Source organism: Helianthus annuus, chromosome 17, assembly GCF_002127325.2.
Source record: "Helianthus annuus cultivar XRQ/B chromosome 17, HanXRQr2.0-SUNRISE, whole genome shotgun sequence".
Lineage (NCBI taxonomy): Eukaryota > Viridiplantae > Streptophyta > Magnoliopsida > Asterales > Asteraceae > Helianthus > Helianthus annuus.
In genome coordinates, this window is record NC_035449.2 from 147,067,246 (window position 1) to 147,139,334 (window position 72,089).

A 72,089-nucleotide genomic window follows, 5' to 3' on the forward strand; every position below is an offset into this window, starting at 1 on the left:
TATTTCTAAGCTATGTAAAGGTTATTTAGGGTATGTTTAACTTATGATCAAGTTCCTGAATGTTCGTTACTATACAAATCGGTATAGTTTCGCAGTTTGACACAAATAGTCCATGCGATCAAACAAACTTGATTTCAACACACCAAACCATCCAAAACTTATTTCTAAGTTATGTAGAGGTTATTTAAGGTATGTTAAACCTATTTCACTATTCCGGAGTGTTTGTTGCATTAAACTGGTTATATTTACGCATCAGATCGCGTATAACCTTCCAGAAAGTGATTTAAAACTTGAAATCGGATTTGAGTCAAATTGAAAAATCACCAAACACAAATACACACATAATAACATCAAAACACATATAATAACACCAAAGCACATTGTTTTATTAATAATCATCATTATTTTACATTGAACCACGACTATAGAACACAGTTATCACAGTTATGGCTCTGATACCAATCTGTCACACCCCAACCGATGGCGGAAACACTGGGATGAGACGAACAAATCGCTCAAAAATCATAACAATATTGTGACGATATAATTTAAATCAAATTTCATAATAATACTAAAATTCATACATTGTTCAACGTAATCAAACATAAGACAATTTCCAAACATAGTTTATTTTCTAGGTGAGTTTCTAGTTCATCCTAGCTTGTTTCTTAATCACTTCGTCTATCAACCTGCAACATGTATTAAAATAACATCAACAAAAAGTTGGCAAGTATACAAGTTTCATACATAGCATAAAGTAGAATAAAAGTTTAAGTACTCATATCCAACATGAACAACATGATCCAAGTTACTACTTTGCCATTCAATATCGTTCCACATCGTTCAACATCGTTCAGTATCGTTCAATATCGTTCAAATATTGTTCAAATATCGTTCAAATATCGTTCAACTTCACAATACCCCAAGACTCAAGGGCATTGAGATTAACACGTTCAACTTGCATAACATACGAGATTAACAAGCATCAAATTGTTTCATGTTTAAATGTGGACAGAGTGTGATAAAAACAAGATTCATGCGTTGCGTGTTTTTGTATACAATACATGTTGCACCCAAAAGTGTTAAAAGTAAAAATGGGATCGAGTATACTCACAGTTATGCATAGGAAATACACGTAAACCGCGAGCGGAGTTGATGGATTCTTGAGATTACCAACTTTGCGTATGAAGATTCCTTAAAAAAAATCAAGCGCGAGGAAGGATTGGAAAGCCGAACGCACGAGAATGATTACCCTAAATAGGAAATATGCGAACGTTCTAATTATTTATAAGTTAAATAATTAATAATTTAAATATTGTATTTTATCTAAATATTACCCATTAATATATAATAAAAAACTTGTAAGGAATTGGTTACTTGTAATAAAAGCAAAATTCTAAAAGAGATAATGAACACAAAACAGTTTCATCAAAGTTCAATTTTGAATGTAAAAATAAGAGTCAGAGGTCGGGTCGAACCCGTGACCTCTGGTCCTGTTACAAAGTCTCACAACCGTTATCCAAAGTGTCAGTTGTGAATTAACTTGATTCTGATTTCATTCATACACGAGTTAACAGGGTCATCTTCTTTGTTTACGAGCCAGTCGAACAGAACAACAAACAAAATAAAACTCACAATTTCTGATATAGTTCCTTTTAGTTTTTCATCTAATGTTGTACCAGTTTATATAACTAAAAGAACGAAACGAAAGGAATATACCGAAACAGAGGATGATGTGATACCGTTGCGGACTTCGGGCGGCTCCGGTGAACTCCGGTGATGACTAGCTTCCTCCGGCAATTGTGCAAATGATTCGAGAAGTGTTGTAGTGGTGTGAGGATTTCTCCGGCGACTCGGTTTGCTCCGACGATGTTTCAAAACTTCCGGCGACTTGATATTGTAACAGAGAGATGAGAGGGTGTCGAGTTGTGTGTGAGCGATGTAACGATCACAGGAGCCAAGTGTTTCAATTTATAGGCGAAGAGGTGGGTTTATTCTCGGTCACCATAAAGAATTCGATCCGAGAATTCGCGTGTTGACGCGTTTACAGTTTGTCAAAGGGGCTAAACATGGAAACTTTTCTAGATTAGTGTTATCTCTATATGTCAGGGACAATCAAGCAAAAAACAGAAAACAAAAAGGAAGAAAGGAACTAAACAACCATAATCTCGCTGACAATGTTTTTGGCGACAAATTTTTAAAGGATATTCAAATGTATTGTATGTATAAATGTTAAACATTCCTAAATTAACTCGATGTCAAGACCTGGATGGAGCGGTTATTGTGTTGTATGGTGAACGGGTGAACCCGGGTTCGAGTCCCGCGGCTCACCTTTTTATTCTTTACTTTGTTTCAGAAGTTCCAAACATTACACTTAGATCCCTCCACTTATACTAACGATACTAACTTGATTTAACTAACTAGGTTACTTACATAACCTCAATCTAACTTGAAGTCTAACGGGACTAACTTGTTTGTTTATAAATCATATTCATGATTATTTATATCAAGATTAAAAGATCATTTTAACGAAACTTTCAAGTTTCAAGGATAAGGATCCGAATCTCGTGTATCAAGCGTCAAAGTGAAATAAAGGATCAAGAATCTCATTGTTTCATCAGTTTAACTAGTATCGGGTGCCGTTTAATCAAGAGTCTAAGAATAATATATCGTTCAAAATGCGTATTTGATTTCAGTCACACATAAGTCTAACATGAATACACGAACATGATAAAAAAATAACTGTGTTTCCATTATGATCAATAGTCTCGAATTACAATTTGAACGAAAATAGATTACAACGAGTCTCTAAAAATGAAAAGTACAACTTGACTTGCTAAAATAAGAAAGTACAAAAATGCGAAGCGTTACACTTTACACCACGTCTCCGGTTCTCCAGTCATCTGCTCCGGTCACTACCGCCACCGTTCACCATCACTGCAACTACATCACCATAATCATCACTTCCAACTTCATCATTTATCAACCTGCAACTCTGGCCAGAACCTGCAACAACCTCCACCTTCTTCATCTGATATGTCCAATCATCATCTCTGTTGTTCTCCGTCCGTTCCTTCACCGTCTTTTCACCGTCACCGGTCATCTTCATTGCCGACCACCGCCATTTTCGATCGCCTTTTCACCTACGTCGTTCATTATCTCCGTTCCATCGTTCATCATTGACTTCCTTCGCACTTTTTTTTACGACGGCTGGTAGTAATTTTAGGGTTTAAGAAACTTATTCACGAAGAAGACTGATACGACTTTTGAATTTGTCGTTTAAGGTTTTATTACAATATGACTTCCATCACGAAGAAGACTAATACGGCTGGTAGCGGTGGTGATGGAGTTCCGGTGAGATGCCGGTGCCGGAGAGTAGGTAGCGGTGGTGATGGAAGAGATGCGACGGTGAGTGTGAGGTGTGCGGAGAGAGATGGTTCTAGAGAGAGAAAGTAGAGTGGAGTTAGTTGAAGGAAGGTGGAGAGTTTGAGAAGAAGATGTGTTTGAGGAAAGGGTAAATTGGTCATTTCACACCCACTTAACAGAGAAAACAAACTGAAGTTAGACCCAGGGACTATTCGAGAACAAAAAATGAAAAGTTGGGGACTATTGAGGTAATTTTAGAAAGTTAGGGACTAAAGGTGAAAAAGGCGAAACCACAGGGACTATCCGAGCATTTTTCTCTAACAAAAACTAATTAATGGACCAATCAAAACTCATAACCATAATAATAGTTACATCCATTCACCAAATCAAAATTAAATTCATATATTAATATATTGAAAATTTCTCAGTAACCTTGCGGATCATTTACCGGCAATTTCATAAAACATCATCCCAAAATCAATAAAATTTTGTAAATTAAAAGCAAATAATGATTTAGAATTTGTAATGTCTCTTTGAAACCCCAACAACGTAATTCGTTGTGTAAAATTTAGAACAATAGTAAAAGACTATTTATGTAAATGTAATGTGTCACACCCCAACCGATGGCGGAATCATCGGGGCGCGGCACTAGGCGAATCAGATTGCTCAAGAGAATCCATAATAACTATATTGCGATAATATTTATTACATTTGTCATCCCATACTAACAAACAATACAATCACGTAAGTTATCACAGATTTCCTGTCCTCTCGAACAATTCAAATCCGGCAACCTAGATTTTAGACTTCCTAGCTTGATTTGATGTAGACTTCGACTAATCCTGCAACATACGTTAAAATATTGTCAATACGAAAGTATTAGCGAGTATACAGGTTTGATATGTAATAGAATAATAGATTAAAAGTGCTGCGAATTTCCATATGCATAAACGTAATACACGACATATATACTCACAAAACTGATACTACCAGCTAAGTCCTCGATGCTCGACTCTTCGATGACATAACTAGACCCCGTCGGGCGCAATAGTACTATACTAGTCGTGGTGGGACGTCACGAGTATAAGTCCTAGCATACATGCAACTAGCATCACGTATATCTATGCAAACAGTTATTCGCAAGTGATAAATTGACAATTTGAATTATTCGTTTGATAAGTTCGATTAATAAGGAACGTATGTTACACCCAAAATTCGATAAAAGGGGTCAAGTATACTCACAGTGCGTATTCGGTTGGTTTGACGAGATGATGCCTGAGAATGTCCTGAATTCAGACTAATTACTTGAGTATTGGGTTACGCGTTAAACGGTATCGAATTACATGAATTTGGACGAAAATTGGATTGCAACTGGCCCTTTCGGATGGACCGCTCGATCGGCCGGGCTGCTCGGTCGAGTGGGCCGTTCGATCGAGTGGGCCGTTCGATCGAGTGGGCCGTTCGATCGGCTGGTCCAGCCGACCGGCTGGGCCGCTCGATCGGCCAGCCTGTCCAGCTGTTTTTCGACGATTTGCGCGTGTTCTTTGGTAGTTTTGGTCGAGACGTTGTTGTGACGTGTTGAACAACTGAAATTCCATCAATTCCGACCTGTTCTATCGGCCGGGAATCACCCCGTTCCATCAGAACTGGCCGTTCTTGGCGGGTTTTCCGTGTTTAACCCGAAATTGGTCGTCTCTTCAGTAGGAATCAGATCTCTGACCAACACGACACTAAGAATGAGTAGAAGGTCGGTCTAAGCTCCGTTTCTACCATTTTTGTGTATAGATCTGATGTGAAAACCTTGATTATCCTCATGGAGTTTCTTAGATCTGAGTTGTTCTTGGTGGAATGAGGCCAACATTTGAAGTTCATAAGAACTTCATGATGACATCACTCTAGAACATCTCAAATCTGTAACTTCTTGATTGGAAAACATAGATTTAGACGAGATTTACGTAAAATCATATGGAAACCATTCGGATCTGAGTTGTTCTTCATGGGATGACATCACTCTTGAAGAACTCCATGGTGACATCACCCTAGAACACTCCAAATCCATTGATTTCACGGTTAAAAGTTGAGATTTGAAAGGTAGAATGATGAAGAAATGCGTATAGGTCAAAGAAGTACAAGATCTGGGTTGAAAACTTACAAGAATCGGGAGAAATCGAGAGAAAAGTGGTCAAGAACGTCCTGGTTGAGCAGCAACAGTAACAACAAGTGTTTGGAGGGTGAATGGGGTATTTATAGGCAAGAGGGAAGGAAGAAGGAGGAGAGGTGGCCTGGATCGGATGGCCCATTCGATCGGCCGGTCCAGCCGATCGGCTGGCCCGTTCGATCAGCCGGCCCAGCCGAATGGCTGGCCTGTCCGATCGGCCGGTCCAGCCGATCGGCTGGCCCGTCCGATCGGCCGGCCCAGCCGATCGGCTGGCCCGTCCGATCGGCCGGCCCAGCCGATCGGCTGGCCCGTTCGATCGGCCGGCCCAGCCGTTCGGCTGGCCCGTTCGATCGACTGGCCCAGCCGTTTGGCTGGCCCGTCCGTACGGAAGCCTTTCGATCCTCGTTTTTGGTGCGTTGCGATAGTTTAGGCCACGTTTTCATATATTTATTGTATTATTTATTTATTTATTTATTATAATTAATCACAGAAAGGGTCGCATATACGCATCTATATATCCAATATTCGGTGCGATGATCGAGTTACGCATGCCTTCGAGTGCGTTCTTCGATGTGATGTGCCACAATGATTATCGGGGCACTACTTGCTCGTGTTGCCGTCATCGTCATGATGGCTGGAGACATGGTACTCACCCGATAGTCTTTGTTAGCGTTGCTTGTTTACGTTTTGACACCTCGCCGTTATCGAGGATGGTAGATTAAGCCCTCACTCAACATCATCGTGAGTGTTATAATTTATGAAAATGGGTTTGTAATAGCGATAGAATATGCGCAATTATTCGATTATACTTCAATTTAGCGACATATCTGATATAGTTACATTATGATCCGAATCTCTGGTGCTAGGCGTAACGAGTGTATCGAGTAGTAACAACGCACGAAAGTGCGGGTTGTTATAGTCTCCCCTGCTTTAGGAAATTTCGTCCCGAAATTAATCCATTAGTAGGGTTGTAAAAGTTGATGCGAATGAGAGTAGCGATTAAAAGCGTCTAGATAAGCGAGCGATCGATTAAGATTCGACGAGTGAGTGCGGTGAGAGGATACGATTCGAATACCCAAAAGCGATAACACACACACATGAGCGATTCCATAACGTTTTAAACCATTGAAAAGTCGATGAAGTAGGAGAACATGTTTATGAAAATCTCTTCGCACCGTAGCGTTAATGGTGTTGATGTCCACCTCTAGCGTTATAAGAAGGCTTTTTGTTAATTTAATAAAAGATTTCGAGTCACATAGTTTAAAAGAATTTAATGGTAAAAGTAGTTTTGGGAGAAGAAACTCTCCTATACGTAGGTTCGAGCTGAAACTCGGTTGCTGAACCATCGTTTTCGGAAAGATTTCTTTTTGACATTGCAAAAGTTTTAAGGAAAACTGGGCTTATGAAACGTCCATTGGGCACGGAGCTAAACTGATTCGATGTTTTCTCCATGTTATAGGGAAATTTCACTTGTTCAACGATTTTAACAAAATTTTTATAAAAACGGGTTTTTCTTAAGCAGTACGGAAAAATAATTTACATCGAGCCCCACGTGGCACTTTCCCAAGAAAGTTTGTTAATATGATTAAAACACTTATATATAGGAAGTACCAGCGGCGTATCCACCATGTTTTACCCATATTACCTCTGTTTCGTGAGGCGGTGTCACGCGTGCCGATAAGACACGGATAGAATTTCGATCCCTCGGTCCAAGCGATAGGGTGCTAGACCGCGTCGTGAATGGGGGCGAGTTGGATGCAAGCAAGACATAGATAGCGAATGCGAGTAGTTCGATCCTACGAAACATTGATATGGCACACTGGGTTAGACGACGATTGATAAGCGATGGCGAATGACGCGATTTTGATTCGACTAGATGCGATTTCGATCTGTTCCACATAAAACCCACATGGCATGTTTCCACGAGAGTTGCTAATATATAAAACACCACGTTTCCCATATTAGTTTTCTCTCGTGAAGCGATGTCATGTACCCTAATTCTACACAACTGCGATGACTTCCCAGCGATAACCGAATATCGATAGGCAATAGATTCTGATAGTTGATAAGTGACGCTTGTTGCGTTGCGAACGATATAAGATTCGATTGAGTTGAATACACCACAAACAGTAACTAATGGTAGCCCACATGGCCTTTTTCCACGAAAGTCTGCTAATATGGTTGAAACACCACCATGTTTCGACCCTATTAGTTTTGTCTCGTGAAACAAGGTCGTGCGTGCTAATCATAACACAGATAACACGAGTATCGATGAGTGATAGTGACACGCGATGAGAGTATCGAGCTGATGAAATAGGCGCTAAATGCGTTAAAGCGAAAAGCGGCGAGTGATTTTCGATACTCGTCTAGCGATCCACAATAAGCGATCCACACCAAATGATAGAGGTTCACACAATAGTCAATAACCAGCGTTAGAGATTGCGAGATAACACAAGATGCGATTGCAATTTCGAGCCATATATCGAGTGATTTGATTGCGAGATAGATCTAGCAAAACTGCGATTGAGTTACGTTCTAGCTTACGACCAGTCTTGCATTGCTCCAATTGCTCTTCGGGGTGAACTTACCTAAGTCCATCGATGTGTCAATTGTGTTGCGTACGCAGACTTACGAGAAGCCTCGCAGTGATGCGATTTAGTTTTGTTACGCCTTGCGATCGATTTGTAGTGTGTTGAAAATAACCATTATAATATAATAGGTCTAATAACGTCCAACTCCACATGGCACTTTCTTCACGAAGCCTTGGTAGTATGGTAAAGCACCTTGCGTTACCCTTACTACTTATGCCCCGTGCTTTGGTGTCACACTTTGTTGACATGGCCAAGACCCTTGACCATGCTTTTAAACGTTATGGCACCATTAGAACTTCACTACGATCTCCGTGCACTGACCAAAATAATCTAGTGTGCACCCGCGATTAGTTGTTCCTTGCACGTCTATCGTACCTCATTCCAAGAGTGTTGTAAGGGTAAAATACATTATATATAGTACATAGTGCTAGCGTTTAGATGGTGCTCGAGTATAAGAGAAATAGAATCCACATGTGACGATAGATGAAATAAGTTCCACACATGAAAGAAAACGATAGCGATAAGTCGTATTATTACAACAACATTAGAATCAAATTAACGTTGTTGTGGAGGACACCTGCAGAGACTGCGGTTGTTGACGACTTCCTTCAGAGTTGCGGTCCTGCGCGGCAGTGCGGTGTATGATGACCATACCGGTTGCAATTTGTGCAATAGCGACAATTTGCTTCTGGCGGGTGATGATACGTGCACGTGAAACACAGGGGATGAGGCCCATTGTAAGCACGTTTCGGTTGAACTGGGGCTGATCGGAGAGGTTCGGGTTGCGGCAGTCCATTCGTTGACGAGTCTGGGCTCGCGGTCTTTCGTTTGCGGCTAGGTTGAGCTTCCTGAGATGATGCAGTGTCGTTGTCGGATTCGCTTGATGATTTGACGGAGACATTGTCAGAGCAATCCTTAGAAGGACATTCAGAGGAGTTGTCAGTTGAACCATCGACCGATTCGCCAGAGGAATCGTCAAATGAGTTGATGATGATTGCTTGATGAGCTTGTTTGACAGGTTTCTTGGAGAAGAACCCATCCAAGACTCGTTTGCTGTTGATCTCTGCGGCTAAACGGTAGGCTTCTTCGAGGGTAGTAGGTCTCGCAGCTTCGACAAAATCACCCACACTCTCAGGTAAGCCACGGATGTACTTCGCGATGGCTTTCCTTGGAGTGTTAACTTGACTTGGGCAGATTACACTAAACTGTTTGGACTTTGTTGTATAGCCCGCATTGTCACCTTCGGTTTGCTTGATCTCCCAAAATTCGTTTTCTAGTTTCTGGATTTCGTGAGGAGGACAATATTCTTTCTTCATGAGTTCCTTCAGCTCGTCCCATGAGAGGGCATAAGCTGCGGAGATCCCACGTTTGTTGCGTTCGGCGGTCCACCAGTCGAGTGCTCGTGATTGGAATACCCCGGTAGCACAAGTAGTACGGAAACTATCGGGACACCCACTTTGTCGAAGGGTGACTTCGATAGAATCGAGCCACTGGAGCAGTTGGGTTGCACCTTCTTCACCTGTGAATCCCATCGGGTCACAGGCTTTGAAGTGTTTGTAGAGGAAAGTAGATTGCGGCCCTTCCGTCTTAGAGTCCTTCGCGGCTCGAGTATTGCTGAGAGAGTGCACTTGAGCGACAATTTGAGGAATGAGCTTGACCACTTCCTTGGTCACAATCGAGGCAATCCTCTTATCGGCGCTTCGTTTGGCTCTTCTCCTATCTATTCGTTTCGAGATAGAGTTGTTGGAGGGCATCTAGACAGAGAGAGATTTGGAATGAGATTCGATCATAATGATTTCGAGTTTACGATGCGATTGAGCGCGGTCGAAACTTGTAACGTGCAATATAAATAGACTTCACATAGGAGCCACATAGGAGACACGAAACTTCCTAGATTTTCACACAATGTTTTGATTTAGATATGGATAGTAGTAGTTCATACTTACACACACATATTATAGCTTAGAATGCGCGAGGACGCGTTGAGGGAGAGAAAATACGAGAGAAATCGGGCAATTCAGACATTAGTTTTGTTGCGAACATTCGGTCTTCGTTTTGGATTGCGATGGCTGTGCGAGTTGTGTGTTTTGTAAAACAGAGCGAAAAATCGAAATTAAACACATAAACGTAACTAAGTTCATTAAAACGTAAAATCCGGTGAGTCGTAGGCTTAGTAAAGTACTCGAAGTGCCTCGGGTGTTTAGGCGTCGACTACCCAAGGTAACTCAATCATACCCAACAAGTTCGTGCACACGCGTTGACTCTGGAGATTTATACATCCACTGGGATGCAGCTCATGGCATTCATCCTCCAAGTCATCGCGGGGCTCGAGTCGTTGTGATGGTCGAGTCCCTGGTGAGAGCTTTTGAAATCTATTTTAGAGAGTGGAACGGTTCATTAAGCTACGGGTTTTACCCCTGACTTAATAGTTTCGTTCCCAATTGTGGTTGTGCTCATCGAATGAATCCGAGAGCTCCACTAGAAATTCGAAATGGAGGCTTTCGTCGAGGTATGGATGTCACTCCTAACTCGACGAAAGATTCTCGTGCCAGAATAATGCGCTGAGTGAGCAATCCTATCGAGAGTTACTGGTTTTCACTCCTGGTCTCGACCGGATCACTCGGTTGTGAGATGCGAGTATTTTCGAAAACATGTGTATTGTGTCAGCCTTAGGAAAGGCTAAGTAGTATTTCAGCCTTAGGAAAAGCTTCTTTGTGTGAATGTCGTAGTATGCGGGGTTCACACCAAGTCGTAGTTTTTGCTATTTCGATCGAAAGTATCTGGTAGGCGCAATACAAACCCTACTGGGTTCGTACGAGGCAGCCTGTGGGTGCTTAGACTATAGACTAGGTCATTCTCTAAGACGTCGACCCGGACTAGGTCGAGTCTTGCCTAATTCCCTATAGTTATGGCTCTGATACCAATCTGTCACACCCCAACCGATGGCGGAATCATCGGGGCGCGGCACTAGGCGAATCAGATTGCTCAAGAGAATCCATAACAACTATATTGCGATAATATTTATTACATTTGTCATCCCATACTAACAAACAATACAATCACGTAAGTTATCACAGATTTCCTGTCCTCTCGAACAATTCAAATCCGGCAACCTAGATTATAGGTGTGTTTCTAGACTTCCTAGCTTGATTTGATTTAGACTTCGACTAATCCTGCAACATACGTTAAAATATTGTCAATACGAAAGTATTGGCGAGTATACAGGTTTGATATATAATAGAATAATAGATTAAAAGTGCTGCGAATTTCCATATGCATAAACGTAATACACGACATATATACTCACAAAACTGATACTATCAGCTAAGTCCTCGATGCTCGACTCTTTGATGGCATAACTAGACCCCGTCGGGCGCAATAGTACTATACTAGTCGTGGTGGAACGTCACGAGTATAAGTCCTAGCATACATGCAACTAGCATCACGTATATCTATGCAAACAGTTATTCGCAAGTGATAAATTGACAATTTGAATTATTCGTTTGATAAGTTCGATTAATAAGGAACGTATGTTACACCCAAAATTCGATAAAAGGGGTCAAGTATACTCACAGTGCGTATTCGGTTGGTTTGACGAGATGATGCCTGAGAATGTCCTGAATTCAGACTAATTACTTGAGTATTGGGTTACGCGTTAAACGGTATCGAATTACATGAATTTGGACGAAAATTGGATTGCAACTGGCCCATTCGGATGGACCGCTCGATCGGCCGGGCTGCTTGGTCGAGTGGGCCGTTCGATCGAGTGGGCCGTTCGATCGGCTGGTCCAGCCGATCGGCTGGGCCGCTCGATCGGCCAGCCTGTCCAGCTGTTTTTCGACGATTTGCGCGTGTTCTTCGGTAGTTTTGGTCGAGACGTTGTTGTGACGTGTTGAACAACTGAAATTCCATCAATTCCGACCTGTTCTATCAGCCAGGAATCACCCCGTTCCATCATAACTGGCCGTTCTTGGCGGTTTTTCCGTATTTAACCCGAAATTGGTCGTCTCTTCGGTAGGAATCAGATCCCTGACCAACACGACACTAAGAATGAGTAGAAGGTCGGTCTAAGCTCTGTTTCTACCGTTTTTGTGTATAGATCTGATGTGAAAACCTTGATTATCCTCATGGAGTTTCTTAGATCTGAGTTGTTCTTGGTGGAATGAGGTCAACATTTGAAGTTCATAAGAACTTCATGATGACATCACTCTAGAACATCTCAAATCCGTAACTTCTTGATTGGAAAACATAGATTTAGACGAGATTTACGTAAAATCATATGGAAACCATTCGGATCTGAGTTGTTCTTCATGGGATGACATCACTCTTGAAGAACTCCATGGTGACATCACCCTAGAACTCTCCAAATCCGTTGATTTCATGGTTAAAAGTTGATATTTGAAAGGTAGAATGATGAAGGAATGCGTATAGGTCAAAGAAGTACAAGATCTGGGTTAAAAACTTACAAGAATCGGGAGAAATCGAGAGAAAAGTGGTCAAGAACGTCCTGGTCGAGCAGCAACAGTAACAACAAGTGTTTGGAGGGTGAATGGGGTATTTATAGGCAAGAGGGAAGGAAGAAGGAGGAGAGGTGGCCTGGATCGGATGGCCCATTCGATCGGCCAGTCCAACCGATCGGCTGGCCTATCCGATCAGCCGGCCCAGCCGATCGGCTGGCCCGTCCGTACGGAAGCCTTTCGATCCTCGTTTTTGGTGCGTTGCGATAGTTTGGGCCACGTTTTCATATATTTATAGTATTATTTATTTATTTATTATAATTAATCACAGAAAGGGTCGCATATACGCATCTATATATCCAATATTCGGTGCGATGATCGAGTTACGCGTGCCTTCGAGTGCGTTCTTCGATGTGATGTGCCACAATGATTATCGGGGCACTACTTGCTCGTGTTGCCGTCATCGTCATGATGGCTGGAGACATGGTACTCACCCGATAGTCTTTGTTAACGTTGCTTGTTTACGTTTTGACACCTCGCGGTTATCGAGGAGGGTAGATTAAGCCCTCACTCAACATCATCGTGAGTGTTATAATTTATGAAAATGGGTTTGTAATAGCGATACAATACGCGTAATTATTCGATTATACTTCAATTTAGCGACATATCTGATATAGTTACATTATGATCCGAATCTCTGGTGCTAGGCGTAACGAGTGTATCGAGTAGTAACAACGCACGAAAGTGCGGGTTGTTACATAATGAGGTATACATAGGAATATGTTATTATAAACGCTGTTACGCTTAGAATTTTGATGTCGTTATATTTTTACAGAAGGTTTGTTGAAATATGTTTGTTGAAATATATTTTTACAGAAGGTTTGTTGATTATATAATGATCAATTCAAAGGTTTAAAAAAATATCAAGAAAAGCGTAAGTTTATTTTCACGTTTTATCATATCAATAATCGATGAGAAAGGAGAAAATAAAATTAAAACATTTTAGAGTTTTCATACCAGATCAACAATTTTGTCTTTTATCTCTTTCGCCAACGTAGATATGACATGGCGTCTTGTGTTGATACAATCCAACTTCAAAAGCAATTCGTGCTGATAACGTGTTGTGAAACAACTGTCTATTAGTAACCAATATACACGGTAAACATATCAAGTACATAGGACCTCTGTATATAGGCGATGTTAATAATACAAGGGTAAATAAAGAGACGAGAGTTAAGAAACGTGGAGAGTCACCATAAATAATTTATTCATAACATATTGATCATATTATCTATATATTAAAAACTGAAATGAATAAACAGTAACACTACTAAGGGACGAGTAAATAATATCGGGTATCGGTACTGGTATCAAATTTACCAAACCGGGTGTATTTTCAGTACCGGTTTGGCATCGGTATTCATCGGTTTTTACCCTCAAATATCAGTGCCTTACCTGTACCGAACTGTACCGTATCAGGTATATTCGGTACCGGTACCCACTTTTGGGGATTTCGGTAACGGTATTTTCGGTACCGGTTGGTACCGAGCTCATCAAATCCTGTAGGAACGTAGCAATGCAAGTAATTGCACCGCTTAGATTACTTTTCATACACAGAGTAAGTAAACTGTATTTCGTTTGAATGGGGTTTTATATACAACACAACTTATTTTGCTTTTTTTTTTTTGTCTTTTTCTGTAATGAATGAATTGTAGCATGTAAAATTAACTTGGATATTTAGATTATTAATGAGCAAGTCGTATCAAATCCTGTAATCAAACCAGTATCGTGTCGGTACCAAATTTACTATACCAAATCATTTTCGGTACCAATTTGGTACCCACCTTTTGGCGTTTTCAGAATCATTATCTTCGGTTCGACACCGGTCTAGCACCATACCTGTATTTATTGATTTTTACCTTCAAATACCATACCTTATTGCACCGAGCATTTTCGGTGTCGGTACCTAGTTTCGATGATTTTCCGGATCGGTACTTTCGGTGCCGTTACCAGTACCGAGCTCATACATATTTTAACGTGATAACACCGTAATAACTGAACTGAAAACAACCGAATTTCCAACGTGTATGACGTGTGGGTCCTATTATTATATATTAGGTTATTTAAAATCGTTTTTTTAGGACGGAGTGACTATTCTTACCACGTCATTTTTATTTATGTTTTGATATTCGGTATCTGCTTGCCGTTGCTGACACACGTTTTGTAGTCATTGGATCCCCGCCGCAACGCGCGGGCGGAAAATCAACTAGTTGAAATGAAAAAATCGTTTTCTTATTCTATTCTATAGTGTTTACCCTCAATATCTGTAGTTATTCAATTATGAGTAATGATCCATGAACTTAAACTTAACACTTCATTAGCCTATTAGAGTATAATGGAGTGAACATTATTTTTCTTGATGTGTGGATTAATGTCAAGTGTATATTAGATTGATTCATATGGATAAATTCAGGTTGATGTATTATTAGTTGTTGAAGGCTTAACCCGAATTGAGCAGGTCTCACCAGGTTGTCCACGAGAGTGATAAAAAAAACTTTTGAGTCACGTGCGAGACACAAATCCCCCCTATAATATAAACTATTCAATCACATATAAAAAACCGCAATACGACATTTTTGGATTAGATTCGGTGTAGCTTCTGGTTCTGAACACGAAACATTGCAAGAATGGAAATACAATCGCTGATGATGATGATCGAAACCCTCGATAGTTGGTGCCTTGTTCTACGATGTCGTTGGAAGTGGGAAACCCCAATAATTATTTAAGTTTTAGCACCCCAGCCTTGTTATTTTTTTAATTGGATTTGAAATTTGGGCTTAAATGAAGAATTGGGCCAAAATTTTTTTACACAAACATAGATAAAAACATTATAAGCATCTCTATAAAAAAAAGTAAAAAAGAAAATATGTCAAGTCGTTAGTTTTGACTGATTCAAGTTTTTTTACGCCCTGATAAAAAAAAATAGTTATCAGCTGTAAAATTTTACGCCAACGCGTAAAAAAAACTTTTATCACTCAAAACTAACGACTCGGCATTTTTTTTACATTTTTTTACAGATGTGTTTATAATATTTTCATCTACGTTGGTGCAAAAAAATTTGGCCCAACTCGCGCCGGATCAAAAAGTTCTCACGTTTCTCGCAACTCGCAGTGGTTTTCATTTGAACCGAAACCTATATAACAATACTAACTTTTATGTTTGATCATATGAAAATTAGGAATGGCAATGGGCCGGGCCTGGGCCGGGTATTGGTAATCCCAGGCCCGTACCCGGTTATAATTCTTTGTCCCATACCCGGCCCATTACCCGTCGGGTATCAGGCATACCTGTGGGTATCGGGTATACTCGTTAATTTCTTAAAAATACCCGTTAGGATAAATGTGCAATTTTTACTTTGATGTTTATATAAATTACTATTTTAATGACTATAACAAATGAAAATATGATTAATAACTTACATATCATATTCAGACCATATATACTAAACTAAATTAAAACGATTACTTAATTAAGTAATTGTATCAGGACTACCTAACTGCATAAAACATCCACATAATAAAGGGTGATAGCTTCCACATCCAATATACATGCTCAAAAATAAGTTATATGTTCACTAAACACTTGCCACATACATATCCACATATGACCATAGAGAAGGTAATAAGTACATGTACTAAGTTTATATATAAGGAAATCTATAATATGATACTTTCGGGTATTATTCGGGTAAATGAGCCGGGTGTCAGGCGGGTATCACTAAATCTCATACCCGTACCCATACCCGATTTTTTTTCTATTTTTAAGCCCATACCTGGCCAATACCCATTGGGCTTTGGATATACTCGGCCTGTATGTTTCAGGTTTCGAGTATACTCATCGGGCTTGGGCTTTCTTGCGATCCCTAATGAAAAGAAAATACATAATAAAACAAATAAATGTTGCATACTCCTGCCCAAGACGGGCAGACGGGTCACGGGCAGGGGAGACAATGACATTAAGACAGAACCCAATGCTGCTGGCCCATTGGACAATTGTGTTGATAGTCGCTGGTGAACCCCACACTTGTTTTTGTTTAATCTGGTTTGCATTCATCTTCCCTTGAGTTTTAATTAATAATAAAACCAACCCATTTAGTCACTATTAAATATTAATACCGTTTCAGGCGTTTTTATAATATTACTAGTATTAAGCCTCTGTGTTGCAGCATTTGTCATAAAATTGTTTCAAGTAGTAAAATAACATCGAACGAAAAGCAGACGTAAAATCTTTGAACCACGCACGCTCGTTGCAGAGAAATTAAGCGAAACGCAAAACATAGGAAAAATAACTACGTCAATCCGGGACCTGTGCGTTGCGACAAACTTGTCAAACGGAGAAAAGTAGATGTGTTGCGACGGGCCAATCAAACGGGAAAAAATATATGAAAAATGTTGAACCCCACAAGCACGTGGGTGTGCGTTAACTCATAAAATTTAGAGCGAAACTAAAAACTTGAGAAAGATGAAAAGTATGGTGGACCAAATTAAAAATAAAAAAGAATTAGGGTTAAATTGCAAAAGAATAAAAGTTTTGGGTTAGAAATGAAAAAAGAACAAAAAAATCTATACATGAGGTACAACACCATAAATTACAAAAAAAAAAAAAAAATTATCTTGTAAAACTTTAACAAACTCCTATATATTATATATTAATATAGTAAACTCTAGTTAATGGTTAAATACTTATTTAGTATCTATATAATACAAGATATGGTTTCAATTTATTTTTTATTCTTTGATTAGTTTAATATTTGTGAAATAATTCTTTTTAGATTAGTTCAAGAGATATTAATAATTTATTAGATATTAGATTTTGATATTAATAATATATTAGATGATTGAAGAAGAAAATGTCATCTGACATTAATTGAAGTTATTTATTAATTTTAGATAAAGATAAATAATATCTATATATTAGTTATTGGGGAGGTTCATTTGAGAACAAAATTTATTTGAGAAGAGAAAGAACAAATGGTACAATTGTAAAATATTAATTAGTTTTTTCTTTTATCTCATTTATTGCTATTTTTAAGTAATTAGTTATTCATAAAGACTATTATTCTCTACACTACTAAGACCATGCGCAGTGGGCGTTGTTTTTTCAAAATTTTCCTCCAATAACGCCCAATATCGCCCCACTCCCACCCCCTGAGCGTGATTGGGCGTGTTTTTGCAAAAAAAAGCCACTCAGCGACTACGCATGGTATAATTTTTTTGCCTACACACATAAAAAGTTATCTTACACATTTCGAAATTTATTCTACACATATTTAAATTTATCTACACAATTCGTAATTTATCCTACATACCTAATAATTTTTCCTACACTCTAAAATAGTTATTTTATTTTTTTAAAAAATATATATTTTAAAAATAAGTTACAAATTCAATGTAGTTAGCTACTAAAAAGAAAGACTAGAAATTAATGATCTATGTAAGTTTACAAATATATACTTACATTAAAATTAAATACAAATATTAAATAAAGTAAAATGAAGTATTCTTATTGGTTGAAATTTTTTCTTTTTTTTTCTTTTTACAAAAAAAAATTTCTTCTCATTTGAATCGTCCGCATCAGTTATTAATATTAAAAGAAATATATTAAACAAATATACAGAAAATTTATGAGTTTGAAAGAGAGAATTTTATGTGCCATTAATTGGAGTCTTTTATTACAAGTTAGATTAAGTCTAAATGAAGCATGCTTATGGGTTCGCGGTTCAAACCTGACATAAATACAAATACAAATACAAAACAAACCTAAAAAAATTGTTATACACATGAACTAGAATACGATGTGAATACGGCGGTTTGACATGAACGCAATCCAACACTTTTATATTTTTATCTTATTTAATATTTACATACTAAAACTCTATAATTAGAATTTTCAACAAAAAAATACAAATGCATAGGTTATAGGGTGTGGTAATGACTCTTATAGTCACCATGATTCTCTACATCAGCGTCATGTCACCCACTTATAATACATCATCCAAAACCACTACCCTAAAGGTGTGTTCATGACCTAAACCACTATTTTCTTATTTTAATTTATTTTTATGAAAAGGAAAGGAAATATTGAAAAAAGAAAAGGAGTCCCATGGTTGCCATGGTTTAATCCATTAATAGTCCTATGTGGCATTGATGACCCACTCATGCCTCCTACACCCTTTAACCTAAATAATTACATTTAAAATGTAAAGCTTAACGTTTTTCTAAAACTTTGGCATAAAATATCTAATCCCTTTAAATTATGACATACTATGTACTTCCATAAATTTAAAAAAACAAACGGATTAATTAGATCAACAGAGACGGTTCTGCGGATTCAAGTTTCCTGTACGAGCAGAAATAAAGACCCTTAGACCCTAACGAATTATAGAAACTACTTTTTTTTAAACGACAATTAACGATATACCAATAAACATGGGAAAATCTAGGGGTGCTAAACGGGTCGTGTTCGTGGGTTGGCGGGTTCAACCTGACCCGAACCTAAAATTTTACACAAACCCGAACCCGACCTGAACCCGGAAATCGTATCATACATAAGAACCCGAACACGACCCGAAGTTTCGTGGGTTGACCCGAACACGACCCGTTCAACCCGATTTTTTTTTTCTGAAATTAATTTATTAAAATTAAAATTTACTTAAAATAGGCAAATGTATATAATAATATCATATTTAAATTATAAAATCTATGTTAATTTCTCTTTTTAAGTTATAATCATTGCATAAAATACACACCCCATTTAATTTATGACATAAAATATATTGAAAAAAATATAATACAAGATAAATGTGTTAAACGGGTCAACCCGCCAACCCGACCAGGTTGACCCGAACCCGACCCGTTAACCTAAACGGGTTCGCGGGTTCAACCTGAAACTGACCCGAACCCGTTTAGACTAAACCTAAACCCGCGAATTTCGTGTTAGGTTCGTGTCGGGTTTTCGGGTCGTGTCAGAAATTCACGCCCTTAGGAAAATCATACTTCCACATGCTCTTGCTTTTCAACATATTCATACTTCCACGGTCAGTAGATGCATAAACTTATATAAAGCACCGACTCGAGACTTTCTCATTTCTTCATCTAGTTTTCTCTTTTTAACTTTTTTTAAGCACTAGATAGTTATTTAGTAGGCATAATTTCTAAAAATCAAATTAAAAAATCAAGATTATTCAACAAAACACGCAATTCTATCAATTAACAAATAATCAACTGCGGCCAAACATTCAACAAAACACTTAATTTAGGGCTTAACAAAAACACGCAATTTTAACAATTAATCAATTAGTGCTAAACATTCAACAAAACACATCAATTAGGGCTCAACGTTCAACAAAACACTCAATTTATGGCTTAACAAAAACACTCAATTCTAACAATTAACAACTAACATTTAAGGCTAAACTGTAGGAATCAAGAAAGTGGAACAAAAAAACATATCGTGAGGTTCGTGGTAGTTGACGGAGTTTCGTGATGGTAGGTGGCTGGCGATCGACAACCGTTGGCAATGGTGGTAGGTAGGCCTATAAACGAACCAAACGTTCATGAACTTGTTCGGCGGGAAGTTCGTTTATGTTCGTTTATTTAGTAAACGAACGAACACGAACAAAAACAATTGTTCGTTTAATTAAATGAACGAACATGAACACACCTTGTGTTCGTTCATTTATGTTCGTGAACATTCTTTTATGTTTGTTCATTTATGTTCGTGAACGTTCGTTTAAATTTTAATAAATACTTAAATAGTTATATTTATATAAATATTAGGTTTTCTAACTACTTATATAAATATAACTAATTAGTATATCTATGAACCCTTATTTAGATGTGTTTTCGGATGAAATGTAATATATTAGACTTGTTTCTTCAATCATGTTAATTTATGTTTATTCAAAAATATGTTCAGTTAAATTTTTTTATGTTCGTTTATGTTCGTGACTGTTCGTTTAGGCTTTAAACGAACGAACATAAATGAACACGAACATGTCCAATTTCTTAATGAACGACACGAACAAAAAAATGTGTTCGATTATATGTTCGTGTTCGTGTTCGGTTAAAGTTAAATGAACGAACACGAACATGCCTATGTTCGTGTTCGTTCGGTTCGTTTACAGGCCTAGTGGTAGGCGTTGGGCAGTGCACTGGGGATGGGTCGCTAGTCGCGTTTTTGTTGCGTCGCACTTGTTTCTTTCCTTTTTAAATGATGTTAAATGTTATTATTATTAGTATTTGGTTAATGAATCAATAATTTTTATTTGGGCTTATCCAATAAGTTATGAGGTTTTAATGTTTGAAAAAGAGAGCGTGTTTTATATAGAGAACCCAACAAGTTTTTTGGTTTTATACTATATATATAGTGCCCCAAGAAAAAGCGCCCGAGCGGGAGTGCGGCCCGCGCCCACTCCTGGGCCCGCGCCCACTCCTGGGCCCGCCCTATAGATCAACTTGTAAACCCGTCAACTTGACCCGTACGCAATTGTTTAGCTAAACGTGTTTGTGGTTTCGCCCTGAAACTACGCAAACTCATTTAGAATAAAGTCAGACTCACAAATATTTTGTTAGGTTTGTATTGTATTTTCGTGCTTTGTTATTAACTTACATTCTCAATTTACCGTTGATTAAAATTAAACACAATGTATTATATGACGATAAAAAAGGTTTTTTACTTTAAAAAAAAAGTTATCGAGGGCATAATGCACAATTATAGGAATAATCAAGGGGGTCTTTGCAATTGTTAAATTATTAGCAGTGGTGCCCACGCCTCGTCATCTCCAAGGTGGGAGAATTTAGAGTTATAGAAAACGACAGGTGGACGTTTGACCTTTTCTAATAATATTTAAATTTGTTTTTCACTTATTTTAAACCATTAATTTAATTTATATTTTTTTAAGGATTTTTACATATTTCCCCCTCCTAAGCCTTCTTATTACGTATTTCCCCAAACAATAAAATCAATTACATATTTCCCCTCCCTAACTCATATATATTACATATTTCCCCTTTTCATTTAAATGACTCTTATTTATGACTATTTTACCATTAATGAACTATTTAATGAATATTTACATATTTCCCCCTTCTAATATGTAAAATCAATTACATATTTACCCAGATTATGTTATATCACTCCAATTCTTTTACTTGTTACTTTTGTCAAACAATACACACAAAACCATAATACTCATAATAAAAACATAAATTCCGTTCATAATAGATTCCGTTCAAAAAACATAAATTCCGTTCATAATAAAAACATAAATTCCGTCCAATGCAAATTCACCAGAAGATGAAAGCCATGGTTTGGCATCAGGTGTAGCTGTGAGTGATGCACCAACAGATAGAGAACCATTGGTCCATTGTGCAACTACATAATGTAGCAAAATAGTTAGAGAGATGATGAGACATAGTGGGATTAAGGCCATAGGAAATTGCTTGAATAGTTAACGAAATTAGGATTCTTTAAATAATAAACATGATATCTTTTAAGTCATCAACTGCAAAACATAAGTCCACCCATATACAGGATGTCTTTTGTGGGGGCAAAAAAGTCCTTAGCCCGATGACTATGCTTCAGTGTTCTTAATTTCCATGGAATTAACGCTGATGATGATATCCACCAAAATTTATTTGGTTCCATACAGAGAATCTCAAATTCTTATATACCGCAGGAAGCAATATTCAATATTCAATGTGGAATGTTGTGAAGAATAATCGATGAACAGGATCGAACCCGTTATAATCGATGAACAGGATTGAACCAGTTAAAATCGATGAACAGGATCCAACCAGGAGTTATTTGAGGGTAACTAGGTAATTTGAGGGTAACTAGGTAATTTCTCAAAAAAAGGGGAAATATGTAATTGATTTTATGGTTTGGGGAAATACGTAATAAGAATGCTTAGCAGGGGGAAAGATGTAAAAATCCCTTTTTTTATAGAACCTGAAGAAACACACTTCATAATTTTATACCATCTAAATACTCATAATGTGCTTCTCTATTTGGTTAAGGAGTATTCACTGGTGTCATTAGTTTCTAGTTCTCGAACTTAGTTTTAACACTTAGTATTTCTTGTTAAAAAAAATGGTGTAGCTGGACTTGAGTCTTTGTAACAATGTAGCAAAAAAGACCATTTAGGTTTGCAGTGGTCTCGATGGTGGTGATGCGTGATTGTTTTTTCTTTTAATCGCGATGAAAGTTATCAACGACAACAAGCTGTTGGAAGGACTAGGTAGTAGAAGCCTCGTGGTCAAATGAGAATATACGTTTTGTATCAGTGGCGGACCCAGTAATTATTTTTTATGGGTGCGAACGAATGGTTCAACCAAATTTTCAAAGGGTGAAATCAGAATTTTTACCTCAAAAATACATTAATTTTTTTTTCAAAGGAGGGCGCTCTGTTATGTACCTACGTTACCATGATGCCATGCAATCTATCAACACTCATCCATGATCAAAACGTGGCTTGTGGGACTCTGCATGTTTCCATTTAATTTCTCTCTAACTTAATGTTTATGCATGTTATAGTTACCGATTTTTATGTTTCTGGTGGAGTAGTGGGTCAAATTAACTAGGATAGTGGTTCATTAGTTTGGTTATTTGAATGAGCCTATAAATAGGCAAGTTTGTTTATAGTTTAGGCATGAATGAAAATTATAGAGAATTATCTCAAGTCTTGCATCTTGCTAATTTCTTTTGAGCTTGATCCACTCAACGGATTATCTATTAACCGATTGGTACATATCACGCTCACCCACCCAAGCCAAAGCTTGGGTCCGCCCTTGTTTTGTATATATCAAGTATAAAACATTAAAATGTATTAGAAATTTCGTAAATAAAAACAAATGTAAACGAGGATGTTGAAGATGAAGATTTCCTACTCACATAAATGAGAGCAAGAAATATAAAAAGCCATTTAAAACTAATATTAAATAAGTTAGAATCTATGAATGGGTACAAGAAATATCAAGATGAAGTTTTTTACTATTTTTGTTGCTTCACTTTTACTATTGTTTACTTTCATGTCATTACATTTATTATTGTTTTTTTTTCAATATTGTATTATTATAATTAATTTTAAGTATATTTTTAATATACCATTGGGACGTGTCTATTATTATTTACGTCATAAATTTTATTTCAAATCAAGTGGTGAATAGTAATACATAAGTAACTGAAATACAAACGTACATGTTATCAAAACTATCTTATGGTTTAGTTTCTTTTACGAGGTTTTGCCTTATCGGTATTTTAATAATATAATACAATGCTTATAGTATTTTGCATATATCGTTGTGACGTGTTTATTTATATCTACGTTCTGATAAAAGTTTATTTACAATCGAGCATGTCAAATATAGTATTTTTTTTTTGTTTTTTTCCAATAAAATTTAATTTTTCCTTTCTAATGTTTAAAATATAATTAAAGTTTCAAGCATATGAGTTTTTTTGTATTATAAGCTTTATCGAGTGTCGGCACCATACCAGTGTCCCGATGAAGCAAAACGATTCCGAACGAACAATATCAGTACCTGTGTGGGTATGACTGGAACATGTACTAGTATTCGTTTTTATGATTTTCAATCAATGTAAAATATGTGTCGATATACTTTCTGGCATATCACGACTTTATATTTTTGACTGTATACTCCGGTTGTTATCAGTTATTCTTTAATACTGAACATGATCTTTACATAAAAAAAATGAAAACCTGGAAATTATTAGCCACTCAAGCTCCATCTACAATTGAGCAGTAATTACAATATTGCCATCCCAAATGTGTGGACTGGATGAGGGTCATGCCGTAAAGTGCAAAAGTGCTTTGACGTACAAGTTCTTATTGCATGTAGTACAAATTACATCTACATAAAGTACATTAGCTGGAGGATGCAGATTGAAAAAGTACTTTCACTAGACATCAAAACTGAAACATCCGATCCGTTTACGTATAAAAATTAAATAAGTTATAGAAGTTATATTATATATAATATATGTAGTCTAATCGCAAAAAGATAGTAAAGCTTATAAAACTATTGAGCCATTTGCAAGCTGTTTGGGATTGGTTCATTCATTTTTTCAAAACAAACACAATTTAAGCGAGCTCGAGCGGACTTCAAACTCATGTCGAAGATTATTTAATAAAAGACTCGAGTTAAGGGGAACTGCTCGACACGTGGCGAGGGTGAGATCCACAAGCCAATACTCAAAAACTAGGGGTGCAGTGGGGCGTGGCCAACCATGTGGATTTTTTTTGTTTAAACTCTTTATTTTTAACCAACCACAACCCGCCCCATCCCCCCCCCCCCCCCCGGTCAGACAGAATATCCACGCCAAGCGGGGCAACGCCGAGCCGGAGTGGTGTAGCCGACGTTAAACCCCCTTCAACGCCACAACCTACGCCCCATACCCACCAGTATAACTATTGACGTAGCTTGAACGAAAGCTCAATGGGAGCTGGACTCTAAAAATCAAGTCAGTGGGGGCCGGACTTTTAAAAAACCAATATTTTACACTACAAGATTATATTTTTTCGAGAATTTTTCGTAAAACTAACACTACGAAAGCTCAATAAAGCTCCGCCCATGAGGATAACAATATTTATACAATGTATATATTAAATATAAAGTTATATGTAATTATGATAGAGTTAATCCCGAGTCAAATTTGTAACATTACCTACGAGCTAAACTCGAGCCTTCCACACATGGTTTGATTCGATTCGTTAGTTGCTATACAGTTGACTGATATAAAAAAAAATATAAATAAGGGATTGTTTTATAGTCTAAATAGTGTATAATATAATTTAGACTTTTAGTAGAAAGTTGCTATGAGTTAACATCGATTTTTAAATTTCTTTTCCGATTATGACATGGATAAGATGATTGAGTCGTGCACAACAGGTCCAACAATCTGAAATATGATGATTATATCGCGTACAATGTTTAATGATCGTAACTTATGTAACAAGTGTTGATAATTTACAGTTTCCAACAAATATGAAATAATAATTACTTACAATATGAAATAACTTATATATACACCAACAGTGGCGAAGCTTGACCATGAAAACGGGGGTCGAAAACGTATATACCCAAAAATTTCTATAGAACCGAGGGGTCGAAAACGTATATACCAAAAAATTTCTATACGAAAACTACATATATAACACTATTGAGCGAAAAGTTTGGGGGGTCGGATGCCCCTCCTGGCCCCTCTTAAGCTACGCCCTTGTACACGAATATACACTTTTAGCCTTGTGGGTAAACAAGTCAAGCCATTCATAAATTACCCGAGATCACCTCGCTTAAAGGTCGAGCCCTAGGCCCAAAAGTAATCTTGTTTAATAACTGAGCCCAAGCTGGCCTTCACTTATCAAACTCGCGTGTACTTGCACAAAATTATTATTATACATAAATTATGATTAAAATAAACGAATAGTATATGTTACACTATATACAGATCTTTAAAAATAGAGTTTGCAATGAGTCGAACTCTATCTCAAGCATTCGTAAGTTAACCAAGCCAAACTCTAGCTCAGGCTCAACTCGTTAATTACATCCTCGTTTAGACTTTTGAAACTAATCAAACTCAATCCATGAGTCTTAAACTCAAATTTGTGTATTACATGTGATCGACTCAATCCAACTTTTTTTTTTTTTTTTTTTTGTGTTATGATGTCGATAGCTCATGAGCTGCTCAACTCGTAGGGGTGTTCAGAAAAAACCGTAACCAAATAAAAACCGTAAACCGAACCGTAAGCGTAACCAAATAAACCGACCCGAATAACGAATTCGGTTTTCGGTTTGGTTTCTAACCGAAACCGAATTGTGAATATGGTTTTTGGTTCGGTTTATGGATCCACATTTTATTTTATTCGGTTTATTCGGTTTATTTGGATAACCGAATAAACCATTTAACTTAATTAATTATTAAAAAATTATTATATTTTATAAATCATATACAATTTATTAGCCCAAAACACCAAATATAAATCTAAAATCCCAACTCAAAACCACTCTTTAAGTCATCCAATAGTTTCTATGATCTATGTTTCGAAACTTTGTGGTTGTGTCTATTACTACTTTATGGATGTGTTTGTTTTATTTCGCAATGGAACTTTCTTGTATTCATATATTGTTAGGTGTAAATTAGTTGTGATGTTCGGAAGTTGGAACACAAACATAAATATAAATTAGAAAAAAAAGTACTTAAGTACAATTTGGTTAGATTTGGTTTATTTGGTTTCTAACCGAAACCGGTTTCTAACCGAAACCAAACCGAATTGAATTTGGTTTGGGTTGGATCGGTTTGTAAATTCCTTATTTGGTTTGGTTTGGTTTTTGGTTTGGGGTACAAAATTTTGAAAACCGAATAAACCGAATCGAATAAACCAAATAAACCATAAACCAAACCGATGAACACCTCTATCAACTCGTTTACATTCTTAAACCCATAAACCATCATTTTCCTTAAAAATGTGCAAATTTAAAATCAACTAAACTTTAGTACATAGATTGTAAAGTGCACAAACTTAAAGCACCAAATAATAAAAAAAGACAAAAAGGCCCTTAAATTATTTAAAAGTAAGGTGTCGCCACCAGATTCAGGACTCGTGTATTTTAGAAAGTAAAAGCGGTTTAATCAAACAAGTATAAATCCAGTGCATCATACACCACTCTAGAATCTAGTGGACCCCACTAACATCACGTGTCAGTAATCCATCAACTTAGAACACATAACATCCATGCTCCATCCCACACCCAATCCCAAACACTTCTCATCTGAAAGTCTATAAATCATCATCCCTTCACAGCCATAGTTCCTTCCCACAGTCCCTTGATCCTTAACCTAAACATCCCACGCTCATATTAGCACTCACCAACACCTCTTTAACAAATACACACACAATGAGTTCTGATGCGCTAACTTACGCTGGGTATGAAGAGCCTCATTTTCTTGAAGCTTGTACTCTTTGCTCTAAGCCTTTGGGTCACAACAGTGACATATTCATGTACAGGTATAAAATCAAAGTTTACTTTTTTCACCAATACGTGCATCATTGACTTGTACCTCGGGCTGTCTCAGTTGTACCTTGACAAAATTATATTGATTTGAAATTGATATTAAGATTCATGAGAAGGATTATACTTTATGCAAAAAGATTTGTACCTTAGGCATAAAGGGTTGTACATAATGTATACAAGATAGTCAACCAAATGAGTAAACCAACTAGATTCAGCCATGCAGGCTTTTTATAGATTCGTCGTCAGTTTCTGTTATTAAATGCCGTACGCATAAAGGTTGTACTATATGCATCAAGATCTGTACTTTATGTATAAAGATCCGTACCATATGCATGAAAGTCTGGACAAAACAACTGCAGAATTTTTTATGCATAAAGGGTTGTACCTTGGGCATAAAAAGTGGTACGATCTATTTTTATTTTTTTAATAAAGGTTAGTCTTTTTCACTTTCTCAATAATTTGTCAAGGTACCATGAAAGGCCTAACATTTATATTTATATAAAAAAAAGATTCTTTAACCAGATGCATCAAGGGTTGTACGTTATGCATCATAGTTGTACCTTGTGCATCAGGATTTGTACTTTTTGCATCAAGGAGTTTTCTGATGGGTATTTTTGTAATTTGGCAGAGGGAACACACCATTTTGTAGCCAAGAATGCAGGCAAGAACAGATTGAAAATGATGAAGCAAGAGAGAGGAGATGGAAGGTTTCATCCAAGAAATCAGCAGAGACTTCCAACAAGTCTGCAACTGTGCAAACTGGAACTCTTGTTGCATCCAATTAGCCAAATTTTATAAAATATTATGTGAAATTACATAATTACCCCTCTCTGATAAACAATATATGAGGGGAGGGGGGTGTATGGGTAACTTGTAATTTTGTATAGAAGTTAATGGTGGGGTGTCACAATGCTTGATGGCGATGATAAAGGGGAAAAGACATAGATACCCTTTGAGATAAATTTTGGTCTTTTGTTTTTTCCTTTTTTTCTTGTGATGATTTTCTTTTTGGGTTTTTGGGTTTTTGCAACCTTCATGTCTTTGGGTTTTTATGTTCTATAATGAAAATACCCAACTTGATCATGTTTGGAGATATACGGTAAATTTTTAGTAGTGATGGATCTATGACTTTTTTTTACCATGGTGAATTGCTGACATTTAATATATTTTTTGAGTAGTGAAGGATCAATTGTTTTTTTTTTTCCATCATGGTCGGTCTTTTCCGAAGGTTGAATGTTTCTTAACACAACGTCTAATTTTCGGTACGAGTCGGGTCAGGTAACATAATTAATGATAACTTGTGTTATTAGCCGGTAAAATAAAAGCTAAATTGAGGTAATCATAACCATGAAAAAGTTATGAACCATTCTGTAACCATCTAGATGGAATGAATTTGAGGGAATGAAATGCATTATGTAATGGGTGATTTCATTAGCTTGACCAACCAAACATATTTTTTTTCATTCCATTGCAATAGTCCATTCCATTCTGCCTCTCATTCCTGCATACCAAACACTACCTATATCTTTCCAACCCTTTCTGTCATTGATGACCTTCGCTGTTTTGTATGCCTTGGTGACCTTTGTTAGTTAAGTAGGTTACTATTATCTTAAGTAGTGGGGAATCCACACGTTGCGGCGGGGTCGATAATACAGGACGACAACATAATTCTAAGGTTAATTTGACTCTTCCTGAAATAAAACAATTATATATAAAGATCTGACCCGATTTGACACTATTGGTTACAAGTCCGTTTAGTCAATTACGTTAATTATCTAAAAATGACAAATAATGCAAAATTGATACCCATTTCATACCCCATAAAGCATGTGTTTGGCTACAGATTAATCCTCACATGCATAAAGAGCAACACATTAGGTGAGGGGTCTACAAATTTATAAGTAGTTTGGAAGTAATCTTGCAAAAGATTTCAAAAATTTTGTAGCACCTCGACCCGATTACAGCGGACATGTGGTAATTTAAAGTAATTATTAACCATTTCATTGAAGTCTTAAATCTCTAAAATGTATTAAACTATACAATGGTCTATCAAATTTAATGGTCATAAGTCTCTAACGTTGGCGAATTAAAGTAAACAAGCTTTTTATCCTCCATGATCTAAACTTTTATTTTTTGCACTCACCACACGTTTCCCCGATTCCTAAAAGTACATGCTTAACAATAAGAAGAAACATAGATTAACTTAATTATCCATAATCCAATCATAATCAAAATAAGTAAAATACTATATGAAGATGCCAACCACATCTGTCGTACTTTTGAATACCATTTTATGTAAGCTTCTCGCATTCTCACAGTGTATTAATTACTACCTACTTTACATATATATAATATGGATAATTTAAAATTTACATATTCAATGAATCTCATCATTAGTTTGGTTTTTATGGGCCTTTTACTAAGTGATGGTTCTATACTTATGTAATGTTTTATTCTTTATCATTTTGCTACAATATCTTGTTTTCCATATTAATACAGTTTAATAAATTATATATGAAAAAAAAAAAAAAAAGTGCTTGTCGAATAACGATTTAGTATAGGTACCTTGTGTTGAGAAGAAACGTCCATAGACTGAGTATAGAATCACCAAAGATTCTCGAACAACAAGTCAGTGGGTATGGAACGTGAACAATGGTTGTGGATGTGTTCGCTTCTGTAACAAAACCGGAGCGCATATTTAAGTGCTAAGATCAGTTACGCTCGTCCACCATTTAATGGATATATCAACACCGTCAGTTACAATCCGAAAGAGGCTGTTTGGAATTTGAAAAGGAGGTCACGAAAAACGGTTACAATCTTCATTTATGGTGAGTAGGTTCATTTGAATTTTATGAGTTTAGAGTTGAGTACATTTATTCAAAGTTCAAATCATTTGCATCGATCACTTATTTTATTTTTACTTTTTATCTCTTTTATATAACAAAGAGAAGGATGGGCAAAGTAGAGAGCAAAGAGTAGAAATAGAAAAAAAGGGAAAAAATATGTGAAGTTGATGTAGATCAGAGGTGTTCAAAAAACTCGCGGCTCGCAGTCGCTCGAAAAAAGTTCGAAAAGCTCGGCTCAAAATTCGCTCGGTTGTAAAGGAGCCAGCTCGGCTCGGCTCGGTTTGTAAACGAGCCGAGCTCGAGCTTGGCCTGGCTCGGCTCGTGAGCTTGTGAGTCGGCTCGATAAGGTTTACATCCTTCATTTTTTTGTCCTACATCACTCAGAAGACAAAAACTAAGGGAGCATCTTCTCCATAAAAGAAAGTAAAGACAATGTACAAAGTGAGTTAACTATTTATACATGCATATTTTGCCATTTAGTTAAATTAATTTGCAATTATGGCCCTTAGTCTATGAAAAGATTCATTTGAGGGGTTTTTAAGTAGTAAATTTTCCGGTTCTTTGTTAGATCGAGCCGAGCTAGCTCAAATTTTAATTGAGTCGAGCTCGAGCCTCAAATCTCAGCTCGATTTGAAATTCGAGCTCGAGCCGAGCCAGCTCGAATTGAGTTCGAGCTGGGTCGAGCTCGGCTCGTTTACAGCCCTAATGTAGATTTGTTCTTGACATTTGATATACCATCTTAAAAATTTGTGCAAATTACCATAAGGGTAGAAAAACTAGTTTATTTAATAAAGTAGTATAGATAATCTATACTACTTTATAATAGATTAAAATAAGATTAATTTAAAATTTGTGTTCTTATTTATTTAGTTTTGGTTAGGTTTTATGTTGTACTTCATGACACTTGATTAACAGTTACACAACCTTGTTAAGTTAAATTAAATAAGTACGACAAGTAAAATTGTTCATCTAGGTATTGTTGATTCGCAAAACACTTTGTTGGCTATTTATATAAGATTTTGTAGGATATATATTCCTATGAACTTTTTCAATATGCACTAGGGCGGGAATCCTAGCCATCTGGATAAACAGGGAGAAAAGAAACCCAATCGAAACAAGTGATTCCCGTTTTATAATTGTGGGTTCAAAGAATATAACTAATAATTTCTAAGGAAGATATACATGTTTTTTTAATATATTTTTTTATGCATAGTGGTAGGTTACTTGGAAGCAAAATCAGGAATCAAATATATAGTAAAGTAAGATAAAACGAAAACTTCTTAAAAGGGCAATGCCTATATATGAAACTCGAATCCAATACCTAACCCACTTAACAATCCAACCATCTTTAAAGTTTATGCTCACACAAAAAAATGGTGTCTATAACATAGGCAACTTGACATTATAATCCATAAACACATTCTGAAAAAGCAACTTACTCTCATTCCCATTTCACTGTTAACAATGGCTGATGCCGTTACTTCTGCCCTCGTCAAACTCATATTTGAGAAGCTCGCTGATGAAGCCTTCAAGAAATATGTTCGCTCCCAGGGAATTCACTCCGAGCTCGAGAGTTTGGGGAGAGAATTGTCCCAGATCCAAGTTGTGCTTCATGATGCTTCTGAGAAGGAAATAAAGGATGAAGCTGTTAAACAATGGCTAAACAGCCTCCAACCTCTGGCTTACGACATCGATGATGTACTTGATGATGTGGCTACAGAAGCCATGCGTCATGAGCTGATCCAGAAATCCGGAGCAAGCACAAGCAAGGTAAGAAACCTCATCGTCCCAACTTGCTGCACCAAATTCTTACTAAGTCATAGGTTGAGTCCCAAGTTAGATAGCATTACCATTGAGTTACAGCGTCTATATAAAGCAAAAACTGAGCTAGGTTTGATTGTGAAAGATGAAATACAGAAAGATGGTAATAGAGGAAATGAAACCTCTTTGCTAGAATCTGATGTGGTTGGACGAGAAGGTGAGAAAGAGAAGCTGCTCATGAAGTTGTTGGGGGATGATCTGCCGCCATCTAACAAAAACTTTAACATCGTACCCATAGTTGGTATGGGTGGGGTTGGAAAGACCACACTAGCTAGATATTTGTATAACGATAAACAAGTGGAGGATCACTTTGAACTCCGGGCATGGGTGTGTGTCTCTGATGATTTTGATATCTTTAAGATAAGCAAAAAGATATTTCAAGATGTGTCGGGAGATAAAAAGGGGTTCTGGAGATTTAAACCAGCTTCAAATGGCTCTTAAAGAGAAACTTAAGGACAAACGGTTTCTAATAGTAGTTGATGATGTGTGGACTGAAAGCTATGAGAAATGGGAAAACTTTGTGCTCCCATTTCATTCAGGGGCTCCTGGAAGTAGGATAATCATGACAACCTGCAAGGACCAATTACTCAAAAAGCCAGGTATCGATCATTTTGATAATCTCCAGAGTTTGTCGAACAAAGATGCTCTATCTTTATTTGTTGCACATGCATTGGGTGCAGATAACTTCGATTCACATCCAACACTTAGGGAAAAAGGTGAAGGCATTGTGGAAAAGTGTGGTGGTTTGCCTTTGGCTTTAAAGGCAATTGGAAGGTTGTTAAGAGCAAAAATGGATGGAGAAGATTGGGATGCTATTTTGAAAAGTGAGATATGCGATTTGGAAAACGCTAATGAGATTGTTCCAGCCCTTAGGCTAAGCTACCATGATCTTTCTACAAATTTGAAGCGGTTGTTTGCATATTGCTCCTTGTTCCCTAAGGACTTCTTGTTTGAGAAGGATGAGCTAGTTTTACTATGGATGGCAGAAGGGTTTTTGAACCAATCAAAGGCAACCAAGTCACCAGAACGATCTGGCCATGAATGTTTTGAAGCTTTGTTATCAAGGTCTTTTTTGCAACATGCGCCTAACGACAAATCTTTGTTTATAATGCATGACCTTATGAATGACCTAGCCACATTTGTGTCTGGAGATTTTTTTCTAAGGTTTAACAATCATAGGGATATGAGGAAAGAAGCTGTAGAAAAGTACCATCATATATCATTTCTTCGTGAGATATATGTTGCTTACCCTAAGTTTAAGCCCTTAAAGAGAGCTAAACATTTGAGAACATTCTTAGCTGTATCTGTTGGAGTAGCTGATGTTTGGGAAACGTTTTACTTATCTAATAAGATTTTGGTCGACTTACTTCCTAAGTTACCATTGTTAAGGGTTCTTTCTTTAAGTCGCTTTCAAATAACTGAGGTACCGGATTTCATTGGTCGTTTGAAGCACTTGAGGTATCTTAACTTATCCAAAACTAAAATTGAAGTGTTACCCGAGAATGTTGGTAATCTTTATAATTTAGAGACATTAATTCTTTTTGGTTGTAAGGTACTAACTAAATTGCCTCAAAGCTTCTCAAAACTCACACAGTTGCGGCATCTTGACATAAGGGATACCCCGTTATTGGTGAAGTTGCCCATGGGGATTAGTGAGCTGAAAAGCCTACAAACTCTCACCAAAATCATCATTGAAGGAGATAGTGGCTTTGCTATAACTGAGCTTAAGGGATTAAATGATCTCCATGGAGAACTTTCGATTCAAGGGTTGTGCAACGTGAAAAGTGCAATGCATGCACACGAGGCAAAATTATCTCTTAAACGGCTAACTAAGTTAGAGCTGGATTGGGGTCATCCGTTTAATTACTACAAGTGGGTGACACTTGAAGAGGAGGTTGTCAAAGAGCTGAAGCCTGATAGTGAATGGTTGAAAGAGCTTGCAATTAATTCATATTGTGGAGTAGAGTTTCCCAAATGGGTTGGGAATCCCTCATTTGATCAGTTGGTTCATTTGTCGATAAGACACTGTAAAAATTGTACATCTCTACCACCACTTGGGCAACTACCTTCACTTAAGGAGTTGTTCATTAATGGCATGGATGAGGTTAAATTCATAGGTTCTGAGTTAACTGGAACCAACCAGTTAAGTGTTGTTGCCTTCTCTTTACTTGAAATCCTAAGTTTTAAAAATATGGTGGGGTGGGAGGTATGGTCAACCAATAACAATGTTTTAGATGTGGTGTTTCCATGCCTTAGAGAGCTTCATATAGAACATTGTCCCAAATTGATTGAAGTCTCACTTAAAACACTACCTTCACTTGAAATTCTAAGATTTAAATATATGCGTGGGTGGAAGGTATGGTCAACCAACAATGCAGTTTTTCCTTGCCTTAATGAGCTTTGTATAAACAATTGTCCTAACTTGGTTGAACTCTCACTTGCAACAATGACTTCTCTCAGATTTCTAGAAATATATGGATGTGGCGATGGTGTGTTGAGAAGTCTAGTTCAGGCAGTTCATCAATCACTATGTTGGTTATACGTTTTATTTCAGGGCTTACTGATGAGGTGTGGAGAGGTGTTATAAAGTATCTTGTCGCAGTTGAAAATGTAAGTATCTGTGGGTGTAATGAAATAAGATATTTGTGGGAATCAGAAGAAGAGGCGAGTAAGTTTCTTGTGAATATAAAGGAATTAGCAATATATGAATGTTCAAATTTGGTAAGTTTAGGAGAGAAAGAAGAGGAGAATAATATTGGGAGCAACTTCCTGTCATCTCTTTGGATGTTGGAAGTAAGTAATTGTAACAACATGAAGCGATGTTGTTGTCCAAACAGCATTGAAAGTTTGGATATCCATTATTGTAATTCACTTACAAATGTCTCCTTCTCAACAAAAGTAACAGGAGGATGCTCAAGTCACTTAGAATAGATGGTTGTGAGAAACTAATTGAAAAGATCAACGCCCATGCTTGAAAGCATATTAATTGGTGATTGGACCAATATCAAATAAATCATGCAGTTGGGTAACTTCATTTACCTAACTGAGTTGTATATATACATATGCCCACATATTGAGTCATTTTCTGACATCGAACTGCCTGTTCTCACCTGTTTGGAAATAGTAGAGTGTGAAAGAATGGAGTCAATGTCTGCTGTTCTGATGACGAATCTTACGTTGTTAAAGCAATTGAGAATTAGCGATTGTCCAAGTATTGATGCTTCCTGTCATGGTAGGGTTTGGCCTCCTAATTTATGTTCCCTTGAAATAGGGAGGTTGAAGAAGCCCATGTCAGAGTGTGGCCCTCAGAATTTTCCAACTTCCCTTGTTAAGCTAGATTTAAGTCATGAACCTGATGTGAGGAATTTTAGTCAATTGTCCCACATTTTCCCTTCATCTCTTACTGAACTTTGGATTGGATATATTGATAATCTGGAGTCATTTTCAATGGGACTCCAACACCTCACCTCCCTTCAAGATCTCACCATTGAGAACTGCCCAAAGTTGAAACATCTGCCAAAACACCTCACCTCCCTCCAACATCTCACCATTAGGAGCTGCCTAAAGATGAAACATCTGCCAAAACAACTGTTTCCTTTGCTTTTAAGCTTCGAGATCTATGGATGCCCAATACTGAGAAAAAGGTGTAAAGGAAGAGGCCCCCACTACTATCCCCTCATCTCTCATATCCCCACATCCGCATAGATTACTCAGGTACCTTTCTTTTATTAAATAACATTTTGACTCCTTTTAAGATTTGATGTATGTAAATTATATATATTATTTTGCTTTCATTATTCAACATATACAAAGACCATGGCAGGGAATAGTGTTTCTCTGCCATTGGTTGAAATGGGCGGCCGACACTTCCCCATTGGACCAACCAGTTTATTATTTTATATCCACTTTAAAATTAAGATTTTGCCCCCAGTTTAAAATTACGTTTTTCTCCCAACTTAAAAATATAATAACCCTTTTGCCAGCAGCTCAAAATTACGATTTTGCCATCGGTTAAAAAATTACGATTTTACCCTCAGCTTTTTATTTTACACCCGCTTTAAAATTACGGTTTTTCCCCCAGTCTAAAATTACGTCTTCGCCCCCAGTTCAAAATAAAATTATGCTTTTGCCCGAGCTCAAAATTACTATTATTCCCTCGGTTCAAAATTACGATTTCACCCTCAGTTTAAAATTACTTTTTTGCCCCCAGCTAAAAAGAAAACTATGGTTTTCCCCTACCTCAAAATTACGATTTTACCCTCGGTTCAAAAGTATGATTTTTCCCCAGTTAAAAATAAAAATATGACTTTACACCTAGCTAAACCGAAAATACGATTTCGCCCTCGGTAAAGAAATTACGCTTTTACCCTCAGCTAAAATTACGTTTTCGCCCCATTTCAAAATAAAATTTTGTTTTTCCTCCCGGCTCAAAATTACGATTTTACACCAGTTTATTATTTTATACCCACTTTAAAATTACGTCTTTGCCCCCAGTTTAAAATTACGTCTTTGCCCCCAGTTCAAAATAAAATTATTGTCACACCCCAACCGATGGCGGAATCATCGGGGCATGGCACTGAGCGAAACAGATTGTTCAGGAGTTTCCATAACAACTATCTATATAATCCAGTTAAAGATACGTCCCATACCGTATCCCGAATAAACAAATACATTATTACAGATAACATCCAAACAAGAAATTCTGTTCCGACAACTCAGAATAACATAAATAAATATTGTTCAATGCTTCTAAGACCCAGCCTGACAAGATCTACAGACAACTATGCCCTAGTTGCTTGTTCCTGACAGACAACTATTTGTTGGGGGCCTCTAAAGCTTTATTCTAGCTTCACTTCCCTAGCAAGCAAATATCCTAAACACCTGTCACATACGTTAAAATAAGGTCAATACATAAAGTGTAAAGGTGAGCATACAAGTTTGATAATAACATATAGAGTTCGAATAGTTTACGCATAACCAGCACGTACACAGAGGGAAATGATGCATGTTAATTATCGACATGGACCTATCGATACCAACGACTGCGGGTTGACTGTCCGAGACAGTTCGCAATACATGATTACCACCGTAATCCATGCAAGTAATTGTCCTTAACAACCCCCGTGTGAACGGGTGCTGAGTCCAAACTATAGTACTACATTGCTAAGGCAGGTAGACAGCATTCCACGTGTAAACATAACAACAAGCATACATTTAGTCACGTAATACATGCAATCGGTTAGCGTTCAAATAGTTTGAATAGTGTGTTCGATTGTGATTTTGATAAGTAACGTATGTAACACCCAAAAGTGCTAAAGCAAAAAGGGATTCGAGTATACTCACAGTGATTGGTTATGGATTGAAGGGAGCGCTGGGAGTAGGGTTAGCCTGAATAGTTCGATAGTATAACGATGAGTAACGCGGAAATGCAAACAAGTGCACATGGATCGAATAGCCTGGTCGATCGAACAGCAGGTTCGATTGAACGGGCTGTTCGATCGGCTTGAAAGTCCGTTTGAACATCCTGTTCGATCGGCCGGTAGGCTCGATCGGCTGGTCCATTCGAGTGGATTGTTTCTTCCTCGGATGTGTTTGTGTATGATGGTTTGAACTTTTGAAGTTTTTGTTGTAGTATTTGAGAACACTGAAGTGTTCTTACCTTTCAGGTCGATCGATCGATCGGTCTGTTCGATCGGCCGGCTTAGCCGATCGGTTAGGAACTTCAGAAGTAGTTCTCAGCAGGTTGTCACTCGATCGAACAGCCTGTTCGATCGGCTGGCACTCCATACTACGAACGAGTTGCAAAATCGATTAAGTGCTGAAGCATAGTATCCCATGATCCGAAGAGTAATGTTTGCAAATCGATTAGCATATTCGATCGAACATCACCTTCGTCAATAGCATACTTCATGAAGTTTGAAGAGTGTGGAACCATGTGCTAGCCGACCGGCTGGCCCGACCGATCGGCTGGTATGTCCGATCGGCTGGACTGTTCGTTCGAACAGCCTAGCCGTTCGGCCAGCATTTCTGACCTGGTCGGCCTTTCGTCTAACACTTGGCTGTTTTGATTGTTTTGGTATGATTCCAAGGTATTTTGATGGCGAGTTAAACCAGAGAACGTGGGTTCTTACTTGCTTCACCGGTTCGGACAGGAATCACCCAACTCCGGCCGGTGAACTGTTCGGAACGGCGGTTTAATGTTTAACCCGAAATCGGTGAAATGTCTAGATCTATGATAGATTTTAGTTTGTTTATGTGGAAATCGGTTAGATATAAGCTATTCATGGTTGAATGAGGCCAAAGTATGGTGTTCTTCAAGAACACCATGATGACATCATCCAAGAACACTTATATCTTGGTGATTTCACGGTTAGAATTCAAGTTTTGAAAGATAGAAAGGTGTAGAATCATGTAATGATCAAAAACATACAAGAATTAGAGTGAAAAACTTACCAGAGTTGAGAGAAATCTGAGAAAAAGTGAAGAATAAGGGCTGGTTCGGTCAGAGCTTTCCAAAAGTAGAAAGAGTGACAATGACAGGGCTATTTATAGGCTCTAAAAGAGGAAAGTGTCAACCGATCGGCCAGGACCTCCGATCGGCTGGGCTGCTCGATTGAACAGCATGTTCGATCGGCTAGCCTGTTCGATCGGTGATTCCTGTTCGATCAGGAACACCTTCTTGAGTGTTTCGCAACGATTTTTGATATTTCGATTTTGATGGACGACGATACGAATACGATAGAGCTACTAATCAAATTACTTTCAGTCCCAACCACTATATCTAACATACAATTATCTATAAGTCACGTTTCGATGTCGGTTTCGATTGAGTTTGATTGCTTTTCGAGTTTCGATTCGAGTTTCGATTGATTCCATTGAATACCACACAAAACATAAAGTAAACATGCACAAGTAACACATAAGGCACACACACACACATATAGCAATACCATAATTCGCATAATTCGAGGTTCGAGTTCGATGATTGATTTGATCAACTTGGTTGTTGATTGATTAACTTTATCGCATTGTTACTTCCTACTATTCACAGTCGGAAATCGGTCGCATTGATTAAACATTCGATCATTTTATTTAGACAACACTTACTCCACATAATACAAATAAACGCAAAATAGACTAATTACAGTCAAAGAAGCAAAGTTGACTTGGACTTTGACTTTGACATTCGAAAACACGGGGTGTTACAATTATGCTTTTGCCCCCAGCTAAAATTTACGATTTTCCCCTCGGTTCAAAATTACGATATCACCCTCAATTCAAAATTACGTTTTTTTTGCCCCCAGTGCAAAATAAAAATATGGTTTTCCCCTATCTAAAAATTAGGATTTTACCCTCGGGAAAAAAATTTGATTTTCCCCCCAAGTAAAAATAAAAATATGACTTTGCCCACAGCTAAAAATCGTGTCAAGGAGCTGCCTAACACTCTTTTTACTTTTTCTTTCTAGCAAAACTATAGTACTGTTTTTTTAATTGGTTAAGAATTATTTAGCCATCGCCCCGCAACGCGGGCGGGACAACACCTGGTTAAACTACAAATTTTATGCATCATCTCAAGAAAATTAAGTAAATTATAAAGAAAAATTGTCATTTACTAAATGCTCTTAATTTTAAGGTATTTATTGATCTCCTTTTCATATAAATTACCTATAATCTAAGCAAAAATATGAAATTTATTGTGATTTTTTTATACATTTTGTTTCTATATATCTAGATGATTCAGACTCAGACTCAGACTCAGACTCAGAGTGGACACTGTAGAACTTATTGTAACATCTTCCATGTAAGAGCTCATTACAAGTCTTTTGTTGGAATATTTACATCCTTAACTCTTTGTTTATATTGTTAATCTCACTTCTCTTCTGTTGTTGTAGCATTAGGTAACAATAAGTGCATTAATCTGCAACGGTGGCATGGAGGTAGGATTTGTGTATGGAAAGAACTAAAGGAGATTTGGATAGTGATGGAGGATCACATGGGAAAGTCATTAAATAACTCTTGAGATTTAGTAGTGGGTCTAAAAGTTTCAAATGTCATAGGAGTGTTATGTATGTTATATAGACATATAGCGATCATATAACCAGTGGCGGATCTTGCCCGTTGAACGTGTCAGGGCCGAAAGACACGGGCACTAAAAAAAGCCCCGGCCAAACATAGTATATATAAAAAATTTCGATCGAAATGCGGAAAATTAGCACTACGGCCGAAAAACTTGCCCGGGCCGTGGCCCTGCCATAGGGCTTCTAAGAACCGCCCCTGCATATAACATTGTTATCAAGTAATTTCGCTTCACATGTGCGATCATAGCAATCTCTTGTATCGAGTTTTATTAGATCAATATGAATGTGTAATGAACAATCTAGATTTCTTATGTCATTCACTCTATAATCTATTTACCATCAAATACAAATTATAAATGAAGCTTGAATTCTACATCTCTATATTTGACACTATTTAGACTGTAAATAGATATACAATTATGTTTTTCATTCGAATAGTTCATGTGCTTTAAGACAGTTTAGCTCTATGCATATCATGAACCCTTTCTTACTATACCCCCCAACATGTTCACTTAACTTAGCCAACTGAGCCAGCCTCCTCTTTGACGAAGCTGAGACTTCCGTTGGCTTTGAGTTTTAGGCCAACTCCTCTTGCTTGACGGTCTTCCTCCACTCGAGGCTTGTAAAATTTGTTTCAAGGACTCTACAACTTGACTCATTTTAGGACGGTCTTTTGCACTCCTTAGCAAACAACTATCTGCCAGCTTTGCAATCTTCCTTGCATCAGCAAGTGAGTACTTGCCTTCCTTCAAGTCTAGGGTCTAAAATAATTCTGATTTTTTTTTTTTTACTGTCTATCAGATGTCTTCTTACCCAATCTAGCAACTTTTGGTCTTCGTTAGGCCGGTTTCTTTCTACTGTCCGTCTACATGTTAAGCTCTCATACAAAACAATACCAAAGCTCCACACGTCTTTCTTTGCTATAAGATGGCATGTCTCGATATATTCTGGAGCAGCATAACTGTTTGTACCCATAACCTACAAACACAATATCGAAGATACAAATTTTAAAGGTGAATATGTGATATTAGTTTTATAAGAATGCAGATAATCAGTCACTACCAGTGTCAATGAAATGGGCTGTAGAATTTGTGTTAAAACTTTAAAAGAAGGGTAATTCTCAGTTACCGCGGTTGAGACATGTGTGTTACCCTCTGTGGGCCCCTCTCTAGCAAGCCCAAAATCTGATAGCTTCAGGTTGAAATCTTCATCCAGTAGAATGTTTGATGTCTTAAAATGGGTGGGTCGGGTTTAGGTTGACTTGAAATACATTTTGTCACGTGTGTCCATTAGAATACACTGAAAAACAAAAGTTTGGCCATATTTCATTTTTATAGCACATAAGTTCAGCGTCAATGCTGTTTTAGAGTCATAAGTTCAGGGTCAAAACTGCCGATAAATTGTATGTTCAGGGTTTGTACTGCTCATGGTTGTAAGTTCAAGGTCCTAACTACTCACAATCGTAAGTTCAGGGTCCTTACTGCTCAAAATCATAAGTTCAAGGTGCTTACTGCTCATAGTTGTATGTTCAGGGTCCTTACTGCTCACAACCATAAGTTCAAGGTGCTTACTGCTCATAGTTGTAACTTCAGGGTCCTTACTGATCATAGTTGTAAGTTCAGGGTTCTTACTGCTCACAGCCGTAAGTTTAGGGTCAAGATTGACAGTACCCATAAGTTCAGGGTCAAACTGACAGTACCCATAAATTGAGGGTCATTACTGACAGTATCCATAAGTTCAGGGTCATTACTGACAGTACCCATAAGTTCAGGGTCAAGACTGACAGCACCCATAAGTTCAGGGTCAAGACTGACAGCACCCATAAGTTCAGGGTCAAGACTGACAGCACTCATAAGTTCAGGGTCAAGACTGACAACACCCATAAGTTTAGGGTGAAGACTGACAGTTCCCATAAGTTTAAGGTGGGAAGCATTGTAGAAATGCACGGATTATTCTTGAGCTGATGTATCAGTAGCAAGATTGTGCTGGGCGGGACGACCAGATGAAGCCACCGAACTTCTATTTTACTTGCTCAAAAAGGGTTTACGCCTTACGCTAATTGCTTTCAATTCTATTATTACTACTTACAGTAAAAACAGATTAGCTATGTTATATAGACATATAGCTATCGTATAACATTGCTATCAAGTAATTTTCGCTTCACATGTTTGATCACAACAACCTCTTGTATGAAGTGATCTAAAATTTAGATCAACATAAATGCACAATGAACAATCTGGATTTATTATATCATTCACTCTATTTACTATCAAATACAAATTATAAATGAATCTTGAAATCTACGTCCACGATCTAGACTGTAAATAGATATCCAATTATGCACAACTGGAGTCGATACCATCATCTATAATGTTTTTCATTCGAATAGATCACGCGTTTTAACTTTTAAGACACTTTAGCTCTATGCATTATCATGAACCCTTTCTTACTAAATCCGCCAACATGTTCACTTAACTTAGCCAACTGAGCCAGCCTCCTCTTTGACGACTCCGAGACTTCTGTTGGCTTTGAGTTTTCGTCCGACTCCGCTGACTCATCGTCAACTCTCTCGACGCTCTTGCTTGACGGAATTTCTTCACTCGAGGCTTGTAAAATTTGTTTCAAGGACTCTACAACTTGACTCATTTTAGGACGGTCTTTTGCACTCCTTAGCAAACAACTATCCGCTAACTTTGCAATCTTCCTTGCATCGGTAAGTGAGTACTGGGCTTCGAGTTTAGGGTCCAAAATGATTCCAAATTTTTTACTGTCGATCGGGTGTCGTCTTACCCAATCTAGCAACTTTTGGTCTTCTTTAGGCCGGTTTCTTTCTACTGAGCGTCTACCTGTTAAGATCTCGTACAAAACAATACCAAAGCTCCATACGTCACTCTTTGCTGTAAGATGGCCTGTCTCAATATAGTCAGGAGCTGCATAACCGTTTGTACCCATAACCTACAAAGACATGAACTCGACTGGGTTAAGTGTTTGATTCAAGTTTAAATGGTTCAGGATGAATATGTGATATTAGTTTATAAGAATGAAGATAATTAGTTACTATCAGTGTCAATGAAATGGGATGTAGAATTTGTGTTAAAACTTTAAAAGAAGGGTAATTCTCAGTTACCGTGGTTGAGACATGCGTGTTACCCTCTGTGGGCCCCTCTCTAGCAAGCCCAAAATCTGATAGCTTCGGGTTGAAATCTTCATCCAGTAGAATATTTGATGTCTTAAAATCTCGAAATATAACCTGAAAACATTTACAAATGCCAAAAAAGTGTGTTTTAGTATTAAGCAACGGGTCAAAACAGGCCGTTTAAAAAAAATTATAAATTGTGTTCCGGTCAAAATAGTTTTAGACCAAAATGGGCTCGGGTACGGGTTTTGGTAGAAAAAAAAAGTCACACACTAAATTTGTACTTTTGGCGGCTAGTGGGGACGGTGTAGGTAGCAGCAACGATACAGGTAGAGGCGATTGTAGTGCAGGGGCGGACCTAGCATTAAACGAGCCGTAGCACGGGCTACGGCTCAACTTCGTATCGGTAGCGGTAGTGTAGAGTAGTTGCAGCAAGAAAGCAACGCGAAGTTACATCACGGGAAAATTTTCCGGCCAAAAAACAACTGAGACGAAGTTGCTCTGTTACTGGATTTTTTTCCGGCGAGGATCGCTGTTGCAGCAAGAATTAGAGAAACCACAGGAACAAGATGATGATGATGAGTATTTTTGTAATTTTGTTAGGTTAAGTAGGGGCATTTTTGACAATTGATAAATAAAGCAGTGCACATATACCTATGAGTTGTGGATGGTCTTCTTTCTTGTCCTTTCCTAATTGACTTTTTTACTTTTATATGTATAGATTTTAAATTTAACTGATGATAACATAAAAATCATATAGTAACCTTTTATTTTTTACTTCTATATGTGTAGATTGCAAATATGTCACTTTAATATAGAGTCTCTTATTTTATTTTTATGTAGGTAAATTTTTTTGTTAATAAAGACTAAAATAAGTTATGTCGTGGCCTCTAGGATTACGATTTTCGGTTCCATCATAGCCCTTGAATATATGGTAAAAAAATCTTTATTTTATGGATGTACGGTAAAAAGTAAATTTAGGATACCCCTGAATTTTTCTTCTAGTTCCGCCACTGTTGTAGTGGTTGCGATATTGGCAGCGGTGATGGTGACAGCCCACTTTGACCCGTTATATAGTTTGGGTGACGCATATCAACCCGTCAAACCAACACAAATTACCCAAATTAACCCATTTATAAAATAACGGGTCATGAACTCATGATCGATGGGCGTATGTAGTGTATAATACATTAAAGGTTTGTTGTTTTTTTCTTGCTATAAATATTTATGACTTTTTTAGAAAATGAAAGTAAATACCTGAGCTTCTAATTCTTCATGCAGATATGCAAGTCCTTGTGCTGCTCCAAGCATAATTTGCAGTCTTCTTTTCCATGGAAGAGGGTCATGAGAATTCCTGAACAGATGATCTTCTAAGCTTTTATTTGGCATGAACTCGTAGACTAACAGCCGTTGGATCCCTCGTTCGCCATCTACCGCACAGTATCCGATTAGTTTGACCAAATTTGGGTGGTCAACCACACCAAGAAATTGTACTTCAGCTACCCATTGTTTGTGACCCTGCATTTTGCAACAAGATTAAAAATCAAACAAAAAGAAAGGATGAATTCAGAGTTTATTGCTTCAGTGTGTATACAGAAGGAGACATTAAAAGGGTCATAAACAACCTTAAATCTTAATTGGAGTTTATTTAACAAATATGTTTGGGTCTGAATTTATACACTAAGCTTATTCACAAACATGTTACTTATACAAATGTAAATGTAATACTATTTGTAGTTTTATATAATACAATCTAATTTAGAATAGATTATCACTGGGATATTTTTAATTACATATATTTTTTGAATTTTTTATATATTTTTTATTTTTTATATATATATTTTTTAATTTTTTATTATTTTTAATTTATTTGTATTTGTATTTGTATTTATATTTATATTTTTTTCGTTTTTTTATCTCATTCTAACCCGTATCCATCCTGACCAAACTTAACCTGACCTTTTTTATTAGAGTTAAATGCCATTTTAGTCCCTGTGGTTTGGGTAATTTTTTCAGTTTAGTCCAAATGTTTCATTTTTCGTCTGTGGGTCCAAAAATGTTTCACTATTGCCATTTTAGTCCACTGGATTAACTTCATCCATTTTTTCTGTTAACTAGAAGGCCAATTCGGTCATTTTATAGGGCCGAATTGCCCTTCTAGTTAACAGAATTACATATAAAATGACTGAATTGCCCTTCTCGTTAACAGAAAAAATAGATGTAGTTAACCTAGTAGCCTAAAATGACAACAGTGAAACCTTTTTGGACCCAGACGAAAAATAAAACATTTGGACTAAACTGTCAAAATGATTCAAATCACAAGGATTAAAATGACATCTAACTCAAGAAAATTATTTGACAATAAATAAATGAATTTTGTTAAATGAAATTTGTTTGAATCCACCGCAGTCTAAAGCCGAGATAACCGAATTAACCGAACCATTTATAACCAAAACTACCTATCAAAATCTAAAAACCGAAATTTAGGTTCCAAGTTCGGTTTTAGCCCATAGTCAAACCGAACTGACACATGCTCACCCTTGGTTTGCGAACGACCCGCGCTCGACTAGAAAGTTAATAACTTAACAATCATACCTGAAAACCATCTCTATTTAGTTTCTTAACAGCAACAGCAATAAGATCACCATCACCATTCTTGATCGAACCTTTATAAACACATCCAAACCCGCCTTCCCCGATCTTCCTCAGCCTCGCGAAATCATTCGTCGCCTGTCGAAGCTCTGCATACGTAAACACCCTCAACTTCCCACCCTTTTCCTCGTACAATTCGACGATTCCACGTGGCGAATTAGCTGATCCTGAGGATTTAACAACTCTGTTTTTGGTTGAAACATCATTTGATATGCTCAAACTGGTTTCATCTTTCAGTATTGGTGCTGATTTTTGGGCTCTAAGTCTGGTTTTATCTTTGCAGTAATAAAAACACTTCATCTTCTTTGTTGATCTCTGGTTTTGAATGGTTTAGAGTGTCAAATTTACACAAGATACAGGAAGAACAGAGGATTTTAAGAAAAGTTTAATCAGATTAATGGTGAATGGAAGATGAATTCAAAGTTGAGGGTAGGATGTAGACAAGATTATGAAAAGGTAAAGAAACAGCAGAAAAGGATGGATATAAATTTAAGTCAAAGTTGACAAATTGACCCATGTAATAAAGACAAAGAACCAGGCACAAAGATAAGAACCCAATAACATATATAATATGTATGAATGAATCATTGATCATATTGATTCTAAAAATATCCCTTGCATCGCCCGTACTGAGGCGTTTGTTTAAAAAAAATTCAAAAAAAACGCCTGAACACGCCCCCATCCCATTACACCCGGGCGTTTTCCGGCGTGTTCTTTGACAAAATTGCATCCGGCTTTTTTAAAATAACGCTGAACCTAAATCATCCTCATGTTGACTGGCCAATGGGAGTGGTCCAACTGGTAGTTTCATTTTCTTATTTTTTTTATCCTTCTCTCGATAAAAAAAAATAATTGTTTAATGATTGGAAGGGGCGTTATTGGGCATTATTCCCACTACGCCACTTTTACAATAACGCCCAATAATGCCCTCATGCTGACTGGACTGCCACATGGCAGAAAACGCCCCATGGTGGGGGCATTATTGATAAAACCACTACGCATGGTCTTAGACTCTATTGGTTATTGTCAGTTTTATTTTTGTTTATTTCTACTGGCAGTCTCACATTTCAAATATTTTTTCTCCACTGGTCATTAGTTAAAAAAAACTTAACGAAATTGTTAAGTTTTTTTTTTTTTTTTGAATTACAAACTAATGTTTTAGGGCTTTTGATTAGAACACGAATATGAGTCGATTGATGTAAAACTTACATCGAAACGGCGCTCCAAACGGCTTGATTTTTGTTAATTGGAAGTTTAAGCACCCGAATTGAAGCACCGTTTTGAAGTAAGTTTTACATCAATCGACTCGTATCCTCATTTTGATTAAAATCCCTAAAATATCAGTTTGTAATTCGAAGTTAAGTTTTTTTTCCTGATGACTGATGGAAGCAAAATATTTGAAAAGTGGTACTATCAGTGGGAATAAACAAAAGTGGAACTATCAATGACGTCTACGTGGGATTATTAGATTCCAATTTCCAAAAAAAACTAAATGATTTAAGTTTGTTGCTGTTTTTGTAATAATTTAGTGTATAAAAAGATTATACCAAGATAATTTTGTTATTTTTAATTTTAAGTATTGTATTGTTATTGAAGAGGTATGGTCCCAATTTTTTGCCCACATGGCAAGGACCATACCACTTTTTCATCCTACATGGCGCCTACATCAGCAAGCGAATCCAGAAGCTTCTGGAAGCTTCTGGAAAACGTCAAGGTGGCACCAAAGATGCTCTCTCCGACAGAAAGGACAACACGTGTCACCATTCATCAAGCGCCATATAGGCCTGCAGCAAATCAAGGAGCAGACCGACAGCAGCGGTACGATGTTTCCAGCATGGGCAAACATGGGCGCGCCACGTGTACCACCACCCTGACCACAGCAGAGGGGACCAAGAGGATATTCCCCTTGGTCGGACAGCTGGCGTCCTATAGCAGCTGGCAAGGTTGCTCCTCCCTCTTTCACCCTCCGGCTATAAATAGGACCCTTCATCATTCAGGTTAATTCCATACTACTCTCCGCCCTCACACTTTCAACACACGCTGTTTTACTCCTCAGAACAGTACTTATTCTCACGCTGAAGCCCAGTTAAGAGGGAAACCCCCATATTCCCTCTTAACGAGCAAACAGAGTTGCTGTTTTGCAGGACCTGTCATTTGGCGAGTAACGAAGGAGATTGAACCCCAAAAAAGAGACGATCAGGCTAGTTTCACCTTAGGTGTTAACCAGTGTTTCATCATTGCCGCCATCTGCAGTTTTTGCAAACCTTTTTCATCTCCTTTTTGTTCAAAACACTCTTCAAAATGACTGAAACAAACCCTTCCCATCAGGTGGATGGAGAAGTTTCTTCCTTTGAGCTCATTTCGGACACCGCACACGTCCAAAGAGGCCAAAGGAACGAAACTATCCAAGAAGGGGAGATGAACAACGATTTCGCTGATATCTTTGGAAGTGCATCCAGAGTTGTCAGTCAAAACACAACTGGAGCCACTTTCCAACCCCCACCCAGGGTCATCACCCAAATCACAAACGGAGCCACTTTCCAACCTCCATCCAGGGTGGTCCAGCAAACACCCCCACTAGTGCAAACACCAAACCATGGAGCCGGCCCTTTAGCTCCATCGGAACATACACAACTGAATTTCTCTGCACTTTTAGGGCTACCCGGAGGAAAAACTCCGGCTTCCTGGTATGCCGAACAAATGGCGTCTATAAACCTTGTTTATACACAACTCAGCGCACAACAGTCTTTGCTCCAGGCACAAGCCAACCATTCCGCCTTTGTTACCCCACCGCAAAGGTCTCTGAGCACTCACATGCCTCAGCAAGCCAATGCATGGAACTTACACCCTGAAAAAGCACCAGTACCAAACATCAGAAGGCTGAGCGCGCACGACACGCACGATACCTATGGCGAAATCGAAAGCAATTATGTGCAGTATTCTCATCCACAAAGAAAACCAGTGCAAAGTCGTTTAGGTCCGCGCAATATAAACGACGAGTTCGATAGTTATAAGGAAGAAGACGATGAGACATACAAAGAAAGCACAGTGTTCAGCAGGTTACCACCAGAGCACGAGGCGTACGTACCCCGCAAGCGCGCAGGGTACAATCCGAAAGCAGAACATGATTACACACTGAGCTATCGCCCAGACGGCATAGCTGAAAACTCAAAGTTCATTAAAGAAATTGCAACAGCCGATATCGACAAGACGAAATTGCCACACAACGTAGGCAAATACAATGGCTTAACATATCCCGACGACCACCTCCAAGTCTTCAATGGCGCAGGATTAACAGGTGGCTGGAACTTACCAACTTGGTGTCATCTCTTCGCACAAACCTTTGTCGGCGCAGCGCGCTTCTAGTTTGATAGCTTGCCAGCAGGAAGAATTAAGTCATGGATTGATTTTAGAGACAAGTTCCTCGCACACTTCTCCCAACAGCGTAGGCACACTAGAGACCCTGCCGATTGTCTGAATATATGGAGGAAGGAACATGAAAGCGTGGAAGATTTCATCACCAGGTATAACAAAGAATGTCTGGAAATCGGTGATGTAGGTGAAAAGATGATGCGCACACATTTTATGAGGGCAGTAAAGTGCGACGATTTGATCAAGCGATTGAAAGGAAGAGATGGAAGTCCCAAATATTGGGAAACCTTCATTGAGGCAGCAAAAACAATTGCGCGCACAGACAAGCAATTGACCGGTGACGACAACCGTCAATACAGCTACAACCACAATGATCGGCGCAACAAGAAAAGCAAAGGCCAATCATGGAAGGGATCCAGTTATAAGGAAAGAAGCCCGGTAAGGGAAGACGCGCGCAATACGATCAACCACATTGCTCACCGCAAGGAGGTTAAAAGGGAGAACAGAGAAAAACAGTGGACACCCTTAACAAAACCTCTTCCGAGGTATTGTCAACGGAAAATCACCATTTTAAACCTCCATTACAGATGCGAAACAAAAGGGGCCAAGACCCTAATCTTTTCTGCGAATTCCACAAGGACATAGGTCACTTGACCGATGATTGTTTCAGCTTAAAGCAAGAAATAGAAAGAGCCCTAAGAGATGGAAGACTCACCCATCTGGTAAAAGGCGGAAAGCGCGATAACCGTCAAATTCAGCGAAGAGAAGAAGGGCCAGATAACAAGAAACTTAGAAAATTGGAAACTCACATGGTTCAGGGAGGCCCACGAAGGCCAAGAAGAACTACAACAAGCGCATACAAGATCACTCTTGGCGCAAGAGACAAGTCGTTTTTCCCATAGTGAGAGGAGGTCCGAGAGAAAGACGACCCATAGTAATATCCGGTGTAATCGGTCATTACCAAACTGACTACATTTTCATTGACCCAGGGAGCACTACAGATATCATCTACGAACAATGCTTCAATCAATTCGACCAAGAAGACAAAGCGCGCTTGGAACCAGTAGATTACCCACTAACTGGTTTCTGCAACAAAGCCGTTTTTCCTCTTGGTCAGATATCGTTCCCAGCGCTGCTCTCAGACGGAAAAAATTCAAGAACAGAGGAGGTCACGTTCATGGTACTACCAGCACATTCAAGACACGATATCCTTCTGGGAAGAGAATCCCAAGGAGATTTTAGTATGATCTGCTCTAGACCACATTCAGCTGTTGGATTCCCAACAGAGACAGGGGTAGCAATACTCTATGCAAGCAAAGAAGTCTTAACAACAGATGAAATCTGGCCAACAAAGGCAAGCAAAAGCGCACCGCGCGTAGAAGCTGAAAAATGGGTGTTAAACAGCGCACACCTAGAACAAACGGTCACCTTGGGCCCTGTAATGTCTGATCTCACGCGCGCGGCGCTAAAAAAGTTGTTTGAAAACATGGATGTATTTGTCTAGACACCAGCTGACATGGTGGGTATTCCATGGCACATAGCAGAACATAGATTAAATGTCTCAGAAAGTGCAAAACCTGTGATACATGCCAAACGCCACTTGGGAGACATAAAGCACGACGCTATGCAAGAGCAAGTTATGGAAGTGTTAAATGCCGGTATCATCAGAGAAGTCCGATATCAAACTTGGGTGGCGAGCCCTGTAATGGTACAGAAACCAAATGGCAGTTGGAGAATGTGTGTAGATTACAAGGATTTAAACAAGGCATGCCCGCACGATTGTTACGCCTTGCCAGATATTGATGAAAAGATTGATTCGCTAGCAACGTTCAGGTGGAAATGTTTCCTTGATTGCTATAAGGGATACCACCAGGTGCAGATGGCCATCCAAGATGAAGATAAGACTGCGTTTCGCACGCCAACAGGGTTATACTGCTATACAAAAATGCCTTTTGGCTTAAAAAACGCAGGTGCAACTTATCAAAGATTGATGAATGAAACATTTAGCGATGCTATTGGCAAATACATTGAAGTATACATGGATGACCTAGTCATCATGAGCAAGGAAGAAAGCATGATGTTGGTAAACATTCAAAAGACGTTCGACACACTGCGCGGAGTAAGTATCAAGCTAAACCCAACAAAATGTTCTTTCGGCATGGAGGAAGGGAAGTTTCTGGGTTTCATCATCACGAAGGATGGATTCAAAGTAAATCCTGAAAAAGTACAAGCAATCGAGCGCATGCCTTCACCATCGACGATCAAGGAAATGCAGAAGTTGGCTGGACGGTTAGCAGCACTCAACCGTTTCTTAGCCAATAATGCTGCTAAATCTTTCCCGTTTATCAAGACTCTCCGCAATTATATGAAGAAAAGTCAGTTCTAGTGGACCCCGGAAGCCGAACAAGCGTTCTGAGAAATGAAAGATTGCCTCATAAGAGTGCTGACACTGACAACGCCAATGAAGGGAGAGCCCTTAGTAATGTATTTGTCAGCATCAGACAAAGCAGTTGGAGCAGTTCTGCTCGTAGACCGACAAGGCATACAGACACCAGTTTATTACGTGTCTCGCACTCTTAATGATCCGGAAACGAGGTATGCGGTAATGGAAAAACTAGTCCTAACACTAATTCATGCATCAAGGCGACTGCGCAGATATTTTGCCAATCATGTCATTCATGTCTTAACAAATTACAACCTCAGTAACATCCTTGCGAGGCCAGAGATTTCTGGAAGATTAGCGAAATGGGCGATAGAACTGGGAGGTCATAATGTGGTTTTCAGGCCAAGACCAGCGATCAAAGGCCAGGTGTTGGCTGACTTCATGACAGAAGTGCCCGATGACAAAGACAGGGAGTGTAAGGCAATGGAAAGAGCTGAAAGGCAACGTTCGAAAGAACCATGGCTATTGTACACAGACGGCGCGTCTAACGAAGACGGCGCAGGTGCGAGACTTAGGCTGGTAAGTCCAGAAAAACAAGAATTCACGTATGCCATCCGGTTAGACTTCAAGAGCACGAACAACGAAGCCGAGTACGAAGCCTTTCTTGCCGATCTGAGGTTAGCGATAAAGATGGGAGTCAAACACATAGAGGCGCATGTGGACTCTATGCTAGTAGCTGGGCAGATTAACGGCCAGTACGATGCCAAAGGAGACATAATGGCGTTATATCTAGATCAAGCAAAAGCATTGCTGCAGAACTTCCGTTCTTACAAAGTGCACCATATCAATCGAAACGAGAATAAACCAGCAGACGCGCTAAGTAAACTAGCATCCACTAGCTTCCAGCACTTGGCAAAAGACGTGCGCATAGAAGTTCTGAGCAATCCATCAGTACCGCTGCGGTAAGTAAGCGTTATTCAACTAGGAGCGACATCTTGGATGACTCCCATAATCATGTATCTCCAGTCTGGGATATTACCAGAAAACAAAGCTGAAGCAAGGAAAGTTCAATACAAGTCCGAGCACTACCAGATGGTCGACGGAATATTGTATCGAAAATCCTACTTAGGACCATTGTTGAGATGTGTCGACCCAGAAGATGCGAACTACTTGATCCGAGAAGTGCACGAGGGGATCTGTGGCATTCATGCCGGACCAAGAATGGTGGTAGCGAAAGTGATGAATGTCGGGTACTACTGGCCCGGAATGCATCTAGACACAGTGAAGGCTTTGAGAAAATGCAGCGGGTGCCAGAGACATGCTCCGAAGACGATGCGCCCCAAAAACAAACTAGTCCCCGTAATAACGGCGTGGCTGTTCCAATAATGAGGAATAGATATGGTTGGTCCATTCCCTGAAGCTCCGGGAGCAGTGAAATTTATCATAGTCGCGGTAGACTATTTCACAAAATGGGTGGAAGCGAAAGCGCTGGCGTTAACCACATCTACCGTAGTGCGGCGTTTCATCTGGGAACAGATAATCTGCAGATTCGGGCTGCCCCTGAGAATCATCACCGATAACGGGACAAATTTTGCTGCAAAAGATCTTCAACGTTGGTTAAAAGAGCTACACATAGAGCATACCTTCTCCTCGGTCGCGCATCCGCAGGGGAACGGTCAGGTCGAAGCCGTCAACAAGAGCATTGTAGACGGCATCAAGGCACGGTTGGGAACACAAAGAAGAGGCTGGGTTGATGAATTACCTAGCATATTATGGGCCCACAGGACGATGCCCAAAACAAGCAACGGGGAGACACCGTTCAGCTTAGTCTATGGGTCCGAGGCCGTGATACCAGCAGAGATCGGACTGCCATCACCAAGAATGCTCTCCATGAACATGATCAACAACGAAGAAGAAAGGAGGTTGGACCTCGACCTCCTAGAAGAAAGGAGAGAGATGGCGGCAATCAATGAAGCGAAGTACAAAACAAAGTTGGAAAAATACTACAACACAAAGGTCCGAATTTGCACGTTTAACCCTGGGGATTACGTCCTAAGGGACAATGAGGCGTCTCACACCGAAAAACCAGGAAAATTAGCTCCCAAGTGGGAAGGGCCTTATGTTTTAGACGAGGTACTTGGAAAAGGGGCATATAAGCTACGCACCCTGGAAAACAAGGAAGTCCCAAGAACCTGGAATGCTCAACCGTTAAGAAGATGCTACATGTAAACAGTTGAAGTTTTTCTATGTAATTGTAATGGTTGCGCGCCAACACATTTAACACTAATACAAAAAGTGTTTGGCTATCTCTTATCTTGCGAATTTCTTGTCACAACTGCATATATTACTTTGGGCATACACGAAAACATCAATGGCTCGAACTTAGGAAACGTTGTAGACCTCCAAGGCTTGTCACAACCAAGTGCACAGTCGGGTCAAAAACACAACCAAAGCCTACAAAACGCCAAATAATACTTCGTGCCCACATAAACACGAAAGCATCGATAACATGGTAAATAAACATTGTAGGACCCCCAAAGCCGAACATAGCTGGGTCAAAACAATAACCTGTAACTCGATCACTTCGTACACACGAACCAAACAACGCGCGCAAACGACAGAATAAACGTTGTAACTAACACAGCATACATAACCTGTCAGCGCCATCATTCATTCGTGATACCTAAATCAAAGTAATTACACATGCACATATTGTAACGATAGCAAAATTCACAGCAAACAAAACAACAAAGCTGAATATTAACACTAAAGCAGTCAAACGTAACAAAATGTTAACAGGCAACTACAAGCAAGTTGTTCACAAAACGAAGTTAAATTGTTCACCAAATTGTCAACCAGTTACAAGGCTATCAAAGCCCATACGCGGCGCGTAGGCCGAAAACCTTCAATCTTGATGACTAGGGCCAGCACCTCCAGCTCTATGGCCTTCATCACCAAGAGATTTTCAGGAGTTCAACAGCATTAGCCTTCCGAGACAACTTTTCAACAGCCTTCACAATACCAAATTCAACAAACTCGTACTCACGGTGTTTGGCGGCATACTTACCGGAACAGTCTTCCTTGAACAATTCAAAATGGTAATTTTTTTCACCACTCGCCGCAGCAGCTCTGCCCTCGTTGTAACCTTCCTTCCGACCGCTATTATACGCTGCTTGACCCAACTCAAACATGTAGCTGGCAAGCTCATGAGATTTTACAATCCGTTCAGAAATCTGCAAGAAGCATACAGAAACATAAGAAAAGTAATAAAAACAAATCAAAAGTGAACATGTGAACAAGAAGGCACCAGAGGCACCGCGCGAGAGAGGAGTCATTTGCAATCAGCGGAAACCTCCTCAGCAAGAAGTTCAGAAGCTTTGCATTCCACAACCTTCTCCACACCAAATTTCTCCAATTTAGATATGCGCTGGAGATACTCCTCTTCTCTCTTCTAAGACGCAACACGCGCCTGCTCCGCTTCCTCACTAAGTTTGCGTTTCTCACCAGACATCCGCACAATCGCTTCACGTTGTGCTTGCAATTCCTTGTTGGTGCGTTCGCAAGCAACCTCCTAATCTTTCTGCTTCTGGGAGTTAGCCTGTTTTTCTTGAGCAAGCTTTTGTTCAGCATCTGAAACCCTCCACAACAAACCTTTTTTCTCGGTGTTAAACTTCTCCTTTTCTTCAACAAAGGCCTTCTTCTCATTTTCAAACTCAAGTGTCTCCTCCCCCATCAACTTCCACTCCCGAACAATCTCTTGAGAGGTGGCAAAAAAAGTTAATTCCGGCATGAATATGATCATCTAACAGATCAAACCGGTTGCGCTTTTTCTGGAATAGCCTCTCAACAGGGGGGAGAGACAAAGAGAAGAACTCTCGGCAGTTATCAAGATCATTCATCTGAGAACCTTGGGTCAAATTCCAGCGAGGAGCGTGCGGCAAATCATCACACGCTGGGTTGTGAGTATCCCAAGATCCAGTTTGGACGTTCTCAAACTCATGACTCTGAGGCACCTTTGAAGAAGCACCACCCCCAGCACCCGGTGGACGCTTAGTATAGATAGTCTGATGAGGTGTAGTTTCACTCGATTCAACCCCAGTTTCAACACCTTTACCACGATCATCATCATCTGCATCACCAACACCACCTGCTCCACCACCTTCACCGACACACTCAACCTCCACATCATCCGGTTTCCTCTTATCTCCCAGGTCATCCCGATCAGGAGACAAGTTGAACATCCTAGAAGGTGGAGAAGTAGGAGGAGTAATCTTCGAAATATCAATTTTGCGAGCACCCTTACCCGGCTTCGCACCTGTTACAATATAGATAACACAGTCAGAAACAAGTAAAAGAAATGGCAATCAGAACAGACAACGAAAAATCTTGTGCCACGAGAACCAGAAGCCTCGAAAATCTTCTCCAACAGATTCCCATGCTTGGCAGAAAAACTTCAAGATCAATCTCAGACTTAGAAGGAGCAGGAGGAGCTTCCTTCTGGAGTCTGGCTCGTTTTGACGCAAGTATAGCAGCAGCCTGTTCATCAAGTTTCCGTTTCTTATCTTCCAAAGCTTTCTTCTTCATCAAGTCCGTTAGGGTGGCACTGTCGTCAGGATCAGACCCACCACGCTTCTCTCCTGCCCCTAAACCAGATAGTGTATCAGAAACGACAACATAATCTAGGACAGGAAGGGTAGAGGGTCGCTTACGAGGAGTCTCTGTGGGTTTTTCCTCAGCCCTCTTCTCCTTCCCCTCTGGCTTGTTCGCTTTCGTTTTTCTCCGAGTCTCCAACTGATCACTAGTTTCAACCGGCACCTCAACATCAGCACCAACCGGTTCATTAACGGGCTCATGCACAACCCCTTGCGCCGGACCTGCACGCGGGGAATGAGAAGTTAGGCCTTCAAGAGATCGGTCAGAACCCTCACTCGAAAGGACAATAACTTCCTCCCGTGTGGGGTCAGTAGCTTCATCTTCACCATCTTCACCTAAAACAGTGTTGGCATAGGTGGCAAAACTCTCGTTAGTAGGATGCAAGAAACGGTTGCGGATCTGGTCCAACCATGTCGGCTTCCCATCCTCTTGAACCGCCTCAACCATGGCACCACCAGCTTTCGGGTCAAGAACATTCAACAAGCTGTACCCAACTGCGAAATACAAAGAGATGAAAAAGAACAAAACAATAGCCAAAGAAAAAAGCAAACAACTAAGAAACATTACATATGTTTGCCTTGATAACCATAAACAGGAACACCCAGAGGGTTCTTCGGAAACCACCGCATACTCATACCGGCACCAACCAACGCCCTCTCCTCTAGCTGAGAAATAACAGTGGCTTTGTGAGTCACCTTCTTGTACCACTCCTGCTTGGAAAAATCCACTGTCACGTCCACCTTCGGGATCCCATCACCCTCTAATCGATAGTGCATATCTACCGGGATAACACCACGGCGAATGTAAAAAAACTTTTGTTTCCAATCATGTAGGCTCTTCGGGGGATTGGAACTACAAGGGATAACACCACTAGTCCGTGAGTTAAAAGAATAAAAACCGCCGGTGTAAGTCACAGTGTAAAAAACATTGAACATCTCAAAAGTTGGCTCAAAATGGTTGGCCCTGCAGATAAACTCAAAATGGGTAACACGAGGAAGTCCAATCGCGTTGATTTGGGAGATATGGAGCCCATAATTCCTCAATACATCAGTAGTAAACTTCGTCATAGGGAGCCTGAAGTTACCCTCCCGGAAAAAGGCCGCATATAACGTAATGTAACCAGGAGGTGCATCCATGGTGGTAGAACCTGGGGTAGGAAACTGAGCACCCCAATCCGGAAGAAAGCCCATATCCCTAACTAAATTGTGGAATTCTTCCTCTTTCCAACTGATCGTCGCTCGATCAGGACCGGGAGTATTCCTACCCTTAAACCTCCTTTTCTTAGCCAGAGGATTGGCTCCGGAAGACATACTGAAAGAAGATGAAGAAAGAAAATCTGAAAGAACTCAGAAAAAGGAGAGTGTAGAGAAGTATGGGGAGAAACTGCTGTTCAAATTTTGAAAAGTGAAGAAGAAGGAGTGAACCGCCATATATTTATACCCATCGCATTTAATGCGATGGGTAGTGGGCCGTCAGGAGATCAGAACGTCAACCAACAGGGGAAGGACACATCAGCAGAAATAGAAACCGTCGCCTCTTTTTTCGGGAGCGTGGGCGGCACACGTCTGACACCATGATGGAAAGTAACTGACACCACTGAAAAGGCGCCTGTTCACCTCCGACAAGACAGGGACGTCAGACAGTCACAGCAGTTGTCTTCACTCCAAGAAAGGAAACTTCTTTCAGAAGGAAGTACCAACACGCCGTGCGCCACGCGTCCAGTTGGCTCAACCTTACAAAGTCACCAACACGCCATGCGCCACGCATCCAGTTGGCTCAACCTTGCAAAGTCACCAACACGCCATGCGCCACGCGTCCAGTTGGCTCAACCTTGCAAATTCACCAACACGCCATGCACCACGCGTCCAGTTGCTTAACCTTGCGAACTCACCAACACGCCGTGCACCACGCGTCCCGTTGGCTCAACCTTGAAAACTCACCAACACGCCGTGCACCACGCGTCCCGTTGGCTCAACCTTGAAAACTCACCAACACGCCGTGCACAAGTCGTACGCCACGCGTCCAGTTGGCTCAACTTTGCAAAGTTACCAACATGCCATGCGCCACACGTCGACTTGGCTCATTTTTGAAGAATCACCAACACGCCGTGCACCACGCGTCCAGTTGGCTCAACCTTGAAAACTCAACTTTGCAAAGCCACCAACAAGTCGTACGCCACGCGTCCAGTTGGCTCAACTTTGCAAAGTTACCAACATGCCATGCGCCACACGTCGACTTGGCTCATTTTTGAAGAATCACCACTGTACGGCACGCGCCATGCGAATACTCGGCTCAACCGTGCAAAGTAGCAAACACGTATTTCAAGAAGACCAACAACCATTACCCTTATGAGTCTAGAATCCCTCCTAGACGATCAACTCAACTAGAAGGCACACTGGACTGGGGGGACTTGAAGAGGTATGGTCCCAATTCTTTGCCCACATGGCAAGGACCATACCACTTTTTCATCCTACATGGCGCCTACATCAACAAGCGAATCCAGAAGCTTCTGGAAGCTTTTAGAAGACGTCAAGGTGGCACCAAAAATGCTCTCTCCGACAGAAAGGACAACATGTGTCACCACTCATCAAGCGCCATATAGGCCTGCAGCAAATCAAGGAGCAGACCGACAACAGCGGTACGATGTTTCCAGCATGGACAAACATGGGCGCGCCACGTGTACCACCACCCTGACCACAGCAGAGGGGACCAAGAGGATATTCCCCTTGGTCGGACAGCTGGCGCCCTATAGCAGCTGGCAAGGATGCTATTCCCTCTTTCACCCTCCGGCTATAAATAGGACCCTTCATCATTCAGGTTAATTCCATACTACTCTCCGCCCTCACACTTTCAACACACACTGTTTTACTCCTCAGAACAATACTTATTCTCACGCCGGAGCCCGGTTAAGAGGGAAACCCCCGTATTCCCCTCTTAACGAGCTAACGGAGTTGCTGTTTTGCAGGAACTGTCATTTGGCGAGTAACGAAGGAGATTGAACCCCACAAAAGAGACGATCAGGCTAGTTTCACATTAGGTGTTAACTAGTGTTTCATCAGTTATAGTTTTTTTTATAAGATATTACATAATTACGTATGTGATACCTAATTATAGTGTGTGTTTTTGAACTATTATAACGCTGCATGATTATATATATGTGAGACATAATTACAAAATATATGATACGTGATTATTTAATATGACGTTTATACGCCCTTGCCTAAAACACATGTGTGGTATATCGGTGACTTTTAAGGTTATGGTTTGTTTGTGGATGAGGATGGAATCAACAAGGGTGTGCTATATATCAAACCACAATTCATTATGTTCGTAAAGCTTCCATCTCTATTTTTTTTATTGTTTGGTGGTTGGTGCACCAACTTGAGTAATTAATGTGAGCAAGCAAATCCAACTTTTCAACACGTTTGCATGCTTCAAACGTAGCCACCTCTTCCTTGTTCTACAAGGCAGTTTTGTGTATACTATTATAACCTTTTTTTTTTTACTAAGGGGCGTGAACAGAAATCGAATCGTTAAAAGCTAGGATCAAGTTCAAATCTAAATTGGAGATCACTTATTAACTCTATCGGCTCAAGTTAAGGCGCTACAGAGGTTAGGCGATATCTTAAAGTCTCTTTGTATTTTCTTGGATCCAAGCTCACAATAAGAAACACAAACAAATAAAACATAATCAAAACCAAACAAATCATGGTTATAAGTCAAAACTAAGAACCACAATCGAAAACCTAACAATTAAAACACTAGATCTCGAGGAAATGAAACGAAATCAAAACCCATGTTCGAAAATGCCCACTGTGATAAAAAAAAAAAAGAAAAAAAAATATGTGTTTTAGTTTCACTTTTGTTTTTATGTGTTTTATACATTTGACACACAACGAACATTTTCTAAGAGTGACATCATTAAACAAGAACATTTTCTAAGAGTGACATCATTAAACAATATTATTTTTTTTTTGAACGGCAAACTTAAACAATATTATTAGTCTCCCACCCAAAGAAGATCGCGTATGAGCTGCAAATGTATATTTAAAAAAAATAGTAATATAACCCGCCGCACCCTGCGACGGTGGTCGAACGTAAAAGAATTATATGTAGATTGATGAGTTGCGTATATGTAGCTCGTGAACTAGATATATGTACCTCATATGTGTACCTTTGCAACCTACGTATATGCAGTTCGTTACATATATTTTTTAAATTATTATTTTCACAATGCTAACCTTATGATTAGAGGAAATTAAAAGTAAAAATAAAAAAAATGATCGGCTAATTATAGTTTTTCGGTTTTCATGTTTTAAAGAATTTTCTAATAAACCTAACCTATCAATCAGTTCAATAAATAAACTATCTGTCACACACAAATAAAGTATATTAAAAAGATTACACGATGGACAAAACAAACTTCGCTTACACAAAACAAAATTCATACAAACTCGTGATCATTTCGTAGTTTACAAATATATGGTTAAGTTATTGTATAAATAGTCTTAATATAACGTGAGAAGTGAAAAAGGGAATTTTATTTTTTAAAATTTTTTCCCATCTTATTAAGCGCGTACAATAAAACCTTCATAAATTAATAATGTTAGGACTGAAATATTTTATTAATTTAGTGAGATATTATTATATCGATAAATTAATTATTTATTAATTTAAAGAGATACATATGACCTTAAAATTTGCAAGTCCAATGTACATTCACAAATTAATTGAATTAGATAAGTTCACTGTTTTTTAATACAAAAAGTTAGCTCATGATACCAAAAAATAATTACAAAAACAAGTTTTATTGCACATTTCGTAGAATTTGAAATCTTTTAGTAATTATTAATTTATAGTTTCGTTGTGACCAATATATACACACTTGGATTTCAAAAAAGTTATTATCTTATTATTTTATCGATTGGGGTCCAATTTTGTACTGCTCCCAAGTTAGGACTGGACAAATTATTAATTTTATCGAGGTTATTAATTTATCGATTATTAATTTATAGAGTTTTACTGTATTTTAGTTCTAGAATCTGAAAAAATGTGATTCTACGGTACTAGAATAATAAATACTTATTGTAGGGTATGATTACGCTAAAAAATGTAGAGTAATTATAATTACATTACAATAACTACTCTATTAGTGTAAAATCATATTTTTTTATTTTAAATTTTGCAATTAAACATCATTTTTAACGAGTAGAAAAAAATTTAAAAAAAATCTCAATCATGGGTATTTTTACTTATTTTCATATTTTTTTTTCTCAATCGTATGGCTTTACTACTTTTTCTCAAATTATAATACGGTATGTCTAAGGCTATGGGGTATGGTGGGGTTTAGGTTGGGGCTTGGGTTGGGGCATTTGTTGACACGTGGAATGGGAGGTCCCCCACCACTCAAACCCACGCCCAAGGGGTATGGTGGGGCTTGGGTTGGGGGCTTGGGTTTAGGGGCATGATTTTGGTTTGGCCATTGAGAGGCTGCCATGTCATTTACTATCCCGCCTCACGCCCGGCTTCAAACCCACGCCAATGGGGGCCACGCCCAAAACCCAAGCCCCCAGGGTGGTGACTTGGGCGTTTTACCCCAACCCACGCCCAAACCCCCACCCCATACCCCACGGCCTAAACTTACCCGTATTTAACATTCCTACACACATGCGAGAAAAAATATTTTTTTAATGAGGAGCGTTTTCATCAATTTGTGAGAGAAATGATACTTTAGCAACACCTATTAAAATAAGACGAACTTTTCTCTTCCTTGTCAAACAAGTCAAGCCGGTAATTAGCTTGAATCAACCTGATTTTAAAAGAGTTCAAACCTAAAAATAAACTCAATTAGCATATGGCATATTTTATCATTGCATTTTTGTTAAAATGTAAATAAATTTTTATCTAATAACTAGTTATTTTCCACCTGCGCGTTGCGGCGGGACACAATGACTACAAAAGGTGTGTCAGCAACAGCAAACAGATACCGAATATCAAAACATAAATAAAATGACGTGGTAAGGATGGTCACTCCGTCATAAAAAAACGATTTTAAATAACCTAATATATAATAATAGGACCCACACGTCCTACACGTTGGAAATTCGGTTGTTTTTAGTTCAGTTATTACGGTACTAACACGCTAAAATATGGATGAGCTCGGTACCGATAACGGTAGCGAAAGTACCGATTCGAAAAATCATCGAAATTAGGTACCGGCATCGAAAATGCTCGGTACAATACGGTATGGTATTTGAAGGTAAAAATCAATAAATACAGGTATGGTGCTAGACCGGTGTCAAACCGAAAGTAACAATTCTGAAAACGCCAAAAGGTGGGTACCAAATTGGTACCGAAAATGATTTGGTATAGTAAATTTGGTATAAATACGATACCGGTTCGTTTACAGGATCGTATCTTCGTTTACAGGATTTGATATGATTTGCTCATCAATAATCCAAGTTAATTTTACATGTTACAATTCATTCATTACAGAAAAAGACAAAAAAGAAAGCAAAATAAGTTGTTGTTTTATAAAACTTCATTCAAACGAAATACAGTTTACTTACTGTGTGTATGAAAAGTAATCTAAACGGTGCAATTACTTGCATTGCTGCGTTGCTACAGGATTTGATGAGCTCGGTACCAACCGGTACCGAAAATACCGTTACCGAAATCCCCAAAAGTGGGTACCGGTACCGAATATACCTAGTATGGTACGGTTCGGTACCGGCCGGTACTGGTATGGTACCGGTATTTGAAGGTAAAAACCGGTGAATACTTGTGCAGAACCGGTACAAAAAATACACTGGTTTAGTAAATTTGAGACCGGTACCTATACCCGATATCATTTGCTCATCTTTTAATGATGTTCTAATTTATATATAAATAAAATTCAAACTCAATGAACAGTGTTCAAACTCAAGTAATCTAAACGGTGCAATTACTTGCATTGTTGCGTTGCTACAGGATTTGATGAGCTCGGTACCAACCGGTACCGAAAATACCGTTACCGAAATCCCCAAAAGTGGGTACCGGTACCGAATATACCTAGTATGGTACGGTTCGGTACCGGCCGGTACTGGTATGGCACCGGTATTTGAAGGTAAAAACCGGTGAATACCTGTGCAGAACCGGTACAAAAAATACACCGGTTTAGTAAATTTGAGACCGGTACCTATACCCGATATCATTTGCTCATCTTTTAATGATGTTCTAATTCTACTTATATTATATTATATTATATTATATTATATTATATTATATTATATTATATTATATTATATTATATTATATTATATTATATTATATTATATTATATTATATTATATTATATTATATTATATTATATTATATTATATTATATTATAATTATAATTATATTATAATTTAATAATAAATGAACACTGTTCATTGAGTTTGAATTTTATAATTCATTCATTACAGAAAAAAAAACAAAAAAGAAAGCAAAATAAGTTGTTGTGTATATAAAACCCCATTCAAACGAAAAACAGTTTACTTACTGTGTGTATGAAAAGTAATCTAAACGGTGCAATTACTTGCATTGCTGCGTTGCTACAAGATTTGTGAGCTCGGTACCAACCGGTACCGAAAATACCGTTACCGAAATCTCCAAAAGTGGGTACCGGTACCGAATATACCTAGTATGGTACGGTCCTTTCTGGTCTTCCTTCTGAGCCAGGATCAATACCAAAAAAAGAAAAATGAAAAGCGCTAAACCAGATCGATCTTTCGGCATAGGAAATCGGACTGTCTTTCTTACTTATACTAAGTTAAGGGAAAAAAAAGAGCTTTCTCCGCGATTCATTGCTTACTTAGCCTTCTCAGTTTAGCATTCTACCAAAAAATCTTCTTTCTCAGGGTCAATCTAGTCCTCTTTGAATTGATCTCGTACTCTAGTAGAGAAATGGAAGTCTTTTTCTAGAAAAGATGAAGACAGGTCATCGGAACTAAATCATTCTTTCTTTGTCGACTATGGACTTTGACGACTCTAGCTTCATCTTAGGGAAAGTCAAAAGAAAAGCATCATTCACATCTTACAGTAATTTCTTAGGGACTCTAGATCATAGACTGGGATCACTATACCTGTGCAGAATTGGTACCGAAAATACACCGGTTTGGTAAATTTGAGACCGCTACCTATACCCGGTACCATTTGCTCATCTCTTAATTCTAATTTTAAATAATTCTAATAATTCTAATTCTAATTTTAATTTAATAATAATATTATCACTGTTCATTCAGTTTCAAATTTATCATATATGAATTGTTAAAATGTAAATAAATTTTTATTATCTAATAATGCTGATATGTCATTTTTATTTGAGTTAAATGCCTGGTTGGTCCCTGTGGTTTGCGAAAATTGCAGGCTTGGTCCTAATGGTTCACTAATTACACACTTGGTCCCGGTGATTGTAAATTTTGCACTCGTGTGGTCCTTATCACTAACATCCATTAAATTTTCCAGTTAAGTTCATAATAAATGACCAAAATACGCTTGCTTATTAACAAACAAACTCCACCCACCAAACTCCACTCACCATCACCTATCAAAGTCCACCCTCCTCATTCTCAGATCAAACTCCACCCACAAAATCAAAAATCGACAAACAAAAAACCTTTTCAAATTCCACAAACTCTTACAAATTTTAAAATGAAAAATTATTAAATCAAAGCAGATTGTTAAATGCCTCTGTTCAGAAAAAGAATGTCAAAAGCCAGGTGCAACCTCGGCTACATGCCTGCAAATATTTCAAAAGATCTCCGGCGATGAATATTCAGATCTGACAATAGGTCGGACGGTGTGAAGCAGCAAGGGCGACGAGTTGACTCGTGAATCGTCGGAGTCGGCAGATCCGTTTGTCCGATGACGTCCTCCGGTGGGGCGATGTTTATGGTGGTGTGAAGCAGCAAAGGCGACGAGGCTGGTGTGATGGTTATCGGCGGTGGTGGTGGCCTGCCCGGTGGTGGATGTGGGTTTCGGTGTTTTGGTGTTTGGGGGTGCCCGGTGGAGGTGAGAAGTGGCGGAGGTGAGATGGTGGTGGTGGGTGAGATGGTGGCGGAGGTGAGAAGTGGCGGAGGTGAGATGGTGGTGGTGGGTGAGATGGTGGCGGTTGTGCTTCTTGTTTGAGAAGAGAGAGACATGTGAAGACTTTGGTGGGTTTTGTTAATAAGCAAGGGTATTTTGGTCATTTAATATGGACTTAACTGGAAAAGTTAACATATGTTAGTGATAAGGACCACACAAGTGCAAAAATTACAACCACCGTGACCAAGTGTGTAATTAGTAAACCATTAGGACTAAGTCTGCAATTTTCGCAAACCAGTAGGACCAACCAAGCATTTAACTCTAATAATAATAATAATAATAATAGAAATAATAATAATAATAATAATAATAATAATAGAAATAATAGTAGTAATAATAATAATAATAATAATAATAATAAAAATAAAATACAAATAGGAACCTTTCACCTTAACATTATTAGTTAACTAGAAAATGAATCGTTAAAAGTAAAGTCACATTATACCATTACACCTAACGACCTAAATTACATATGAAGTCGTGATAAAATAAGAGAATGTCATATCTTGAGATAAAACTAAAAACATTAAAATCCGTAGGTTGGAGGATGTCATATCGCACATCCGACAAGCAGTCCCGAAGATGTCGCCCATGTGGGTGGTGTTCTTGCTCGTCACGAAGTGCTATATCCCTTTCCATCTCATTTCTCCATCCCGCTACCCATCTTTCCTTCTTTGTTTCTGCTCCATTTCGGCACCATTATCTCGCTTCCACCAACAAAATCTTCATCTATCTTTGCTACATCACCCACATCCCGCCCCACCTTTCATCACCTGTCAAGACTAGGGTTGGTAATATCAGACACGGATATGAAAACACGACACGAAAGGACACGACGTTAATAGGTTCACCCTTAACAGCTTTCGTGTCTTAAACAAGTAGACACAATAAGACATGTTAGTTTTCATGTCGTGTTCGTGTTTACATATTTTGTGTTTGTGTCTTATCATGTTCTTCGTGTCTTAACATGTCGTGTTCGTGTCTTAACATGTTTTGTGCGTGCCTTAACAAGTCGTGTTTGACACGATATGCCATCCCTAGACTCCACACACCACCCCTCCAGGGCGAGTTTGTGTCTTAACAGGTCGTGCTCGTGTCTTAACAAGTCGTATGATACGCTTGTAAATTTTTTCGTGTCTTAACAGGTCTTGTTCGTGTAACCAGTTTATTATCAAGTTCGTGTTTGGAAAAACTAACACGATAAGATTTCGTGTCATGTTCGTGTTTGTCTGTTTCATGTTCGTGTCTTAACAGGTCGTGTCTGACACGATATCTCAGCCCTAGCCGAGACCACACCCACCTCCCTTAGAAATACACCCATTGTGTGTGTATATATATAAACGAATTAAATTGTTTCACTTTTTATGATGAAAAATAAAGTTCCCGATTTCAGAAACTTCTAATGAAAACATCCTAAAGGGTCAAAATAGAAGACTTGCTTGAAAGTCAAAGATAACCTAATCAAAGAAAAAGATATGCTTACACAAATAAAGATATGATTTGTTAAATCAAACTGTTTTATACCAATAAAATAATTATTATATTAAACTATGAAATTGATTTGTTCAAATCGTTACAAAATTATCTAAATTAAAAATAGTGTAGGCTAAATGCACTTCCTTTTTACTTTTCACACTACCTTTCTAAAAAAAAAATAGTTTTGAAGATGCCAAATTCTACCCCTATAAAAATTCTTATTTTTAATTCTCTCTCTAAACCTTCTCAATTGATTAATTAATTAATTAATTTCAAATCAAGACTTGTGCTATTGGCAAATCAAGACTAGTTTCTAATCGATCACAAAGGCTCGTTTCCATACTATAAAATAACGCTGGGTAAATGATTAATTAGTTAAGTTCAATATCAAATCTTATTTTGAAATCTTTTAAGATAACAATTTTAACTCACACAGTTTACTTTCTAAGCAACATTCATTTGTAATTTAATATCATAACTTTAATCGAGTAACATATATCAATACGTAAAAATGATTAAACTTTACTAACATATATAATTTAGTATTAGGTTTCTCAAAACATATTATTTACTCGTTTCATATTATTATTTAACAAATATTGTAATTAAATCTAAGGTTTGATTTTTTTTTTTTGGGTGTTACAGATAAATTCAAAATTTCAAAAAAATAGTTCTATACATAAATAATTGATGCAAATTCAATCCGTAAAAAAATTAGATAAGCTTTGTTATCTACTATAATTATTTTTTTTTAATTGTTTAAAAATTTAAAGTACATGTGTTGGGTCATGCAATCAAGCCTGGAAAGAACAGATGATATGGAAAGTCAAAACTAAATCCCAACTATTGATCCACAATAAGCACTGCCCATCTAAGTCCCCTCCAATGACAGTGGATATAATAGACTTATAAAGCTAAGCACTGATCTGCCTAACAACTGCTGCATGTAAAGACTCTTGAAGACTATCCACTGTTGTCATCAAAGCACTGATAAAGACTAAAGAAGTGTTGAATACAAAGCCCTGTTGAAGACAAACACTGATGTATCTAAGGCCTGATCAACCAAAGGAAAACCACTGCTTAGCAATAACAGAGGTTCAACATTAACAGCAGATTCAACATCAGTGGTTATGTTAAACAGTGTTTATATGTAACAGTACTTATCATTTCAGTGTTTAGAGTTTGTTAGTTTGTTAGATGTCGCTGTCTAGGTGACGTCAGCTTTGATTCTCAGTGGTTTGATTTGTACTATAAATAGAACAGTTTGTACTGTTCTATTTGAGTGAGTTTTCTCCTCCAATCCATTCCTCTTGTATGATCAACCAGTGAGCTCAGGCTGAGGGGGAGTTTAGTATGTAAGCATGTAATCATTTGTTTGTAATCTTATGACTAATGAAAAGCATGTGTTTATCAAAACTATTTCTCTTTGATTGTGTTATAAAGTTTGTGTCCATTTCCGCTGCACTTAATTTCATTTTATATTCATCCATTTGTTCATTTTTGTCAAACAAACACAATCATGACGGCCCAAAAATCTTAACAATTGGTATCAGAGCTAGGACAGTCAAATTCGATCTAACAATCAATTTGACATAACAGTTCAGCTCAAAATTCATTGATACTAAGGTTGATCGTATTTGTTGAAAAACAAAAGTAAAGGGTAATCACTTTCAAAGTTGATTATTCGAAAAACTTTTGTAAAACAACCAAGATGTTTTCTATCACATAGGATTCACGTAACACTGACAATCTTATATGAATCACCGATGATTGTTAAATTTATGATGAAAACTATGCTGGTTCCATGATTGACTGCTGCTAAGGGTTTATCTCACGTCATTAAAGACCTATGTTCAGAAAAATGGCATTTATGCCCTTGGTAACATATAAGAGATGAACAAAACCTTAGGAACAAGATCTTATATATAAACAACAATTTTGAAAAACCTTCAAAAGTTAAAATCAAAATTGTTAAAATTAAGATGAAAATCAGTAGTCTCAAAAATATGCATCAGATATAACCATGGATCAACTCAAAACTATGATAGTGAAATATTAGTGTTGTAAAGAGTTTGAAATAAACCCAAATCTCTTGTGAGAAAAAGGGTGTAATCCTACAAAGGTTATATGTTTGATGTTTAGAAAACCAGATCATGAGTAATGTGAAATTTGGCATAAGCATGTACAAAATGACCAAATTTTTCAAAACATTGCTGAAAATGATTTTGGATTGAGTATTCCTTCCTTCAAAACCATCCACTGATAGTTTCAGTACTTATCTATGAAAAGGGTAAAAAGGGAAAGAAGAAAAATTACAAAAACTTAAAACTGTGTTTATCTCAAACTTTTGAAATCAAAAGAAAAGAGTATAAATCTAAAACACTTAAGAGTTCACAGGTGAATCCTACAAAAGGAAAACCAAAATATAAACATACATCCTTGGTCAAACATAATCATTAGGGCTGCAAACGAACCGAACGAACACGAACAAGACTATGTTCGTGTTCGTTTGTTAAGAAATATATGTGTTCGTGAACCGTTCACGAACACTTAGACGAGATTTTATGTTCGTGTTCGTTTGTTAAGGAAATGAACTTGTTTGTGTTCGTTTGTTTTTGTTTGTTAATTTTAGGCAACGAACAAAAACGAACGACGATGAACACAAATGAGCACAAACTAATGTTCATGAACACAAATGGAAACAAACAGACAAAAACAATCGTTCATGAACATAATATATAATACATCGACTCTTATTAGATATTTAATTTGTCAGAATTTTGAAGTATTTAAATAAATATAAAAACAAAAAACACTAATGAACTATCAAACACAAACGAACACGTTATCGAACGTTCACGAACATAAACGAACGAACACGACCTCTGTTCATGTTTGTTCATTTAACTAAACGAACGAAATTTCTTGTTCGTGTTCGTTTGTTTAATAAACGAACGAACACAAACGAACTTCCCGCCGAACGGTTCACGAACTGTTCGCCGAACGTTTGGTTCGTTTGCAGCCCTAATAATCATCAAACAACCATGTACAATCACTGTATCAGGGAAGTTCAGGTAACAAAGGTATCACTAGATAATTATCAATAAAGAGGATTAGGCCAAATTTTCAAAAATTCTTCACATGGTACAAAAGTTCACAGAGAACCTTCAAAACTATTGTGAATAGGCTACCTCATAGTTACAATCATCTGACAAGGAAATGGTATCAAACAGTGGTTATGAAATTTTGATTCAAACCACTGACCATTTTCCTAAAGTTGAGAATAAAGTGACTCTGACCTAATTAAAAGTTACATTGACTTTGAAAATACACCAGATCTAATTGATGTTATTTTCAGAAAATCTTTTACTTATTTTTCTTGTAAAGGTTTATTTAAATAAAACAGAATATATTATTCCTCATTTTTCTTAAGAATGATATATTTTGTACTTTTACTTGTTTTAGATAGTAAAAGTCCAAACACCTGTCAGGATGTAAAACCCTTTTATTTTTGCCTAGGGTGATATATTCCTTAATAATATATCAAAAGGAGATGGTATTAGAGTCTGGGTCATCTATTCATAAACTCAAGTCTAAATCAGTAATAAAGATTGATTGTTAACAAAATTCAAACATTTGGCTGTTCATATTTTACTCTAAATTCTCATAATATTAAAACACAAAATGTGTGGTCAAAGTAAAATGTGATAATCATCTAGGATACTCAACCACTGTCAAAATCTATAAAATGTTTAAAACATGAAGTAGATCTGTGGTAAAACCTTGAATGCAAAAACCAGTGAATTTTCTGCATTAAAAATACCTGTAAACCCTGCTGTTATGATAATTCTGATAAATTTGCATCTAAAATGTGTTTGTCCAGTATTTTTGGTTCTGCAGGTAACTCACAATCACCACCAACAGATGTTGGATATGATATTGTGATATCACAAGACAAAATCATTTCCTTCATCAGAGAAGTAGATGTTCAAAACAGATGTTAAAGCTCATCCACTTATGAATAAACAATGTTTGAACAAAGTAGCCTTCTAAGCCTCTCTCACTACCTCACCCCTAACCACTGTTGAGAAAAATTCGTCAAAATGGATAAAAATCATCAGTGTGCCATACCTATCCTTCAAAACCCTTTGTCTTCATTTCAATAGTTGTTGGATCATCTAAAGTCACCAACTGTTGTTAGCTCAGATGAATCACATCTGCAGCCTCACCTTTTAAAACATCAATCCTTTTTCAACTCATCCATTTCACCAAACACTTGACAACATCAATGAAAAGGTATCTTTCAAAAAGTTAATCCTAAAGCATTTGTCCTCTTGCTGGCTTTCTACCATTCCATCAACAAGTCAAGTATCATGTAGCACTGAAAGACAGAAGGTTGGGTAGAGGCCATGTAGGAAGAGCTCCAACAGTTCAAAAGACAACAAGTATGGGAGCTTGTACCACTGCCAGAGGGTGTGAGTCCTATTGGCACAAAGTGGGTCTTCAAAAATAAAACTGATGAAAGGGACATTGTTGTCAAGAATAAAGCAAGGCTAGTGGTTCAAGGTTTCAGACAGGAAGAGGGCATTGACTATGATGAAACTTTTGCCCCTGTAGCAAGATTGGAAGCTATCAGACTGTTCTTGGCCTTTGTTGTCAACCACAACATAAATGTGTTTCAAATGGATATCAAATGTGCATTCCTCTATGGTAAAATTCAAGAAGAGGTATATCTTTGTCAACCTCCTGGCTTTGAGGATCCATTTAATACAAATCATGTCTACAAGCTGAATAAAGCTTTGTATGGCTTGAAACAAGCACCTAGAGCCTGGTATGAAACTCTTTCCACCTTTCTTCTCTCTATTGGCTTCACAAGAGGCAAAATTGACAAAACACTAT

At 38.2% G+C, this 72,089-nt stretch overlaps 5 protein-coding genes, 1 long non-coding RNA gene and 1 pseudogene across 6 annotated transcripts; 4 read left to right on the forward strand and 3 right to left on the reverse strand.

Annotated features, from left to right (window-relative positions):
• Nucleotides 1-27,439: 27,439 nt before the first annotated feature.
• Nucleotides 27,440-28,789, forward strand: LOC110896016 (FCS-Like Zinc finger 3). The gene is made up of 2 exons (XM_022143424.2): nucleotides 27,440-27,657; nucleotides 28,293-28,789. Exons 1-2 carry the CDS (start codon nucleotides 27,548-27,550, stop codon nucleotides 28,447-28,449), a joined length of 267 nt encoding a protein of 88 aa, XP_021999116.1. The 5' UTR covers nucleotides 27,440-27,547; the 3' UTR covers nucleotides 28,450-28,789.
• LOC118489207 lies at nucleotides 27,607-30,486 on the reverse strand. Its single transcript, XR_004886765.1, has 2 exons — nucleotides 30,230-30,486; nucleotides 27,607-27,731 (listed from the first exon to the last, which is right to left on the reverse strand). It is a non-coding gene; the product is annotated as an uncharacterized LOC118489207 (long non-coding RNA).
• Nucleotides 30,487-31,865: 1,379 nt separating this feature from the next.
• On the forward strand, nucleotides 31,866-40,784 carry LOC110896015 (putative disease resistance protein RGA4). Its single transcript, XM_022143423.2, has 3 exons — nucleotides 31,866-32,280; nucleotides 40,064-40,132; nucleotides 40,224-40,784. The coding sequence occupies exons 1-3, from the start codon at nucleotides 31,975-31,977 to the stop codon at nucleotides 40,227-40,229; spliced, it is 381 nt and encodes a 126-aa protein (XP_021999115.1). The 5' UTR covers nucleotides 31,866-31,974; the 3' UTR covers nucleotides 40,230-40,784.
• LOC118489208 (putative disease resistance RPP13-like protein 1) lies at nucleotides 32,278-36,039 on the forward strand. Its single transcript, XM_035986902.1, has 2 exons — nucleotides 32,278-32,930; nucleotides 33,012-36,039. Exons 1-2 carry the CDS (start codon nucleotides 32,714-32,716, stop codon nucleotides 34,916-34,918), a joined length of 2,124 nt encoding a protein of 707 aa, XP_035842795.1. The 5' UTR covers nucleotides 32,278-32,713; the 3' UTR covers nucleotides 34,919-36,039.
• Nucleotides 40,785-40,921: 137 nt separating the features above from the next.
• On the reverse strand, nucleotides 40,922-42,322 carry LOC110893586 (annotated as a pseudogene).
• Nucleotides 42,323-42,594: 272 nt separating this feature from the next.
• LOC110896013 (probable serine/threonine-protein kinase PBL19) lies at nucleotides 42,595-46,671 on the reverse strand. The gene is made up of 4 exons (XM_022143422.2): nucleotides 46,141-46,671; nucleotides 44,803-45,063; nucleotides 43,537-43,659; nucleotides 42,595-43,364 (listed from the first exon to the last, which is right to left on the reverse strand). The coding sequence occupies exons 1-4, from the start codon at nucleotides 46,495-46,497 to the stop codon at nucleotides 42,816-42,818; spliced, it is 1,290 nt and encodes a 429-aa protein (XP_021999114.1). The 5' UTR covers nucleotides 46,498-46,671; the 3' UTR covers nucleotides 42,595-42,815.
• A 6,295-nt stretch (nucleotides 46,672-52,966) lies between these two features.
• On the forward strand, nucleotides 52,967-53,338 carry LOC110893585. Its single transcript, XM_022140684.1, has one exon. It carries the CDS (start codon nucleotides 52,967-52,969, stop codon nucleotides 53,336-53,338), a length of 372 nt encoding a protein of 123 aa, XP_021996376.1.
• Nucleotides 53,339-72,089: the final 18,751 nt, after the last annotated feature.

What these genes read in the sequence shown, in the direction of transcription:
- LOC110896013 (XM_022143422.2), bottom strand. Translation starts at nt 46,497, where the DNA reads ATGAAGTGTTTTTATTACTGCAAAGATAAAACCAGACTTAGAGCCCAA. An exon ending in ATGAAGAATTAGAAGCTCAG is followed by an intron (nt 43,660 to 44,802) that starts GTATTTACTTTC and finishes AAATGTTTTCAG; the next exon opens with GTTATATTTCGAGATTTTAA. An exon ending in ACACGCATGTCTCAACCACG is followed by an intron (nt 43,365 to 43,536) that starts GTAACTGAGAAT and finishes ATGTCTTTGTAG; the next exon opens with GTTATGGGTACAAACGGTTA.
- LOC110896015 (XM_022143423.2), top strand. Translation starts at nt 31,975, where the DNA reads ATGGCTGATGCCGTTACTTCTGCCCTCGTCAAACTCATATTTGAGAAG. An exon ending in CCGGAGCAAGCACAAGCAAG is followed by an intron (nt 32,281 to 40,063) that starts GTAAGAAACCTC and finishes CTATATATCTAG; the next exon opens with ATGATTCAGACTCAGACTCA.
- LOC110896016 (XM_022143424.2), top strand. Translation starts at nt 27,548, where the DNA reads ATGAGTTCTGATGCGCTAACTTACGCTGGGTATGAAGAGCCTCATTTT. An exon ending in AGTGACATATTCATGTACAG is followed by an intron (nt 27,658 to 28,292) that starts GTATAAAATCAA and finishes GTAATTTGGCAG; the next exon opens with AGGGAACACACCATTTTGTA.
- LOC110893585 (XM_022140684.1), top strand. Translation starts at nt 52,967, where the DNA reads ATGTATCTCCAGTCTGGGATATTACCAGAAAACAAAGCTGAAGCAAGG.
- LOC118489208 (XM_035986902.1), top strand. Translation starts at nt 32,714, where the DNA reads ATGTGTCGGGAGATAAAAAGGGGTTCTGGAGATTTAAACCAGCTTCAA. An exon ending in CCAATTACTCAAAAAGCCAG is followed by an intron (nt 32,931 to 33,011) that starts GTATCGATCATT and finishes CATTGGGTGCAG; the next exon opens with ATAACTTCGATTCACATCCA.